This window comes from Bos taurus, chromosome 12 (assembly GCF_002263795.3).
Source record: "Bos taurus isolate L1 Dominette 01449 registration number 42190680 breed Hereford chromosome 12, ARS-UCD2.0, whole genome shotgun sequence".
In the NCBI taxonomy this organism is placed as follows: Eukaryota; Metazoa; Chordata; class Mammalia; order Artiodactyla; family Bovidae; genus Bos; species Bos taurus.
Window position 1 is genome coordinate 50,598,297 of NC_037339.1, and position 56,548 is coordinate 50,654,844.

General features: G+C 36.9%; 1 protein-coding gene across 5 annotated transcripts; it reads left to right on the plus strand.

The window, feature by feature from the left end:
- Positions 1-1,428: 1,428 nt before the first annotated feature.
- On the plus strand, positions 1,429-50,527 carry UCHL3 (ubiquitin C-terminal hydrolase L3). Of its 5 annotated transcripts, NM_001040541.2 has the most exon segments (9): positions 1,432-1,500; positions 1,616-1,627; positions 12,636-12,764; positions 15,253-15,409; positions 15,761-15,846; positions 17,649-17,696; positions 44,567-44,642; positions 49,652-49,710; positions 50,317-50,527. In NM_001040541.2, coding segments are annotated over 9 exon segments (693 nt in total). In that variant the 5' UTR covers positions 1,432-1,458; the 3' UTR covers positions 50,401-50,527.
- The last annotated feature ends 6,021 nt before the right edge of the window (positions 50,528-56,548 follow it).

Below are 56,548 nucleotides of genomic sequence, written 5' to 3' on the forward strand. Positions count from 1 at the left end.
CTGAGCGAGTGAACTGAACTGAACTGAAATTTCCCACATTACTGAAAATAGTGTTTCTGCATATCTGATTATTCCATTCACTTCTCAAATATTTATTCGGCATCTACTGTATATCAGGCATTGGGTTAGGCTTTGGGGAAAACGATGTGAAGAATAAAAAAAAAAAAGACAATACTTCAGGCCTTACGGAACTAAAAGCCTGAAAAGAGAGATGAAAATCCTTCTTAAAATCCTTCAGAGGTTCCCCCTTATTTTCAGGATGAAGCCCTGATGTTTGGACCAGCTGAAAGTGAACGTGTTAGTCACTTAGCCCTGTCCCACTCTTTTGTGACTCCATGGACTGTAGCCTGCCAAGCTCCTCTGTCCATGGAATTCTCCAGGCAAGAATACTGGAGTGGGTTGCCATTTCCTTCCCCAGGGATCTTCTAGACCTAGGGATCCAACCCTGGTCTTCTGCATTGCAGGTGGATTCTTTACCATCAAAGCCATCAGGGAAGTCCCTGCCTATCTCTCCAGCATCACTTCTAACCACTGCCCTTCAGTCTTGCAGGCTCTGTAGTCACCGTGCACACTCTCCCTTCTTCAGAGCACCCTCCTCTCTGAATGGCTAACATCTACTTTTTTAAGGGCTCACTCTAGCTGTCCACTTCCTCCAGGAAGCCTTCTGGACAATCCCTTCCCCCTTTAGCTGTCTTTTTCTGTAGTTTCACCCACCTCATGCTAACATTATCACACACGTATCACATGTACTGTGATTCTTCGTTCTTTTGCCCACTTCTTTCACACTATGGTAATCTCAGCTTATTGTATCCAACACTTAGTTACGGCGTCTGATTCATAATAGGTACTTGACATTTTTTTGTCAAAAGGAACTGTATAGGTACATACAAATATCCCCCACTCTGTAACAGCAGGCAAGGCCAAGACATCAATTCTGTACCGTGGTAATGGAGCTTCTTGGCATGACTCCGTCACTCTCTGGCTGTGGGGCCTCCTGGTGGGCAGTGCCCGGTTCCTTCCTCGATGAATAAGACTCAGCGGCACGCCCCCTAGCGCCTCGGGCTGACTCTGCAGGAATGGGAGGGAGCCGGCAAGCACGCGGTCCTAGACTCGCGCTTCGCGCATGCGTGGCACGCGAGCGGACCCTTGGGCTCGGAAGAGTCCAAGCGTGAGGGGAGCGAGCTGTGGAGCGAGCTAAGATTATTTTCCCTTCTGCAATAGGAAGCTGGCTCCTGTTTTTTAATCTCTCATCGTATCTTAACTTAAAGTTTAAGCCTTGAATTATGGTGCTATGTGGAGCGAGAAATAACCTAGTGTGTCATTAAACTTTTCTTAGTCTTCGGACACCCCTCCCGGGGGGCGCAGGTTGGACAGTGCCAGGTCAGGGCCGCGGGGGCGGAAGCGGCGGCGGCGACGGCGGCGGCTGTCAGAGCTGGAGAGCGGCCGGGCGGAGCGGCCATGGAGGGTCAACGCTGGCTGCCGCTGGAGGCCAATCCCGAGGTGAGCGCGCCTCCAGTCTCGGCCTAAGGCCGCGGGCAGGGGCGGGGGGAACCGGGCTGTTGCAGCTCGTCCCGGGCAGTTTGTCGCTAAATCGTGTTCTCTGTTTCGTTTTCAGGTCACCAACCAGGTGAGTGAGGTGTCTTGACGCTTGGGACCTGGGAGCCCCCACTGGCTGCCTACAGCCCCGCACTCCCTTGGAGTCTGGGATTTAACTTCGTGCGGGTCCCTCTTGCTCAGCTTTAGGCGTGCTTTTTTTTTTTTTTTTTTTTTTATGGCCGCCTCCATCCCACCTGGTTCCTGGAAAGATGCTCCCAGCTGTCTCTGGTCCTATTCCCCGTCATCACGTTTCCTGGGATTTCGGGGTCAGAGGTTTGAGGGACATTCACCGTATATTCCTATTTCTCTTCCCTCTAAGTCTTGCCTCCTGCTAGTGCCGAATCCATAATTGTCCCACCCCTATACCTTCCAGGTGACTAATTTCCCTACAGTACCTGGCTCTAAGCTTTGTAAACTCGCCCACCCAGTCCTTGTAATTTCCTGAGCCACCTGCGCTGTGAAACCATCAGTCATCTCCTGCCCCATCAAGTCAACTTCTCTTTCTTACCACACCCCCTTTCTCTTCCAGTTCCTTAAAAGTGGAATTCAATTTTTTATGCCATAGGAAAGCTCAGTTCCCACGTCATCCTTTGCCACCTTCAACTCTTTAAATTCGTTTGGGTGTTGGATGGGGAGGGAAGAGTGAACCTCTCCCAGGCACTCGATTAAAAGGACAATAAGTACTACCAGGTATAAACTTTTTCTTTGCTTAGGTGTATTTTGTCTTATCCTCTTTTTCATTCTCAACGGCAGGTTTACTTTTAACTGCTTCCTTATTTTATCATATGCTACAGTTTTCCACCTCCTTAACTTTCCTATTCATCACCAAGGAATAATGATTCATTATTTTTGGTACTTTGTTAGTTTTTGGTTTTGAAAGGTTGTAGAAAATTCCTTATATAAAGAAAGCAGATAGAATGCTTTCTCTCGGGGTGGTCAACAAACCCTTTATTTTTTAATTCAGCTTTATTTTGCATTTTTGAAATGATCATTCGTCCCTCAACTTTTGTTTATTTACTGATCTAGAAATGTACAAAGCTTGGAACACAGCATATATCTTTTGTTATTATCAAGGTGGCGTTTCCAATCAGTGTTAATTTTCTTTTGTTTTACCCGCTTTGGCGTTTGTTGTTCATTTCCCCCTACAACATTTTGATGCTTTTGTTAAGAAAAATCTTGAGGCCAAAGAAGTTAGTATTTCCAACTTCTGATTTAGTGCCATAGGAAAGAAGCATATTTCTTTCAGACCTAATCCCTCAATTTTTCTGTAGCTTTAGTGAAAAATAAATTTGCCATATATCTGGACCCTGTTCTGTTCTATTGATCTATGTGTCTGTTTGCATTATTGTAGTTTTATAGTAAGTCTTGAAAATACATAGTATGAATTCTCAAACTTCACTCCTTTTCAAAATTGTTTAGGCTGTTTTAGCTTCTTTGTCTTTCAATATAAATTTTAGAATCAGCTGAAAAGCTGATGGAAAGATTTGTGTAAATTAAGAAATTTATACAAAAAATTCTGCTGTGATTTTGATGGTGAATGTGTAAGTCTGTAGGTACATTTTGGAGAAAATTAACATCTTAACAGTATCGAGTCTTGCATTTCATGAAGATAGTGCATCGCATCATTTGTTTGGGTCTTTGATTTCTTTCAAAAGTAGTCTGTTGTTTTAGCATGTTGGTCTTGCACTTTTTGTTTGTTTATACCTAAGTATTTAATGACTTTTTGACACTACTGTAAATGATACTGTTTTAAAATTTTATTTTCCGGTTGTCTATTGCTGTATAGAGAAATAGAATTTATTTTTGCATATTCACTTTGTAGCCTACTGCTGTGCTAAATTCACTTACTTTAGTGGCTGTTTTTGGTAGATGCTTTGGGATTTTCTAAATAGACAGTCATATTCTCTGTGATTAGACTGTTTTATTTTTCCCTTTTCAGTCTGAATGCCTTTTATTCATTCTTATTGCACTGTTTAGGACCTTCAGTACAAAATTGAGTAGAATGGAGAGAGAGAGGACACCCTTGTCTTGTTCAGGATCTTAGAGCAAAAGCATTTGATCTTTTGTCTTTAGGTATGTTAGTTGTAGGGGTTTAGTAGATATTTTTTTTATCATGTTAAGGAATTTCCCTTCTGTTCTGAGTTTGCTGAGATTTTTTATCATGGATCAATGTTGAATTTTCTCAAATGGCTTTTCTGTGTCTTTTGAGATTATCGTTTAAGGAAGAAATAATACCAGTCCTACAGAAACATAGAAGAGGGGGGCCACTTCCCAACTCATTTTGTGGCCAGCATTCCCAGGCAAGCTATAATAAGAAAAACTGCAGACTAATATCCCTCATGAGCATGGATGTAGAAATCCTCTACCAAATATTTGCAAAGAGAATGCAGCAATATATAAAAAGGATAGTATATCCTAAGAACTGTTTATTCTGGTATTGTAAAGCTGGCTCACTATTAACTATCAACAGACTTAAAAACAATCATTTTTAGACAATATTGTTACCTTAATAAGATGGAAGCTTTTATAATTGGAAACTTAGATCTTGGTAGACTATGAAACCCATTCACTTATTCACATCAATTAAATAATATTTGGGGGACACCTTTTGGAATACCAGGTATCTGAGCAGGAGCTGGTTATATTTGGTGATGAAAACATTTATGGTTTTCTGCTTTTCAGTCCTTTGGGAAGACAGACAATAAACAAGTAATTAAAAAGAAAAGAAAACAGCGATTGTTATAAGTGCAGTGGAGAAAATTAATGGTACTGTGATGAAGACCATCAGGGAAAACATTTTCCCTGAATGGTGACAGGAGGCCATTCTGAGTGACATAAACAGAGAAAGATATTATTAGTATATGATAGTACAATTTCTGGCATGCTTTGGTGTGATTACGTTTGTTTTAAATTTATTATTTAAAGAAGTAATGCACATTTAGTGGGAGAATGGAGAAGTATCTAAAAATTGATTAGCTTTAACCAAAATTTTTGTAGTTGTTTCTTTATTCTCTTTGTGTTAGTGGCAGAACTGAGAATCTAAAAATGAATAGAAATTGAATTAGCTCACAGCCACAGATTAATCCCAACAACCATATCCATCCCCACCTTTTCTTATTTCCTCAGTTTAATGGAACCCTAGCCTTTTACTTACCTTGGTTTCACTCTGTTACCATTTGGTGGTTGCATTGTACTCAGTGTCAGCAGACACTGTTTAATGTTGACTAGTTTGTATAAGAATGATTAACACATGTCAACTATATGAAGATCATTATTAACTGTTGCACATTAGTTGGTAACCACATGTCTTGGTAGGTGTGGTAAGTAGTAATTTCTTTTATTGCTTACTGTGCTGTCAATCTCTTCTCAGGATATTTTGTCTTACTCTAGGTAGAACTTACCTAGAATAAAATCAGTTCAATGACAGAAAGAAAATCATTTAAAAAACGTAAGCTCTATTCTGTTTATATATGCATTTATAGAACTGATAGCTTGAGGCCAGTGTAAAGTTACAAGTAATTAAACGTCAGGAATTATAACATTTTTTACAAAGACAATTCTGTGCTATGGGCAATCATAGCATTTATTTTTATGATCACACTAGATTTTTATCTTGATTATGTTTTGTGATTTGAGTATTACATGGCCACAGTTTATAATTTTGAATATTGTTGTGTTTTAGACCCATTGATTTCTGATAGGACAATTTCCTAGAAATATTCCTAATTGTGGATTTTATTGAAGAGGCCAAAAGTGAAAGAAAGTGAAAGTCATTCAGTTGTGTCTGACTCTTTGCAACCCCATGGATTATACAGTCCATGGAATTCTCCAGGCCAGAATACTGGAGTGAGTAGCCTTTCCCTTCTCCAGGGGATCTTCCAAACCCAGGGATCGAACCCAGGTTTCCTGCATTGCAGGCAGATTGTTTACCAGCTGAACCCCCAAGGAAAGCCCACTAAGAGGTTGAAGGAAAAGAAATTTACTTTATTATTGTATTTAGTTTAGTTGCTTAGTGTTGGAAAGAGAATTAGAAGTCATGTGCCGGATAGTTGCCATGAACGTGCAAACATTTGTTAGTTGGGGTTTCCCTTCTTGGGAAAAACATACTTGTTACCCTGTCCTCCTCTAGCTACTATCTCCTTTCTGTTTCCCTTCTTTGTAAAATTTCCACAAAAAAATTGTCCACAGATGCTCTTGCTGCTTTTATCTGCATATTTTTCCTGTATTCACTCCTATCTTCACCATTTCACAATAACTACTTTTCTCAAGTTTACTGATCACCACTTTGTCAGATCCAGCATTCACTTTTCTCTCACCACTTTCTCGATCTCTCAGCAACACTTGGTAGAGTACCCACTCCATTGGCTTCTGTGATAATTCTGCTTGCCTCCTATTTCTCTGACTGCTTCCTAGATTTGCCATTGCTGGATCATCTCCCTTCCAATTCCTCAGAGCCTTGTCTAGATTGCTAATCTTTTCTGTTGTAGAGCATTAATATCATCAGCTGTCACATGTTTGATCCCGTGTTCCTCCCAAGTTCTGACTTCTGTACAGAATTGGAAACTAATATATTCAGCCACCACTTTGATATCTCCATTTAGATATAGGTATCGGAAGGAATGATGCTAAAGCTGAAACTCCAGTACTTTGGCCACCTCATGCAAAGAGTTGACTTGTTGGAAAAGACTCTGATACTGGGAAGGGATTGGGGGCAGGAGGAAAAGGGGATGACAGAGAATGAGATGGCTGGATGTCATCACTGACTTGATGGACGTGAGTTTAAGTGAACTCTGAGAGATGGTGATGGACAGGGAGGCCTGGCATGCTGCGATTCATGGGGTCGCAGAGTCGGACATGACTGAGCAACTGAACTGAACTGAACTGATCTCAACATGGCTGAAAAAGAAATCTGGATTTACATTCTCTCATCTCTCCTCCAAATCTGCTTCCCCAGTCTTTTCAGGGTAGTGCCATTTATCCAGTGCTCAAGTCAATGTCATCGATTGTTCTTCACCGCTATACTAATTTAGAGAGGCCATTCATGTATTGATTTTAATTTCTTTGGTTTGAATCTCTGCTCTAAGATCATGAGGAGTTATCTAACCTCTTTGTACCTCAGTTTCTTAGATTCTCATGGGTGCTAAATTGCTTCAGTCGTGTCCAGTTCTTTGCAACCCTGTGGACTGTAGCCAGGCTCCTCTGTGCATGGAGTTCTCCAGGCAAGAATACTGGAGTGGGTTGCCATGCCCTCCTCCAGGGGATCTTCCCAAACCGGAGATCGAACCCAGGTCTCCAGCATTGCAGGTGGATTCTTTACGATCTGAGCCACCAGGGAAGCCCAAGAATACTGGGGGTGGGTAGTCTTTATGTCTTCTCCAGGGGAACTTCCTGACCTGGGGATGGAGCCTGGGTCTCTCCTGCACTGGCAGGTGGGTGTTTCACCACTGGCGCCACCTGGGAAGCCCTAGTTTATCACCACCTCTCCTGATCTTGCAAAATTGTAAGGATTAAATGAATTTTTCTTTTTTCATAATCTTTCAGATCCAATGATCTGCAGTTCTGGTAGATTTTTTTCAGAATCTATCCCAAATCTGCCCATTCTGTTCATTTCTACTGCTGCATCCCAAGCCACTGTGATCCTTAGTCTGAACAATGCAATATCTTCCTAACTAGTTTTTCTGCTTCTCCATATGCCACCCTAAAATCTGTTCCCAGTGTTTACCCAAGGAGATTTTATAAAAATGCAAGTCACAACTTGTGTTTCCCTACCTAAAACACTCAAAACACAAAACAGCCTTCCGCTGCTTGTCCTTAGAATACATTCAGGCTGCTTACTCTGACTTGATGGGGAGGTATTATCTACCTGTCTCCCACTTTTGCTGGGCTGCAGCCTTTGAGTGCTGAGCCTGTTACTGCTTCAGTCTTTGTATAGCTCATCCTTTGCTTGAATCATTACGATCTTAGTTATTTCATGGCTGATTCTTTCTTGTTGTTTGTATATTAAAGTTACCTCTTCAATAAGTCTTTCCTGATTATTCAGGTTATGTCCCTTCCTCCTCCCACCATCCACCCTGAGTCTCCACTGATGTCATCTCTTGTTTTATTTTCTTCATAATACTTAATCACCTTGTGAAATTATCTTGTTTTTGTGTCTGCTTGTTTATTGTATGTATCCCACCCCTAGCATGTAAATTCTGTGAGAGAAAGGACATGTCTGAAGAACTGAGAGTGGTGTGTGGCCCATAAAGGGCTCTCAACAAATAGTTATTGGGTGGAAGAATGACTAAATCTTATATAGCTGCTTTTGTGCTCCAGAAAATCTTTCTTAAGATTACCTTTAATGTGGTCATGAATCTTTTGCTTGAATATTTCAGTGACAGTATTTTATCTCTTAAAGTGGTTTAGTCTTTTTTATTATAATGAGAATAATGTATAATACATAACTAGGAGAATTATATTTATATTTCTTTATATTGAAACAAAATCTGCTCTTCTGTAACTTCCTCCAGTTGTCTGTCATCCTCCCATTGAAATCATGCAGAGTAAATCTAATTGCTCCTTTGTGATATTACTGAAAATATTTGGGGAAAAGGATTATTATAAGTCTTCTCAGAACATGCCCAGATTCTCTAGCTGTGGTGTCTTCCAAAAACTTATTATTCCTGGTCACCTTTCCTTGAGCCTGCTTCCTGTTTGTCGTCATCCTTCATAAAATAGGCCTCTCAGAGCTGATTCATATTTCACTCTGCATGGTTTGTGTTGAAATAGTGGATTACTACATTATCCTGAGTAATCCAACTTTTAAAGCAGATCAGCATTGCATCATTATTTTGACAGTTGTGTAGTCACTCCGTATTGAGCCTGCAGTGACGTAAACTTAAACTCCCCTTTTTTCGAGTCCCTACATAAAATGTTTTTACTATTTCCCCAGTCCGTACTTAAATAATTTTATTATTCTTTGTTTATTGAATACCTATTAAAATTCATTTTACTCATTTCCAGACTTTAGGAACCATTGTTTTCTCATTTAACTCTTGGTTATTTTCCTAGTCCTAGTAACATCCAGCAGTTACTACTAGTATATTTTTACTAGTGCTGGGATCACACAATTACTGGATAAGTATAATTTCTGTCATAACCCAAAGGATTAGTAAAGTAGTAGTGAGGCAGAATATATTGCTGTTCTGAACTGCCCATTAGAGATCAGAGCAAGTGGCTTTAGAACAGATTTTAAAGGAAGGTAGATTTAATTTTTCTCTCTTTTTTACATATATGTAATCAGAGTTTTTGCTAACCTGACTGTCACCTAAAGAATAAGGAGGAATTCATTAAAAATGACAAGGAGAGGCTAACAGTTTTTCCGATAGAAGTCCAGTTCACATGCAAAAACAAGGTAAGCGGTGGTTGTCAACCCTTCGAGAACTGGAGGAGAGTTCATTTTGGCTGTAGTTAGAGAACCAAGTACAAAAAGATACTTCAAGGCGTGAGAGACGGGTAAATAAGTACCAGAGCGTCCAGAGCTGTGTGTGGCAGTCCTGGCAACATGACCTTGCAAAGTCACAGAATCTCCCAGGCTCAGTTTTCTCATTGGTGAAAGGATGTAATGAAACCTCTTTTGCCAGTTGCGGTAAAAGTGAAGTGCATTAAAGCTCCTAGCGTAGTTTCTGTTACAGGATACTCTCTAAAAATGTTGACACATAATTTAAAGAACTCTGCATCTAGTGGAAATACTCTCTTTGGCCCAAAGACTAAAAAGAATGAGTTAACCAAGATCTTTTGGGGCACATAATCTATGTTATTAATTATTTTTCTTGATAAGCCAAACATTAGTGGCATTATGAAGATTTAGTGAGCTAATCAGTCAGAATTTTAGTTATTTTATTATCCAGTGTTTAAACATTAGTTTAAACATAATAACATTAGTCCAGAAGACTGTTAGCGGTTATAAATCCCGTTATTATACTTGATACAAACAGGATGTTTTCTATTAATAATTGTGTACAGAGGTCTGTGCAAGTGCCTGTAGCTCGTGGAATACTTTGTGAGTAGTCTGAAGAGAGTTTTTTGGAGTAGTTTTACTACTGGTATTTTGTTTTCTCTCAGTTTTGTAAATTTAAAGAAGATGCATGTGTATCAGTTCTGTAGATTTTATCTTAGAAACTACATCCAACTAGTTTGGAAAACTAGTCATTGGAAAAATGACATTTTTTGAAAATACTGGAAAATAAAAAGTTGCGTTCATCTTATTCATCTTTTTAATCTCATACCACAGACACTCAAGTTATATTTATGGAACCAGCAACAAATTTGTTGAATCTGTCCACACTAGTTGCTGTTAATATTTACTAATTTAGAGAATTTCTTTTTAATCTTTCTCTGTTTTTGATTATCACACTGCAGGTAGGTTCTTTTTTTTCTTTTGATAATAAAAGTAGAATACCTCTGTTATTTAAAAAGTGAGAGGTTAAAGTTGAAAGCCTTTTTCCTCACTTTTTTTCCACTGCCCGGAGGTAGTTACTGTAAACAGCTGCTTTTAGTCTTTTTGTTGGGCTTTCCTGGTGGCTCAGACGTTGAAGAATCTGCCTGCAGTGCGGGAGACCTGGGTTCCATCCCTGGGTTGGGACGATCCCCTGGAGGAGGTCATAGCAGCCCGCTCCAGTATTCTTGGGTTGGCTACAGCCCATGGGGTTGCAAAGAGTCGGACACGACTGAGCGACTAAGGACAGCACAGCATTCTTTCTGTGCTTGTGATGACTTCCTGGGCGAGTCTGACTCATAACAGTATCTGCAACAAAGGTTGCATTGATGTACCTCATGTATATTAATTAAATTGAACTTCTGTTTATCAATCTTATTTGATTAACTGTGAGTAAAAAGTTAAGGAGAAGTATGATTCCAGTTAAATTTTAATCATTTTCCTATATTTAATTTAATCATTAATGTGTCCTCAGTCCAGTACTTAGCATTCTCACTACAACCTGCCGCCTTTGGAGCTTGGTAATATTTATACTCTTCAAGGTCATTTGCCAGTTTTGTCCAGGTTTTTTTCACTAAAATGTTTAACTGTTACTTTCTGTTTACAGCACAGATGTGAAAATTTACTGTCTTACATGTACATTTTGTTTTATAACTTTGTAGCAATATGACTTGGGGTTACATAAAATTAACCAATAAATTTAAATTATCTTATGAGGGTTTACGATACTTTTCCTTGACAGTGTGCTTTTTAGAGCTGTCAGTTCTGTGCAGGCAGTATTTGGTATCTGGAGTGTGTGGCGCTGATAAATAAATGCCTGGTTTCAGATTAGAAGCCAAATGTATCTTTCCTACCTCTTTAACTTGGCACAAATGAAACCAAATATATGTTAAATATTCATTATTAACACAGCTTAACAGACATATGCAGACATAGAAATGACTAGATTAAAATGGAGATAGAGTTTTCAACAAATTCAGCAAATTTGTTGCTGGTTCCATAAATATAACTTGAGTGTCTGTGGTATGAGATTAAAAAGATGAATAAGACATAGTTCATTCTCTGGGCTCTGCAGTCAATTTTAGTCCTTTTTTGGTTTCTAGATAGAATGGAATATTGAGGAGAGCAAAGACTAAGAATTTCAGAGACAGTGGAGAAGGGAGAGGAAGTAGTTTGGAATACTTTGTTGAACTTTATTAAAGTCTGGAATCATGAATAAGAATCAGATGAAGAATTGGTGTTAGCTAGAGGAGTCTGTTGATTTTTCTGGCTCCAGACTGTTGCAGAGCATGTTAATGAATCCATGGATGTTGAGCACATTCTGCCAAGAGAAGTTTTTAAATTCAGTATGTTTCTTATTAAACGTATCAAGGACATTATTTTTGACCAACCATGTTATCATTAATGTGGTTAGTGTTTCTAATTAGTGTTTCTTCTACAAGCCAAGAGATGGAGGGATGTGGACAGTGGTCATCCTTTCATCAGGAAAGTCGTTTCTTGGAGAACCTGACTGTGAGATGACTAACACTGTTCATGTAATAATGCATGGCTTCCATTGGTTTTGCAAAGTCTCATTATCATCTAAGTACCTGTGATTGTTCTTCAAGGAGAAATACCCAAGGCACTTTTTTATTTTTAAATTTCACATAATGTTAAACCAGTAGATACTATAATGTATTCTTGAGGTAAGGTGTAATGATGCATTTTTAATACATTTCTTATTTCCTCTGCTCCTTTATTTCTGTCATGTAAAATTTATTTTGTGATGGTGCACTTTTTAAAATCACCAATTTCATTCCATACAGACATATGAGTTTATTGTGAAATTGACTTCGTTCTCATTATCATGTTCTTTTTCTCTCTGCAGTAGATTAGGGTCTGATATTTTATTTCCCTGTGAATTCTCCAAGAGTCAAGAAACCACTCCTCTTTTGTTACAGTTGTTTTATCAAATGTAAGCGAGACGGTGAAGTTGAGTAGGTGTCATTGTGTACTGGGAGTCAGAGAGCCAGTAGGTGACTTTATATCAAGCACTTTCTGGTATTCACACAATTCACTTGGACTTTTTTGGCTTTATATACTCTTTTGCTCACTGATAAAACTTATGATATCGATCTAACATTTGTCTTTAAACCTCAGGCATAATTTTTTATAATTAGAATAAACTATGCTGATTTACTACTAAAATAAGTCTTTATATACTAGAACTTAGATGCATTTCCTTAAAAATCAAATGTTGAGAATGAGTTTTAAGATATCAGCCAAGCCACGTTGTATATGTTTGGTGAAGTCCTGGCTGTTCAGTCCCAAAGTAATGGATTTTGTGGGTGGGGGCAAGGAGTTTTGCTTAATATGTTATAAATTTTAAATGTTTGTTAAGTGAATGAATAAATTGCTCTCTTCTCACATAATTCATGAAGAACCTGCTTACTTTATTCTTATTGAACATCAGTAATATTTGTACCTTCCATTCCCTTTTGTGTATCAGATACATAGTATATACACATTGGTTATTTCCCTGTTTTTTAAAAAAACTTTCCCTATTTTTTTCCTCTTTTCCCAGTTTCTCAAACAATTAGGTCTGCATCCTAACTGGCAGTTTGTTGATGTATATGGAATGGATCCTGAACTCCTCAGCATGGTTCCAAGACCAGTGTGTGCAGTGTTACTTCTCTTCCCTATTACAGAAAAGGTAATTGTTAAGTAAGAGAGTTTCTGGGAAATGCAGAGTTCTTTTTCAATGTTGAGTTAAATCTGTGTTCTTCTTTAAGAACAAATAACTCTATTCTTGCATAAAATGAGGAAATCTAGGAGTGGGAACATCTTAAAAATCTAATTTCATTAAAGAGATGTATTTAGATTTTGATTTGTAGATTGACAGAGAAGCCCTGGGTCAGTCTTTTAAACTTGGATAGTTTTTTTTGTTTTTTTTTTAATATGGTTAATATGCCTCACCTGTTTTGATGTGACATTTAATCACATTTTGATGTATATACTTTAGAAATGGATAATCTTAAATCTGTCTTAGAAAATATATGAATACAGAATATCTATTCAAATTAGTGAAAATTTGTATATAAAATATGTAAAATTTTTAAACACACACATACATATAAACAAATCTTTGTTTTAAGGAAGTAAGTATAACTAATGACATGGGTTACATTATTTTCAGAAAAAACTTGATTTGGGTGGAAATCTTTAAGCTTAAAATACAGTTTAATCGGCAGATTTAGAATGTTTTGGGAATTCTAAATAGCTATTCTTAGATCTCTGTATCCAAATTCAGATCTCTCTATTTCAGCCTTTCTTCTAGAATGATAATCATGTAGATGTTGGTATTATGGAGCCAGAAATTTTAAGCTCATTTTAAAATGACTTTGAGACTATAGCCTTCTGATTTTTGTTTTTAAACTTCGAGATAATAGGATGAGCTCAGCATTGTAAAAAATGAAGTAAATGCTTGGGAAGATGTGAGAGAAATGAGTAAGTATTTATACTTACTTATATAAGTAGAGAATATAGTGGCATCTGCCACTTTTTGGTCTCTCTTACAATTTGGTAGATCCCTCTTTCAGCTCATAATAAGTGACATAATAAAGTCACAGAGGATATCTATGGATATTTTAGGAGCTATAAAGTGTTTTAATTTAGAAACTGATTATGTAGTTGTGAATGGCTTCAGCATACTAATAGAAAAGGAACTGTCATGGGTACCTCATTTTGCTTTAAATAAAGTCAGTTACAGTGTTTTAAATATGCTTCATTGTAGTGCTTACCAGCCAATGAATCACAGGCGAAGAAGCTATAAATTCATTTCTCTCTCATATTAATATTTTTGTTGTCTCTTGACTCTGTGTTTTCATTGTAGTCTGCCATAATTGCTTTTCCTTTTCTCCTATACCTGCTCTGTGTCATTTCAGGATTTTTTTCTAAACATTAAATCTTAAGAAGTTATCACATCTCATTTTGCTTTGTCACCAAGGAGAATTGATATTAGACAACAACAATAACAGACTAAACTGAAGGATTGTATAAACATTTCAGCACAAGACCTTACTATTTTGAACCTTTCAGATTTTATCAGTTGGGCTATATGCCTGAATTAATGGTTCAGAATTTATTCAGAAAATATTATTTTAAAATTTGATTTAGAAGCACATTGACAAATTATTTTTTAAGGCATAGGTGCATTTGTTGTTAAAAGCAGTTCCTTAATTATGGGTTTTTAATAGACATCATTTATTTCTGTTATTGCAGGGGTCAGCAGACTTTTCTGGGAAGGGTCAGCTAGTAAATATTTTTAACTGTGCAGGCCTAATAATCTCTGCTATAACTATTTAACTTTGCCTTTTAGTATAAAGACAGCCATAGACAATACAAAGCTAAAACTTCATCTGTGAAACCAGGCAGTGGGCCAGATGTGGCCTGTTGCTTGTGGGCTATAGTAAGACTCCCTACGCTATTGGAATCTGAAAATTACAGGAAAACATCAAAACAATAAATTATCTTTCTTCTCTCTTCCTTCTCTTCACTCAGTTTTTAAAAATTCATTTTCTTCAGGTATAATTGGTTTACAACATTTTATTCTGTCCCCACTCATTTTTTAACCTCATTATTTTTAATGCTTTTTACAATTGAAAAAATAACTTGCTGGAGTTGCACAGCTTACAATGGTGGTAGGTTCAGGCAGTCAGATGTAGAGCACACACTTTTGACCTAATTGTACCGTATTGTTTTTACTGTCAGTTGTTATCGATAATGGTTAATGTTATGAATATCATATGCTTATAAATGTAGTGTGAATTTTGTTAATATGATGTAACAATACAGAAATGTGAAAAATAGAAAATAAAAATTCTCCAGTAATATCTTAGCCCAGAGATAACCTCTGTTACATTTTTTATATCCTTTATCACTTTTCAATGCATATATAAATATTTTAAAAACATAATTGAGAATCATATTAATATATACTGACCTAAAACCACTCTATAATAATGGGCAGATTTCTGAGTCAGAATATGTAAATCCATTGTATTCTTTTTAAAATGCTTTATAGTGTTGCATTAAGATATGCCATGTTAACTGTATCTCCACTGATGTGTAGAGTTTTTCCAAATTTACATTTGAGTCCTTAATGTATTATTTTTCACATGTAGACCTTTTTTTTTTAATAGTATGAAGTATTCAGAACAGAAGAAGAGGAAAAGATAAAATCTCAGGGACAAGATGTTACATCGTCAGTATATTTCATGAAGCAAACAATCAGCAATGCCTGTGGGACGATTGGACTAATCCATGCTATTGCCAACAATAAAGACAAGATGCACTTTGGTAAGCAGATTTTCATTACTGCTGTCTTCCTGCTCCGTAAGTTGTAAGTTAACTTACTGAGCAGTAGGTGGTGCTCTAGTTCTTTCTTCAAAGTAGTAAATAAAGCTTTCCTCCCTTCTTTCTTTTATAATGGGAGTGTACATATTTCCTACTAGGGAAAATATTAATCCTTCTGATTCTGCTGTATTGTTGATAAACAGAGGTGTAAGCCCTGTCATTTACCTTACATTCCTTATTTACCAATGAAAGGGTTTTAACCTGAAAAATAGTTAGCTTGCTTCTAGTATTTTCATGTCTCAGTCTCTTTGAGATACCTGGCCTTTTCAGTTTTATCATCTTTAATATTCTCAGAATCTGGATCAACCTTGAAAAAATTCCTGGAGGAGTCTGCATCAATGAGCCCTGAAGAACGAGCCAGATACCTGGAGAACTATGACGTCGGTACCTTTTTCTGCCTTGCTCTCATTTGTGGGCAAAGTTCTGTGGAATTATAGATTCTGTTTGGGAGTTTGTCTTGAAACTACAGTTTTGAGCAATTAAGGATTTGGTCGTATCCATTAAAAAAGGCCTTTTGTACTTTTCAGGTAACATTATCTGAAATAACCATAAATGTTGATAAAATGTCACTTCTCTTCTATGTGCAGAGCTGAATGAGAGAAAAAAGGCAGTTTGATTTACAAATTTATAAAATATCTTATAGTTGACCATTCCTTACCATTCCCTTCCTGTGGTAAATATGTGTTTGGCAATACCCTGTGTGTCTTTCACTGGGAATTTGGAACAAGGCTGAAGACCAATGAATGGAAAAAACAAAGGTTAAATGGCAGATGTCAGAACATTCTCTAGCTGTTTTATCAGTATAGTAATATTTTTTCATGTGTGAAGACACAGGCCACATAGTCTAGTTTAAAATGATTATACCATATCATAGAATTATTTGAGTGGTATTTACATTTATTATATTTGAAATCTATTTTGCTTTTGAAGGCTTTTTACTGACATTATTAAGTGGATTGTACATTCTTTGAAACTGTAAACAGTATTGTGTACAAATTACTTGGCTAAAACAATCTGTTATGCAGAGTTTGAGCCCAGTAAATCTATTGATTTGATTATGTTGTTTTAGCATTCTCATATACATTGATTAAGTTACTTTTCTTTAAAAAACCTGCAGATCTTGTGAAACATCTTTATTTTACATAAAAATAAACAACATAAAAGTCACCAGTAATCCCACCAGTGAGAGGTAGCCACCATTAATACTTTTTATAGGGAATATATAAGTATATACACAAAGTTTGATCACACTGTAATACTGTTTTATAACTTGCTTTTTTCACTTATCACAAACGTATTACATACCAGTAAGTATATATTTGACATCATCATTTAATGGCTGCCTAGCTTTCCATTTTGTAGTATTTTATTTAACTAATAAATTATTGAAGTTTAATATTTTCCCCTCTTTTTTCACCATTTAAAAAATACTGCAAGGTATATCATTGTAGCTAAATCTTTGCAAATATTAGTTATATAGTAGAGTTATAATTAAATATATAAACTAGAAAAGAAATTGATAGATCAAACAGATTGCATGTTTTTTTAAAGCTTTGATATTATTGCCAAATTGCCATTCATAAAGGTTGTACTTTCACCTGTAATTTACTTCTTTGTCCATTTCTCTTCATCTTTGCTAATAGTGGATATTATAAGAGCATTTTTTTTTCAAGTTCAGGAACCTGAAATCTCTAGCTTCTGATAAATGCATGCTTTTTGCTCCACATTTCTAAAGTGCTGACTGAAGCTGCATGATTAAGCGTAAATAGAGCTAGAGCTGCAGATAGCATGTAACCTGGAGAAAAAGATGAGCTAAGCTTTTTCAGTCTCTATCTGTGAGATGCTTACTTTATTCTAGTCTCAGTTGAATAAAGTGTTAAATGTTAGTTCTAACAGTTAAACAATGTAAATAACCCCCACTTACCACTGGCAATTGCAAATAAGCAGATACTCAGTTTCCTGAGGCTTTGGAGATTTGTGGGTTGGAAAGCAAAGCAATTCATTTGGTTACTCAGAAGTCATTCTTAAATATTTAGTGTTAAACTGTTCCAGAAATCTCCTCCAGTCTGTTGTTTCTTAACAAAACTTTAGATGTTAAAATTTAGCATTGTTGTTTTCATCCAAAAAGTATAATCAAAATATAATCATTTTTTCCTATTAATACCTTATATTCTTATTACAGGCCATTCGAGTTACTCATGAAACCAGTGCCCATGAAGGTCAGACTGAGGTATCTCACATTTTTCAAAACTTTTATTGCCACGTGTGAATTTAATCACAGTATTGTTGTATGACACGTAGTTTTGGAAAATTGCTTGGACTTTTTTTTTCCTTTGAGGGCATTTGCTTATATAAAAGTAGTCACGAAGTAGCCCAAGAATATGTGTTGACCAACCATGAACATGAACTTCAGTTAAGTCGCTCAGTCATGTCTGACTCTTTGCGACCCCATGAACTGTAGCACGCCAGGCCTCCCTGTCCATCACCAATTCCCAGAATCCACCCAAACCCATGTCCGTTGTGTCGGTGATGCCATCCAACCATCTCATCCTCTGTTGTCCCCTCTCCTCCTGCCTTCAATCTTTCCCAGCATCAGGGTCTTTTCAAATGAGTCAGCTCTCTGGATCAGGTGGCCAAAGTATTGGAGTTTCAGCTTCAACATCAGTCCCTCCAATGAACACCCAGGACTGATCTCCTTTAGGATGGACAGGTTGGATCTCCTTGCAGTCCAAGGGACTCTCAACAGTCTTCTCCAACACCACAGTTCAAAGCATCAATTCTGCAGCACTCAGCTGTCTTTATAGTCCAACTCTCACATCCGTACATGAGTACTGAAAAAACCATAGCTTGGATAAGATGGACCTTTGTCAGCAAAGTAATGTCTCTGTTTTTTAATATGCTGTCTAGGTTGGTCATAGCTTTTCTTCCAAGGAGCAAGCATCTTTTAATTTCATGGCTTCAATCACCATCTGCAGTGATTTTGGAGCCCAAAGAAATAAAGTCTGTCACTGTTGCCATTGTTTCCCCATCTGTTTGCCATGAAGTGATGGAACTAGATGCCATGATCTTAGGTTTCTGAATGTTGAGTTTTAAGCCAACTTTTTCACTCTTTTCTTTCACTTTCATCAAGAGGCTCTTTAGTTCTTCTTCACTTTCTGCCATAAGGATGGTGTCATCTGCATATCTGAGGTTATTGACATTTCTCCCAGCAATCTTGATCCCAGCCTGTGCTTCATCCAGCCCGGCATTTCTCATAATGTACTCTGCATCATCATGGCTCAGTTTCTGGCATCAGGCTCAGTTTCTAGCAAAAAACTGCAATATTCTCTTTACTTGGGAAGTCTGTTCTGGGCAGTGTAATGAACTTTACCATCTCTACTCTGTTAGCTAGTCATTTATTGAGCTAGGTCGCCTTTCTGCTTCTTCTCTTGCCCCTTTTTTCACAAGGGTCTCTTTTTCCTGAGGGTTTCCCTCATTCTCTCCTTCCAAACTTCATTCTCCCACTCTTGGGGGAGGTTTATCAGAAGGTTTTTCAGTCAAAATGAATAAAATTTACTTAAAATCATGTAGTGTATTTATACAACATTTAAGTGTTAACACCAGAGAATTATAGACTTTCTTCTTTCTTACCCCATGTGTGACTTGGAACCATGCTTTTTCATTTACAAAGATAACATTGCCTCTATACTTGAAAAATACTTTAAAATTACTGATTTAAGAGTACTGAACATACATATTCCCACCATCTTCAAAAAAAATTTTTTGAAGGAGAAAACAATTTGATACTATGATATGACTTCAGTTTTTTATAGCTCTGTTAACTGTGAATGTTTATAATAACATAAATAAACATAAACCTAGGAATTTATGTCCCTATAATTATATAATACCTTCTTGGTTGCTCTCAGGTTCTGCTTTCAAAGGTGTGAACCGTTGCTTTTTATTTTTTAAATTTTATTTATTTTTGGCTGTGCCGGGTCTTCATGGCTGTGCGGGCTTTTCTCTAGTTGCAGCAAGTGGGGGAACTGAGCCACCAGGAAGCCCCTGACCCATTGTCTTTGTGACTGAGTTTGTGCACACACCCAAAGGGCATGTCCAGGTGATTTCAGCAGCAGGTTGGAAATGAATGGAACGCTCTGCTTTTTGTATTGCTTTATATGATCTCATGCTGCAGCCCACGGTGTTGCAAAGACTCAGACATGACTGGATAACTGGAGAACAACAAGGATAGTATGTTGAGCATGTTCTTAATCTTCACTGTGCTTTGCCTTTTTGTTTGTAAATTTGTAGTGTTAAAATTAGCAATGTGATGAAGATCAGCATGAGATTATCATAAAATATGAAAACCATTATTTGTAATAAAGCAATTAAATACTTTAATACATGTTTACTTTAAAAGTTGTCTTTATAGTACCCTTTCTTGCCTTCTTTTTGGCTTTTATCCAAATTACAACTTCTTAACACCTCCTTCTAGATGATGTTCACATCTTTTTCTCCAGACTGAAACTTCTTGCCTTCTATGGGCTTTTTAATATGACTCTTACTATTTGCATTTTAGCTATTTTCATATTCTTTTTCATTTATTTAAGATGTGTATTTTCTCATATTTCAGTGGCTCTAAAATTATGGTGTATCTTACCATTGATGTCATAATTTACTTGGTGATATTACCTTCTTTAGTGGTACATAAATTAATACATCTTCAAGCCAGGGGTGCCTTATATGCTCTGAAATGTGGTGTCATATCTCTTGACTCTGGCCCTTAGACCTAGAATTGCTGTTGGATTCCTTTGAGTATGCTCCAGAGTACCCAACACCATTCCTGGTGCATAGGCACAACACATATTTATTAATTCTCCAGAATTAACTCAAAACTATCCTTGGTGGTGTAAGAACTACCAAAAAAGGCTAAATCTTGGTCTTCTGTAGTCCCTAAGAAAACCGAACATACTGTTAGCCACTATTCCTCAACAGGGCACTGTTAACATTTTGTGAAGAGTTCAGTTCTTTATTGTAGGGGTTCTTTTGTGCATTCCAAGGTGGAATATAGATTATTATATTCTAGTCATTATATGTCAGTGATTCCCAGTCACTGAGAGAACAAAACCCCATACCACACATTTCTGAATTTTAGTATCAGCCAGCTTAAAACGCCTGCACCAGGGACAGCTTTTATGATGTTTTATTTCTGGTTCATCTACCGCCTGTGGATGTAAGAGTCTTTGACATCTCATTATCTCCATTGCTCTCTATATTCCAGTACACTGTTTTTTTTGTCAGTTCCTACAAAGCACCTCTGTCTTTCCCATTTGTATTTGTTTGATTGGACTGCCATAACAAAATACCATAGACTTGGATGACTTAGCAAGCTTATTTTCTTTCTTTTTTTAAAATTAGTTAATTATTGTGTTTTAAATTTTTGGTTGCACTGGATCTTCGTTGCTGCCCGAGGGCTTTCTCTGGTTGCAGCTAGCTGTGGCTTCTCTTGCTGTGAAGCACAGGCTCTAGGCACACGGGCTTCAGTAGTTGCAGCTCTCGGGCTTAGTTGCTCTGTGGCTTAGTGGCTCTGTAATCTTGTCCCCTGCGTTGGCAGGTGTATTCTTATCCACTGTACCACCAGGGAAGTCCCGGAAATTTATTTGCTCACTGTTCAGTAGGCTGGAACTCCATGTCAGGATGCCGTCAAGGTTGGTTTCTGGTGGGGCCTCTCTTCCTGCCTTGTGAATGGTACGTTTTCACTGCGTCCTTAAGTGGCTTTTCTTTTTTGTGCACTTGGAGAGAGAAGTCTCTAATGTCTTTTCCTCTTTTCATAAGGATACCAGCTCTATAGGCTTAGGGTGTCATCCTTATGACCTCATTTAACCTTAATCACTCCTTAAAAGCCCTGTCTCCAGGCAAAACCACGGTGGGGATTAGGGCTTCAGCATATGAATTTCGGGAGAATACCATTCAGTCCCTAACACTATTTTTGTGCTTTGAAAGGGCCCAGTCTTTGTATGGATATACCTTCCTGTTTGCATAGTTGACACTCTCTCATCCTTTAGGTCTCACCTTAAAAGTCATTTTTCAGAGAGGCTTTCTTTCATTACTGTTAGTAGGGCCATCTCAGTGAATTTTATGTCATAAAATCCTTTTGATTTTCTTATTGGGATTTTAAAGTCTACAATATTTTTTTTGTTTGTTTATTCCATATATTTACTAGAATATGAGTCCCATGAGAATATGGATCATCTTTGTCATATTTACCTTGAATCTCCAGGATAATGCTTGGTGTATAGAGGCATTTATGAAAAATTGCACAGTATTAAGTAAGGAGCACAGGAGTAGATAGCTTAGGCAAGATACTTTCTTCAACGTAAAATGAAAATAATAGCATCTACCTTATGGAATTGCTGTGCAGATTCATAAACTAATCATATAAAGTTCTTAGAATAGTATCTGGTATTTAATGGGCCTTCAATAAATACTAGGTAGTAATTTTATTTTACTAGGCTTTCAGAAAAACAAATATGGATGGCAAAGGATGAAGCCGAACAGTAGAGTGAAGCCAGATCAAGGGGTGGCTTGAATTTTATAAACAACGGGGAGTCACCAAAAGTGGTGTGTTTCGTGTTCAGCATATTGAGTTTAAAGTGATTTAACAGGTCACCTATGTAGAAGCTGAATGTGGAATCTAAAGCTCCAGGGAGATACCTCGTGTCTTGTATTGGGTTGGCCAAAAAATTCATTCAGGTTTTTCTATAACAGCTTATGGAAGAACCTGAACAAACTTTTTGACCAACGCAATATCTTGTCTGGAAGTGTTTAGAACCGTGAGAATTCTACCAAGGGAGAATAGTGTGAGCCATAATAAACCCCTAGGGCACCTGAATGTTAAAGGAGTGGGTAGAAGAAGAGCTGGTAATAGCAGTGTAATAACAATCGACATCACTGATCACTGATACTCTCTTTCAGAACATTTTCATGGGAATGGAGTAGCTAGGAACCTTATTGCATGCGGAGATTTATAGAGTAATCGAGACATCAGTGAAGACAAGCCACCTAAACACAGTGGTCCTTTTAGAAACTAGCCCGTAGCATGCAGCCACAGAGTAGTTGCTCACTTGTGTGTTTTGCCACCCCATCATGATTGTCCAACAGACTTTGGCTAAGCCAGAAATTCGGACAGTAGCCCCACCTCATATACGCTTCATTAGCTTATACTGAAAGTTACTGCTTTCATGTTTCACTTGAGATTGGGAAAATAAAAGAACAACAACAGTGGGATATGAGGAGATTAAAGTGTTTTTTAAATTGTGAAGAAATATCAGCGGTGCTATAATGGAAACAACTTGCAAGTCAAATGTAAAGGAAAGAAAATAAAAATCCAAAAGAGTATTTTATTTGTCTTCAAACTCCAGTGTTATTTCATAGGTAAAGCAATTTCTAATGTTTGTGGTTTGTCCATATTAATTTAGGAGCCAGCCCAGGTATGAGTAGACATCTCCTGATAATTTATTGTTTGTTTAACTTTTCACACACACACAAAAAAACAAAACAAATTTATTGTATTACCCTGGAACCTCCATACAAATATATAGTAATATTGAAAAATAATAGAAACTGGCACAGTTGATTTATCTATGTATTTAAATAAACTGACCAATATGGAAAATGTAGCAAAATGCTTTTAATATTTGTGTTTATTTCCTTCACATCTTTTCTTAGGTATTTTATTTTAAACAGTTGGGGTCAAACACTTTTGTGGGATTTGTTTCTTAATATTTTATCATGAGTATTTTCTTATTTCATCAAAACCCTCTTTATAAATAATTCCTCATGGCAGTGTACTCTCATGTGAATGAATCATAATTTACTTTCTAGTTTCCTTAACTTTTGATATTTAGATGATTTTCAATTTTTTAAGCTAAAAATATAACTTCACTGAATATCTTTGTTTGTTGTTGTATTCATTCTAGGTCCTCTGTTTAAGGTTATTTCTTGTAAGTAGAATTACCTTGAATCAAAGGGATGAATGTTTTTAAAGTTCTTGTTACATAATATGAAATTACTGTCTTTCTTTCATTTGATTGACCAAGTGATTTGTTTGAGCACCTACTATGCCACGTATGGTACTAGAAACTATATATACAGAGATAAGTAAGATGCAGTTTGTGTCTTCAAGGATCTCTTATTTCAGTGGAGATAGTCTCAAAATTAGCTGTTGCCCATGTTGAATTCTGTTAAGTTTTGGCTTGTTTAATAGAGGGAAATAATATGGTTGATTGCTAAGATCATCTGAAGATCTATTGTTTTAAAAGTTTCTGAAATGAATTTCAACCATGAAATTAAATTGTAAATGTAATTTATTTTGGTTAGTGTTGTCTTAGAAGGTTCTTTTGACTGTTGGGTAAGCAGTGGGTAAATCCTGATTTCAGGTGTTTGTACACACAATTTAAGATACATTGTGTGTATATGTGTTTGTAGTTGGCTTTTCTGGCCCAGTCAGTGTGGACTGTGCAATGCAGGGAGAGACTGTGTCAAGTTTTATCTTCATTAGATGTTTAAGAATTCTTTGCCTGACTTTTCATTATTTTGATTATGTTAGAGTTACAAAGAGTCAAAATATTTACATTTATTTTCCTTTTTTTAGGGATTTATTTTCTTTCCTTTGCTTTGAAAAAAACTGAAAGTATTAGGAAAAAATTGAGTTCTTATATAATGTACAATTTAAATACCTGGTTGTCTTGGGAGAATCAGATAGGAACAGTAAATGAAATTCTGATGAAAAGTATCCTGCATTTTAAGGTGGATAGTTTTTTCAAGAAATCTGAAATTGCATCTTTCTGATCTCTTTCCCCCATTTATTTCCCATATCCTATTTTCTTTATTCCATTCAAACATGAACAACTTTATGTCATTCTTAAAATTGAGAAATGCTCTGGAACTTGTAATTTCATACTATTTTGCCTTTTTCTCTGTTTCTGTTATCATTTTTTCGGTACATCATTCCTGAATAGAAGCCAGTTTAGATTATGTATGGAGTTGAGTGGGAGAGCTAAATTTGAAGGTGGAAGTACAAATTAAAATTAGTCATCGTCGGGGGAAATATTGAAATGGTTCTTTTTTCTGGTCTTTTGTTTTCACGCAGTGATATTGTGCCTCCATACATGTAATCAGTTCTTCTTTATCTAATATCATTTGAAAATAGACGATGGTTAAGTAAATTAAATTTGTTATGGAAAGGGTCAGAATGTAGTTACTACTCTGTCCTGTTTACACTTTTTTCCCCTTTCTTTTAGGTTATCAAGTATTTTGTTCAAATGAGTTAAAGTAGTCTGTTTTTCCTTTTTATGCTTTCTACATCATCATCATTTTTTCTCCAATATCAAGGCTTTGGAAATGGAGATATATTACTCTTATTACTTTAAAGTAAGTTCTTACATGGAGTAGGAAATGGCAAGCCACGCCAGTATTCTTGCCTAGAAATTTCCATAGACAGAGGAGCTTGGTGAGCTACGGTCCATGGGGTTGCAAAGAATCAGACACGATTAATTGAGCACAAGTTCTTGTATTGAACTTATATTGAACATCGTCACTTTATTCTTCCAGACCTGACTAGAAGTAACTCTTCTATTTGAAAACATCTTCAACAATAAAAATAGAGTTGAAGTTGTATTTGAGGATGGGTTTGTATTTCTGTTTGTTTGATTTTAAACCTCAGCTTTCCAAAACAAACGGTTATTTTGAGATTTATTTGTTTTTGTTTGTAGTCAGTGAGAGTCTTATTTGGAGCTACTCTCAAATTGTAAAAAAAAAAAAAAAAGAATTTCTGGGACTTGTCTGGTCAGCTTAACTAAGCTTGAGTTTAATGTAATATATATATAGGTCATTATATTGATAGGGATTTCTGACATGGAGAATTGTAAATGGAAGTGAGAAAAAAAGTTGTTGAACCAGTAAGAGAAACAAATCTCTAAAGAATGTCCAGAAATCTGTGGGTATTTTGATTTATTAGGTGAGCAAAATGAAGACATTTGCCCTTTTCCATGGAACAAGTAGTCATATTTTGTATATTTTGGTATCTAGCCCATGTTTCACTTTGACTTCTTTGCCAACTGAACATGGATACTTTGTAGGAAATTTGCATTTTCTGCATGAATCTGGTTAATCCTATTTTAAATTTGTACCTCAAATTTAGTGTGATTTAATATATTACACTGAAATTTATTCAAGTCTACAGGAATCCCTTTGGAATTAATTTATAATTTTGATTCTAAACTTTTAAAGTTTTATATATGTGTATATACCCTTATACACATATGGCCACCTTTATAATTTTACTTATTTTCATGGCATTTGGCAGCCCTAGAGAAGTTCCTAATTTTTTTTCCTTTCCATGTGCCATTTTTTAGACTCAGTGGTGTCTTGAAAGTTTGAAAGGACATGTCCTATTCTGGAAGTAACTTAAATTTAATTTCACGATTAAGTTCATATTTTATCAACAAGTCAATTAAAAGAGTGATTTAGTAGGTAGGTATTCAGCCAAAAGATTCTCACCATGAGATACCTAGGGTTGCTGGAAACACTGGGAATCACTTTGGGATGTTACAGTATCAGTCATGACTATTCTTGTATCATTTATGGGTGAATGCAATTAAAATTGCTGACATACATATAATTTTCCAAGTATTCTTGTCAATCTCATTGCTTTTAAAAGTATATCTGTCTCCTTATAACCATGGTTGCCATTTATAAAATACATCTTAAGTGGTGGGCATTATACTCAGCACTGTGTGTATCCTATTCTAATCTTCTCAGTTCTGAAAGTTAGATACTACCCCATTTTACAGACTGGAAGACTAAAAAATTATTAACTTACCAAAGTCACGCAGCTTGTAAGTACTACCCATGCTCTTAAGGCAACAAAATGTATTGGTGAATCAAAATTGCTCAAAGAAACAAAAACAAAGTGAAGTTTTAAAAATTTTTAGTTTGTCCTAAAAGCAAGGTTAGATACAGCAAATAATTTAATACCACTATGTAATGAATTATAAATGACTTTTGGGCATTGTGCCGAATACTTTGTTCTTTGTTGCCCTTATAGCTAAGTTAGCTCTTAGTCAGTAGTAGATTCTTCCCTATGTTAAACCTAAAAACTTACCCATAAAACACAACCAGTCTTTTGGTAATTATGTTATGTATATTTTGGAAAATAGTCATTAAAGTGTCTACCAACCAACGATCCCTTTATATTTAGGAAATTACATGGTTATAATGATATTTTTCTTAATAACGGGTTGCCCTTTTAAATGGGAAAACATTTTGGGTGTAAGCCAAAAATCTACTTACTTTATTTTAACATTTTAGAATAATTTAGATTTAAGCACTTAAGATAAACTATCAGTTGATTTCTTAATAGAGAATTAATATTAGTCCAACCTTCTGCCCCCTTTGTTAAAAGGTCCATATCATTTCTTTTTAGCATTTATTGCATTTCTAAATCTTTAGTTATTATTAAGCACTTTAAAGAGTAATCTCTTAATTTTTCATACTCACAGAGACATGTATACTAATTGAAGGAAAAGTAATTTGACTTTTTAAATCACACACTCAAAATAAAGTCTTTTTATTAAAGGCTTGAAATATTTTTTAAGTCTCCATGGCATTTCTAATTTTGTGGTTATTAAACAGTTTATAGAGTAATTGACTCATTTTTTTCATATACAAAATGACATATGCATTAACTGTGAAAGGAAAGTAATCTGACCTTTTAAGACCCAGATTTTTTTTTTTCTGAACTAATTATAAGTCTGAACTCCTTACTGCAAAATTCAGACTTAAATTGAAGAAAGTAGGGCAAACCACTAGACCATTCAGGTATGACCTAAATCAAATTCCTTGCTATTACACAGTGGGAGTGACAAAGAGATTTAAGGGATTAGAGCTGATAGATAGAGTGCATGAAGAACTATGGACAGAGGTTCGTAACATTGTACAGGAGGCAGTTATCAAGACCATCTCCAAGGAAAAGAAATGCAAAAAGGCATAATGGTTGTCTGAGGAGGGCTTACAAATAGTTGAGAAAAGAAGAGAAGCTAAAGGCAAAGGAGAAAAGGAAAGATATACCCATCTGAATGCAGATTTCCAGAGAATAGCACAGAGAGATAAGAAAGCCTTCCTCAGTGATCAATGCAAGGAAATAGAGGGAAACAATAGAATGGAAAAGACTAGAAGTCTCTTCAAGAAAATTAGAGATACCAGGGAACATTTCATGCACAAATGGGCACAATAAAGGACAGAAATGGTGTAGACCAAAGAAGCAGAAGATGTTAAGAGGTGGCAAGAATACACAGAACAACTATACAAAAACCTTCAGGACCCAGATAACCACAACGGTGTGATCACTCACCTAGAGCGAGACATCCTGGAATGTGAACTCAAGTGGGCCTTAGGAAACATCACTGTGAACAAAGCTAGTGGAGGTGATGGAGTTCCAGTTGAGCTATTTCAAATCCTAAAAGATGATGCTGTGAAAGTGCTGCACTCAATATGCCAGCAAATTTGGAAAACTCAGCAGTGGCTACAGGACTGGAAAAGGATTGGATTTCGTTCCAACCCCAAAGAAAGGCAATGCCAAAGAATGTTCAGACTACTGCACAATTGCACTCATCTCATATGCTAGCAAAGTAATGCTCAAAAATTCTCCAAGCCAGGCTTCAACAATATGTGAACTGTGAACTTCCAGATGTTCAATCTGGATTTAGAAAAGGCAGAGGAACCAGAGATCAAATTGCCAACATCCACTGGATCATAGAAAGAGCAAGAAAGTTCCAGAAAAACCTCTACTTCTGCTTTATTGACTACCCCAAAGACTTTGACTGTGTGGACCACAACAAACTATGGAAAATTCTTCAAAAACCAGACCACCTGATCTGCCTCCTGAGAAATCTGTATGCAGGTCAGGAAACAACAGTTACAACTGGACATGGAACAACAGACTGGTGCCAAATTGGGAAAGGAGTACGTCAAGGCTGTATATTGTCACCCTGCTAATTTAACTTCTATGCAAAGTACATTGTGCGAAATGTTGGGCTGGATGAAGCACAAGCTGGAATCAAGATTGCCGGGAGAAATATCAGTAACCTCAGATACAACAATAACACCACCCTAATAGCAGAAAGCGAAGAGGAACTAAAGAGCCTCTTGATGAAAGTGAAAGAGGAGAGTGAAAAAGTTGGCATAAAACTCAACATTCAGAAACCTAAGATCGTGGCATCCGGTCCCATCACTTCATGGGAAATAGATGGGGAAACAGTGGAAACAGTGTCAGACTTTATTTTCTTGGGTTCCAAAATCACTGCAGTTGGTGATTGCAGCCATGAAATTAAAAGATGCTTGCTCCTTGGAAGAAAAGCTGTGACCAACCCAGACAGCATATTAAAAAGCAGAGACATTACTTTGCTAACAAAGGTCCATCTTGTCAAAGCTATGGTTTTTTCCAGTAGTCATGTATGGATGTTAAGAGTTGGACTATAAAGAAAGCTGAGTGCCGAGGAATTGATGCTTTTGAACTGTGGTGTTGAAGAAGACTGTTGAGAGTCCCTTGGACTGCAAGGAGATCCAACCAGTCCATCCTAAAGGAAATCAGTCCTGAATATTCATTGGAAGGACTGATGCTGAAGCTGAAACTCCAATACTTTGGCCACCTGATGTGAAGAGCTGACTCATTTGAAAAGACCCTGATGGTGGGAAAGATTGAAGGCAGGAGAAGAAGGGGGCAACAGAGGATGAGATGGTTGGATGGCATCACTGGCTCGATGGACATGAGTTTGAGCAGGCTCTGGCAGTTGGTGATGGACAGAGAAGCCTTGCATGCTGCAGTCCATGGGGTCCCAAAGAGTAGGACACGACTGAGCCACTGAACTGAACCATAAGTTTGAAAATAGAAAGATTTGAGCCATTGATTGGGAATACAGATAGAGATAGTAATAGGTTTGCCTCTACGAATAAGGTAGTTGGCAGTTGACAGGTGGGTGGATTTGTATGTGATGAAAACACTGAAATATGAGTCAAGAGTCATGGGTTCTGCCTCTGCCTTTGGTCTCTACTTACATGCTTTGGGCAAGTCAGCTGAGCCCTTGTGCCTCTGAAAAGTGCTAACACGGTCATGATGCTTATGGACTGTATCCAACCTGATTTATGTTTATTGATATTTGCTTTGATCACCTATGTTTTCTTAATCTGAAAAGTCTGAACATATGTAAGGAGTAAAAATATAGCCTATGCCAAATGTGAATAGTTCTAGTAGAATATGTTCTTTCTCTAGAAAAATATGAATAGTCAAGGGCACTTAAAATTCACCTTAAAATGTCAGTTTATGAAACTAGCTCAAAATTTTACTGTAATACATTATATACAATTCAGTTCCTCGAAAGAATGAGATTATTCGATAATTAGTTTGGTCACTTAAATAGTATTTCTGTTGCTTTAAAATGTTTTGAGTTAATACTTTTTATTATTTTTATGATCCATTTCAGGGCATATTTAGACTCTACATACTAATATATTGGTAATTCAGTACTCAGTTGGAAAAGAGACCAGGGAATGCCTTTTATTATATTTGTCGGCTAATATAATCACAGGAGAGCTTGAATTTTCCAAATGCTGCAACCAACATGAAATTCTAGGGAAATACTTGATGAGAAGTCAGTTTAATAATGGGACTAATAAATTAAATGAGGAGAGGTTTCCATATATGTGATTTTTTTTTTCTCTTTATGAACATTGGATTATGTCCCCTTAGCTCTAGATTGTTTTGTTTTCATCCTTAAATACTCAGTTGGGGTTTCAGGGTGGCACCTTTCCCAGAGCCAGGACTAAGTCTGTCTTGGTTAAGATCATATCTCTGTTCCCATCATAATACTGGATCCAGTAGGGTTCAAAAATGCTTAGGGAATGGATAAATGAAATAATAAATTATATTAATACTAAAAAAAAAATAGCTAACTGTAATTTTTTTAAAACTCAGAGGATTTAAGTCATAATCAGAATGGTTAAATTAAAATCTTGAAAGTCTATACCTAATTCATTTGTGCAGAAATGGTTTGTTAAGCATTTAATTCCTAGGGTTTCTGAAAAGGCTATTCTGGGATTTTCCAAACTGTAATGAAGAGATAGGTTTATATTGCATGGGCAGTGGTATGTATGAAGTCACTGTACTGTTGCAAACCCCCACAGTAAGCAGAGGGGGCATGGGTTCAGTGTTAATGTTCTGGCAGATATTGATATTATTAATAATCTAATGAAGTACATAATTTTTAACAATTTCAGATTCCTCTACCAGAGCTGAAAAACTGAGGAAGTGAGTTCTTTATTCAGATGCTCCAAAAGTGAGCTCTTGATTAAAATCTTCTGAAAGACTCAAGAATAAATTGTCAGTGTCTGATCTTTTCCAATTAGTATGGAAAGGAAATTGGATATTTATTCTGAAGATTCTACTCACAGTTTAAATTTTCATATTTGAAAGCAAAGCTGACTTAGCTGTCAATGCAATTGCTTAAGTAACTAATCAGATCAGATCAGATCAGTCGCTCAGTTGTGTCCGACTTTGCGACCCCATGAACCGCAGCACGCAAGGCCTCCCTGTCCATCACCAACTCCCAGAGTTCACCCAGACTCACGTCCATCGAGTCAGTGATGCCATCCAGCCATCTCATCCTCTGTCGTCCCCTTCTCCTCCTGCCCCCAATCCCTCCCAGCATCAGAGTCTTTTCCAATGAGTCAACTCTTCGCATGAGGTGGCCAAAGTACTGGAGTTTCAGCTTTAGCATCATTCCTTCCAAAGAAATCCCAGGGCTGATCTCCTTCAGAACGGACTGGTTGGATCTCCTTGCAGTACAAGGGACTCTCAAGAGTCTTCTCCAACACCACAGTTCAAAAGTATCAATTCTTCGGTGCTCAGCCTTCTTCACAGTCCAACTCTCACATCCATACATGACCACTGGAAAAACCATAGCCTTGACTAGATGAACCTTTGTTGGCAAAGTAATGTCTCTGCTTTTGAATATGCTATCTAGGTTGGTCATAACTTTCCTTCCAAGGAGTAAGGGTCTTTTAATTTCATGGCTGCAGTCACCATCTGTAGTGATTTTGGAGCCCAGAAAAATAAAGTCTGACACTGTTTCCAATGTTTCCCCATCTATTTCCCATGAAGTGATGGGACCAGATGCCATGATCTTTGTTTTCTGAATGTTGAGCTTTAAGCCAACTTTTTCACTCTCCACTTTCACTTTCATCAAGAGGCTTTTGAGTTCCTTTTCACTTTCTGCCATAAGGGCGGTGTCATCTGCATATCTAAGGTTATTGATATTTCTCTCGGAAATCTTGATTCCAGCTTGTGTTTCTTCCAGTCCCGTGTTTCTCATGATGTACTCTGCATATAAGTTAAATAAACAGGGTGACAATATACAGCCTTGACGAACTCCTTTTCCTATTTGGAACCAGTCTGTTGTTCTATGTCCAGTTCTAACTGTTGCTTCCTGACCTGCATACAAATTTCTCAAGAGGCAGATCATACTACAATGTAAAAGTTGGTGAATATGTCTTTGATCTTTGTAATTCTAAGAGAGAGCCTATGAAGTTTAAGATGCCATAATAGCATTCTTCATATCAAAGTCTTTTCATCTCTTAAAATAATATTACTTGAAGTCCTTTCTGAATTATAAACTTTTCATTGGAATTGAAAATATTTATGATGTACACTATTATGTCTGTTTTACGAGTTAAATTATCTTTATAAATTGTACAGTTGGAGAAAATTTGTATATATTGTATTCCTATAGCTTTAAGCAATAGAAATAAGCAGATGTAAAAATTTAAAATTATTGGTTCTCATGCTTAACATCTGAACATAGTCATTTACTGGCAAAAACAATACTTAGTATGCTAGCAATATGATAGTAGATAAAAGATTTTCCTAAGTGCATCACAAAGCAGTTATAAGTAAGAGAGTCATAATATAGTAATGTATTTGATACTGTAGAATACTTGCCAAGTAGAAATACATGCATACACTCATGAGCTTTCGTGCATGAAACTTATTCAGGAGGTTGTGCTTTTGAACATATCCTATCTTTCATTCCTTTTTCTTGTATATGGAAAACATGATGAACAAAAAGGGCTAAAATTACCCATAGATAATCTGATCGTGTTCGGGAAAAAATAGTATCTTCATCTTTATTGTTTTTTAACAGTTTTTCTTTTTTTTTTTAAAAAAAAAAAAAAGCATTGTTTAACACTGGCTCTTAGCTGCGACATGTGGGATCTAATTCCTTGACCAGGGATTGAATCTGAGCCCCCTGCATTAGGAGCACGGAGTCTTACCCAGACTGGACCACCAAGGACGTTCCCCTTAACAGTTTTTTGGGTTTTTGTTTTTTAAAGATAATTTTCTTTCTTTGTTTATTTTTGGCTGTCCTGGGTCTTCGTTGCAGCATGGACTTTTCTCTATTTGCAGCGAGCAGGGGCTACTCTTCAGTTGCAGTGTGCGGGCTTCTCATTCCAGTGGCTTCTCTGGTTGTGGATCCAGGCTCTGGGGCACACAGGCTTCAGTAGTTGCAGCTCCCAGGCTCTAGAGCGCAGGCTCAGTAGTTGTGGTGTACAAGTTTAGTTGCTCCATGGCTTGGGGGATATTCCTGGGTCAGGGATCGAATCCATATCCCTTGCTTTGGCAGGCAGATTATTTACCATTGAGCCACCAGGGAAGCACATATCTTCATCTTTAAATAGAAATGATTGTAAGTTCTACCTTAGTGGGATCATTGTAAGAATCTGTATAGAACATTTGGTATGCAATGGTAAGCACTCAGTGTTAGCTGTTAATATTGTTGACTAATGAACATCTGAACTAGTGTGACTATTTACTACTGCGTGTGCTTTATCACTCAATCGTGTCCAACTCTCTGCAGCCTCATGGACTGTAGCCTGCGAAGCTCCTCTGTCCACGGGATTTTCCAGGCAATAATACTGGACTGGGTTGCCATTTCCTACTCCAGGGATCTTCCTGACCCAGGGATCAAACCTGTGTCTGTTGTGTCTGCTGCATTGGCACATGGATTCTTTATGATTAGTGCCACCTGGGAAGCAGTTTATTTTAATATGTTAAAGGCTCAGGTAGAAAAGGTAGACAATATGTACCAACAGATAGGGAATATCAACAGAGTTGGACACTATAAGGAAGAATCAAGTGGAAATCTAGAAATTAAAAACACAATACCAGAGACAAAGAATGCCTTTAATGGGTTTGCCAATAGACTCAACAAAGCAGAAGAAAATATGTGAAGTAAATGTGAAAATAAATTGTGAAATTTCTGCTTTATTGACTATGCCAAAGCGTTTGACTGTGTGGATCACGACAAACTGTGGAAAATTCTGAAAGAGATGGGAATACCAGACCACCTGACCTGCCTCTTAAGAAATCTATATGCAGGTCAGGAAGCAACAGTTAGAAGTGGACATGGAAAAACAGACTGGTATCAAATAGGGAAAGGAGTACGGCAAGGCTGTATGTTGTCACCCTGCTTATTTAACTTATATGCGGAGTACATCATGAGAAACGCTGGGCTGGAAGAAGCACAAGTTGGAATCAAGATTGCTGGGAGAAATATTAAGAAGCTCAGATATACAGATGACACCACTTTTACGGGAGAAAGCGAAGAAGAATTAAAGAACCTTTTGACTAAAGTGAAAGAAGAGAGTAAAAAAGGTGGCTTAAAGCTCAACATTCAGAAAACTAAGATCGTGGCATCCCGTCCCATCACTTTATGGCAAATAGATGGGGAAACAGTGAGAAGACTTTATTTTTTGGGCTCCAAAATCACTGCAGATGGTGACTGCAGCCATGAAATTAAAAGACTCTTGCTCCTTGGAAGGAAAGTTATAACCAACCTAGACAGCATATTAAAAAGCAGAGATACTACTTTGCTAACAAAGGTCTGTTTAGTCAAGGCTATGGTTTTTCCAATAATCATGTATGGATTTCAGAGTTGCTATAAAGAAAGCTGAGTGCCGAAGAATTGATGCTTTTGAACTGTGGTGTTGGAGAAGACTCTTGAGAGTCCCTTGGACTGCAAGGAGATCCAAACCAGTCCATTCTAAAGATCAGTCCTGGGTGTTCATTGGAAGGACTGATGTTGAAGCTGAAGCTCCAATAGTTTGGCCACCTGATGCAAAGAGCTGACTCATTTGAAAAAACCCTGATGCTGGGAAAGATTGAAGGCAGAAAGAGAAGGGGATGACAGAGGATGAGATGATTGGATGGCATCACCGACTCAATGGACATGAGTTTGGGTAAACTCCAGGATTTGGTGAGGGACAGGGAAGCCTGGTGTGCTGCAGTCCATGGGGTCGCAAAGAGTTGTATACAACTGAATGACTGAACTGAACTGAACCCAAAGTGAATCATGAAAATAAAAAATCATGGGGAAAAAAAAAAACCTCCCAGATTATCCAAAAGCCGTGGGTCAGTTTCAGATGATCTAATATGTGTAAGTAGAATCAGAAGCAAAAGAGAACGGTGGGTGTGAGGAGTGGGCATATAACAGACGAAAAATATGTTAATAGTCAACTATTTTACAAAAATTAATTAAACACATCAAACCACAACTTCAAGATTTTCAAGAGAGCAGTAGATAGGATAAATACCTCTACCCACCAAAACACACATACACATATACACCAAGATACATAATATTCACATACACACACATCCTGAGATGCATAATATTCAAACTGCTTGAAACCACAGATAAGTAGAAAATGTTCATTGTGGCCAGAGAAAAAAGATATATTAGATACAAAGTAGCAAAGTTAAGAATTACAGCAGGCTTGTCTTCAGAAATTATGCAAGCCAATGAAATTATTTTTAAAGTTCTAAAAGAAGTATTTGAAACAAAAATATTTTTCAAAAATAAAGGAGAAAGTCTTTTATACAAACAAAAACTGAGAGAATTCATTACAAGCTTACCTGCACTACATATTGGAGGCACACATGAGAGCATCAGCAATGGAACAAGTGAAGGTAAATATAAAATACATTGTGTTTTTTAAGTTGTTCTAAAAGATGACTAAAAGTGCACATGGTCTGGATCAGAAAATCTTGGCAAATTTTTTTTTAATTTAAATTATACAAAGAACGTTTTCTAACTACAGTGGAGTTAAATTAGCGATTAATAGCAATAAAAAGTATCAGAAATTTCCAAATATTTAGAAATTAAGCAGCACATTTCCAAGTAGCTCATAGATCAAAGAGGAAGTCACCAAGAAAAATAGAAAACATATTAAAAACATTACTTTAATTGAATATTAGTTGATTTATGATGCTGTGTCGGAGAAGGCAATGGCACCCCACTCCAGTACTCTTGCCTGGAAAATCCATGGACAGAGGAGCCTGGTAGGCTGCAGTCCATGGGGTCGCTAAGAGTCGGACACGACTGAGCGACTTCACTTTCACTTTTCTCTTTCATGCATTGGAGAAGGCAATGGCAACCCACTCCAGTATTCTTGCCTGGAGAATCCTAGGGACGGTGGAGCCTGGTAGGCTGCCGTCTATGGGGTCACACAAGAGTCGGACACGACTGAAGAGACTTAGCACGATGCTGTGTTAATTTGTGTACATCAAAGTGGTTCAGTTAAACATATATATTTTTTCAAACTATTTTCCATTATGGTTTATTACAGAATACTGAATAGAGTTCCCTGGGCTCTACAGTAGGATCTTGCTGTTTCTTTTTTATATGTACTATCTGTATTTATATGTAGTATTTTACAGTTTGTGTCTGCCAATTCCAAACTCCTGATTTATCCTGATTTATCCCTCCCCTCTTTGGTAACCATAAATTTATTTTCTAGAAAATATTTTGAGTGAAAACAATTTAAATATATTAATTTACAAGTTATGGCTAAAGCAAATTTATAACATTAAGTTATATAAGTGCTTATAGTAGGAAAGAAAAGGCAGGGGTTAGAGAAAAAAAAAAAGAAGAAAAAAAGCAAGTTAAACAACTTAAGCAACTTAAACCTAAAGCATGCAGAAGGAAGAAATAATTGAAAGTGAAAATCAGTGAAATTCATTATTCTAGAGGTCCTATAGCCAATGCAGTAAGGCAAGAAAAGGAAATAAAGGGCGTATGGATTGGAAAGGAAGAAACAGATGTCTGTATTCACAGAGAGCATGAATTTTTATTTTAAAAATGGGGGAAGGGTTTGTGTGTAAACGTCATAAAAGATCAAGGCTATTGGAGCTGCCTCCTTAAAGGATACTAACAAGACATGAGAAATTCAGTACCTGCTCCCAGATTAGATCCTGAAGACAAATGCTGCAAAGGATATGAATGGATCAACTGACAAAATTAAAATATGGATGAAAGGTTAGACTAAAGTCTAATGTGACACCGAACTTACATCCATCCTAGCATAGCTCATATCTATATGAAATTTTGCAGATGATAACTGCTGTTACATAAAAGTATTTGAGGGTAAAAGACCATGATATATGTCACTTACCCTCAAATGGTGCAGGAAAGAAAAAGGTCTGTGTAGAGAGACAGGAAGAGAGAGTGTAGGTACAGATGGTAAAGGAAATTAGGATAAAATGTCATAGGTAGATCTAGGTGTTTCCTGTATACTCTTTTTATTTCTATGAAACTGAAAGTGTTAGTTGCTCAGTTGTGTCCAACTCTTTGCGACCCCATGGACCGTAGCCTGCCAGGCTAATCTGTCCATGGGATTCTCCAGGCAGGAATACTGGAGTGGGTTCCTGTGCCTTCCTCCAGGGGATCTTCCCGACCCAGGGCTTGAACCTGGGTCTCCCACACTGCAGACAGATTCTTTTCTGTCTGAGTGACCACAGTAAGCACTCAATAAATACTAGTAATGCAGCCCATTGTGTGTGCAGCCTGTCTGGGCCTTCTGTGTTGCCCTCAGACTATGTTTGTGAGAGCAGACACTGTATTATATATACTTTGTTCCCATGAAGAGCCAAGTAAAGCATTCATTTGTGTATTTCTAACTGATTGATTATTATGAGCAGCTAAAGTGTTCACAAACAAGTTTAAAACCCTCATCACAATGATAGCTTTAAGTTGTTGTATTGTTTACAGAGATCAAAAGTGCTAAGTAGGATCATAGAATTTTCAGGGTTGAAAGAATCTTAGAAATCATTCAGGGAAAATCCCTTCATTTTCCTTAAGAGAATAAGTCTTGGTTAGTGAAACCCATTATCACTAGTGAAGTCGCTTGACTCTTTGCGACCCTATGGGCTGTAGCCTACCAGGCTCCTCTGTCCATGGGATTTTCCAGGCAAGAGTACTGGAGTGGGTTGCCTTTTCCTTCTCCAGGGGATCTTCCCTACCCAGGGATCGAACCCAGGTCTCCCACATTGCAGGCAGATGCGTTACCCTCTGAGCCACCAGGGAATTCATACCACTATTCTTTTTTACTTCTCACTATGATTGTTAGTGACTATAACTTTATCATACTGCTTTAAACTTAGTTTCATGTACTGGTATCATTTATTGGAGGTGACAGTTGTCAAATTGTCATTTGGATTACCATGAATAGGTTACTTACTATTCAGCGTGTACATTTCATGGGAAACTCTTGGGTCAGGTTTGCCTTTTGTGGTACAGTAGTGTTTGGTAGGATGTTTCCCAAAAATCTAACTTTAAGAGGATTACACCTAGGAAGCCGGTCTTATAAATTAGTATTAAAATCTTTTTCTTGGCCACTTAGGCTATACACCCTGGTGATTAAGATCATTGGATTCTAGAACCAGATTTCCTGTGTTTGAATCCCAGCCCTGCTACTTCCTGGCAGTGTGACCTGGGTTATGTTCCTTCACCTCTTTGTCCTGATTCCTCTTTTGTAAAATGAAAATAATTACAACAACTGTCTCATGGGTTACTGGAAGATTAAATGAATTAATTCAGGTAAAGTGCTTAAAAGGATGCCTGGCACAAAATAAACAATGCATATTTTAACTAATACTAAAGTGAAGTTGCTCAGTCGTGTCCGACTCTGTGCGACCCCATGGACTGTAGCCTACCAGGCTCCTCCGTCCATGGGATTTTTCAGGCAAGAGTACTGGAGTGGGTTGCCATTTCCTTCTCCAGGGGATCTTCCTAACCCAGGGATCGAACCCGGGTCTCCCACATTGTAGGCAGATGCTTTACCATCTGAGCCACCAGGGAAGTCCTCCTAACTAAAAGATGGCTAATAAGCCATGATAGTTTCCATTTAACTTGTCAGCATAAGAGGATAATTTATGCATGGCATCCTGTTTCTGACAGATTTTGAAGTGGCATTTTTTTATCACTTATTCCTTCTAAGAAAATCTTTTTACCAATGCCTATCACCATGCAGTTTTCTTTTACATGTAAATCTCTGTATGTGTTACATGTTTTGTGTGTGTGTTCTTTTTTTAAAAGAATTTGCTGTAATAATTCCTATTAGTGGCTTTTAAGTAATTCCATGAATCTGTGCTATACAAATGAGGATATGTAAATATTTTAGATGTGCATTGAATAGAAGCTGTGGAATATAACCTGATACCGTGGTTATGTATTTCCACTTTATATGCCTTTACCTAATGTTCATTTGCGATCCTTTTCTAGATTATGACTGGTTAAAAGGTACTAGACCATATAAATCGAAGTCTGACCATACGTTGCTTTTAAGAATAACTGACCTCCCAGTGACGTGGTCTAAGTAAAATGTTCTCTTTTTCAATTGTGTAGTCCTCCTCGCCATCCTCATCACAGCCTCATTCTAGCCACTGCAGAACGAAGGCCTCATCATTGTGTCACCATGCATCCCTGCCCTGGGTCAAACGTAACCATGTAGGCCCTGCAAAGGCTACCAGTCCATCTCTCCGTCTTCGTCGCTGGCGACCCTTCTTACGTCTGCCATCTTTGGGTCTCCATTCTGTTGTAAGTGTAGTCAATCTTCCATCTCTTCTTCCAGTGACAGGGGTAGTCCATTTTTTCCCTTAAATTTCTTCAGTCTTCAGAGTGCTTTTCTCTTGGTTCATCAGCCATGAGCTTTTTCTCCCCTGATAAGATTGCAAGCATACCTCTATGCTTTGCAGTTCAGCTTGACTTTCACCAGCGCCTTGGTGAACATCCATCTTTCCACTCCATATCCTGCCAACATAAAGGTGCTTGTCTTTTGATGAGTGCTGATCGACTTTCATGATAATGTTTAAGTTCCGGTCAGTTGTTCAAGTGAATATGTATTCTCTTACCCTTCATCTTTCCAGTTTCATTTAGTTGACTCAGGTCAACAAATGCTGTGTGCCTTCTGAGTTCTTTGCCATCTCTTACTTTATTTTTTTTTCATGTTTCTGAACATGACTTTAGTCTCTTTGTCATGCTCTGGGGTTACTTTTACTTACTCTGTCCTTAATCTAATCCTTCATGGTGTAGGGTGTTCATCTAAACTATTTTATTCCCTGAGGTGGCTCAGGTACTTGGTTTAATCTTGATCCAATCTTTCCTGCCTATTCAGTTTCTGAAGATCTTTTCTCAAGCAGGAGGTGAAGATTTTCTTGTGAATTGATATAGAATTCCCACAAATTTCACAATTTCTCCTCCTTAAGTTGGTAATGTTAGCAAACTGCTAAAAAGTACATTTGTTCTTGTAATTGTGCTAATTATCTTAAATGTTGAGGTTGATGATGGAATTCTAATAATTCTCATAATTGAAATAAAATGCAGGATTAGGCAACTATAGCTCTTGTCTTTCTGATGTTTTAGAAAATGGTAATGAGCAGAGCCTACCTAGAAATGCTACATCTGAAAGATTTGGTGTATGCCATACATTTATAAGAAACTTAACACTTGAGGAAATCATTGTGACTTTTGAAGCCAGAGGAAGTCTGATTACACATACTTTAATGCTTAAAAAAATTAAAAATTGGTGTCAAACATTCTTTCCTTCTGCTTATTTACTGTTTTAGAGCTATTCCTCTAAAGTAGAGTCTTGGCACTTTTCCTTAAACATCTTCCATCAGATACCAGTGTGGTCACCAAAATAGCCTTTCATCAACAGACTGGTATCTCTCTGTTTCATTATCCTCATCGGGTCACAAACATGCATTTGTCATTTTTATTTATTTATCCACCTGATGTTTATTGCTTTCCTACCGTGCCGTACACGGGCACAGTAGGAAGACATGCAAGTGAATCAGATGATCAGAGTAAAACCCTAATTTATAAATTCTTACTTGGGCATAATTGATTCTAAATAGGAATAAATTCCTTTGTACTTAAAAATATTCTAAATATAAGTGAACATGTCATAAAAATTGACATTTTCAGTTTTATATTTTTACGTAATATTAATGTTTGCTCCATATTAATCATTGCTTTGTAACTTCATAAGTGTTTTCATCGCCTAGTGACTAAGAATGTGTATTGTAGAATGGCATGGCCTGGACTTGAAACCAGATTCTGTCACTTACTAGCTTTGTGACCTAGAGCATGTTACTTAATGCTTCTGTGAGTCAATTGAGAGTACAGTGGATGTAACTATATTACCTACCTCATAGCGCCTATATGACAATGAGTACAGTGGATGTAGCTATATTACCTACTTCATAGGGCCTATATGACAATGAGTACAGTGGATGTAACTATATTACCTACCTCATAGGGCCTATATGACAGTGAGTACAGTGGATGTAACTATATTATTTACCTCATAGGGTCCATATGACTATTAATTGGTCAGTTCTTATAAAGTGCTTAGGATAATATCTGGTATATATTTAGTGCCACAATTATAAATTAAATTTAAACTATTTCTTACAATTTGAAATGTCTATTTAGTTTTTTAAATTTCTATTTAGTATTTAATTTTCTATCTAATTGATTTGTCACATCACTTTTTGATTCTTCATGGTAGTAAGAAGTGTGTTTTAAATTAAGAAACTTTGTAAAAATGATATATAAAAACGTAGGCAAAGATTATCAAATCTGGAATTTATTTTTTACTGATTGTTCTTGCTTCTAGTGGAGTACTGCTTAAGCAATTGGATAAGTATAGATTTCAGACCCTGGTTAATTGAAGCTGACCAAAGGAAAAGGCTTGTAATAGGTACTGAGGTTTTGTGGAAAGGGTAGAAGTTTTGAGCATTTTTTTATCTTTTATAATGGTTTGAAGGCTTTTCATACCTTCTTTAGCAGTTTGGATTTTTAGTATGCACTTTTGGATAAAAGGTTCAATGACTCACAATTTTGAGTCACTTAGATTTAGTGACTTCTTAGATTTGTGATAATGTTAGTGTTAATATTATAATAATATATAATATTTATATGGCATGTAACAGTTAAAGTACTTTCATGAATTTCATTTAAACCTGAAAACGGGTAAGAATCCCAGTGCTCAGGGGGGTTGAGTACATAGTCGGGTCTCTGATTCCAGTTGTATTACGTTTATCTCTAGCACAGTTGTATTTACTGACAAAATGTGAAAAACAGAAGCTATTATATAAGAGATATTATTCTTAAGAGATGGGGTAAAAATAAGTGATAATTTTAAAAAACATAATAGCTTAAAGGTTTAAAATACTTGATGTCATATTGGAGAATTGTGTATTAAAAGGAGTAAATCAAGCCCCTTTCCTGGGGCTTGATTGTGTAAGGAATTCTTTCTAGTGTTTTTGTACAGAATTGAACTTATAGTTTGTAGAATTGCCTAGATTTAGCCTTGAAAAATTGGGTTCTCTCTGGTCATTGCTGAAATGGGCGTTACTAGGTTTGAGGGATCGCTAAAATTTTTGATTCTCTGACCAGTAAAATAAGGGAACTCATTATTACTATCTAACTGTTTGGAGAAATACCATGTTCAAGAGGGATTAGTCTTTTTTAAGATGGTGGAAAATACTGGGAAACATTTTTTGCCTCAGTAGATGGGATAATTCTAACAAAACTGTCCAGTTGGAATGGACTACCTGAAAACCTAGTGGCAGTTCCCTGTTGTTGGCGGGGCTGCCACAGATGGGGCTGTGGTCAAGAGCAGTCTAGTATCAGAACAACAGTAATCCTACGTAACTGTGATTCCTACCAACTGTGGAATTCTTTAGATCTAAGTCAAATTTAAGAAGAGCTAGTTTGCCACAGCAGTGTATGTTGTGCTGCACCCATTCGCAATTTGAGGGAAGTAATCTCCGGGTGTTCTTTGGAAGGAATGATGCTAAAGCTGAAACTCCAGTACTGTGGCCACCTCATGCGAAGAGTTGACTCACTGGAAAAGGCCCTGATGCTGGGAGGGATTGGGGGCAGGAGGAGAAGGGGACGGCAGAGGATGAGATGGCTGGATGGCATCACCGACTTGATGGACATGAGTTTGAGTGAACTCCGGGAGTTGGTGATGGACAGGGAGGCCTGGCATGCTGCGATTCATGGGGTCACAAAGAGTCGGACATGACTGAGCTACTGAACTGAACTGGATCTCTGAAGAATAACGTGAGCTTAGATGAGTCATATCTGTAAACATTTTTAGAAGTGAAGTGAAGTCGCTCAGTCATATCTGACTCTTTGCGACTCCATGGATTGCAGCCTACCAGGCTCCTCCATCCATGGGATTTTCCAGGCAAGAGTACTGGAATGGGTTGCTATTTCCTTCTCCAGGGGATCTTCGCAACCCAGGGATCGAACCCAGGTCTCCCGCACTGTAGGCAGACGCTTTACCGTATGAGCCACCAGGGAAGTCTCAAATATTTTTAGGAGCATCCAGCAAATCCAAGGTGGCTTACCAGGTGACTCAGTGGTAAAGAATCCACCTGTCACTTCAAGAGTCACAGGAGATGTGGGTTAAGTCCCTGGGTTTGGAAAATTCCCTGGAGGAGAAATTGGCAACCACACTCCACTATTCTTGCCTGGGAAATCTCATGGACAGAGGAGGAGCCCAGCCAGTTACAGTCCATGGAGTCACAAAGTTAGACACGACTAAGAACCCACCCAGTAAATCCAGGTTAGCAATGTTTATTCTGTACCTTCCAATTTCTGCACCTGAAAACCTTGTATTACTTAAAACTTAAAATTATATAATTATTTGAGGGTGAAAAATTAAAATTTGAGTTAACAAAGTTAGCGAAAGTTAATTTTGCCGTGTTGTTCAGTCATTGTGTCCAACTCTGCAACCCTGTGGACTGCAGCACGCCAGACTTCCCTGTCCTTCACTGTCTCCTGGAGTTTGCTCAAACTCATGTCCATTGAGTTGGTGATACCATCCAACCATCTCATCATTTCTCGTCCCCTTCTCCTCCTATCCTCAATCTTTCCAGGTATCAGGGTGTTTCCAATGAGTCGACTCTTCACATCAGGTGGCCAAAGTATTGGAGCCTCAGCTTCAGCTTCAGTCCTATACTTTGTGTTACTTACTGGATATTACATGATATGAGATATAATTTGATTTCTGCCTCTTTAAAACTTTTACCTCTAAAATTTGTACTTGCATTTAGCAGTGATTATATTACATTTCAAACCAGTTAGATTTTTGAATCTAGGAAGAATACACTTTTTGAAATCTAGGATGAATAAAAAATATTCTAAGTCTATATTGCATTATTCAAAAAATGAGATTATTAAGGTTAAATCATTAAGGGAAAAAACTCTCGATGTCTTCAAATTTAACTTGAAAAGAGTTTCTTTAACTCATTTTATGCTATTTAACTTCTAAAAAATTTATTCAAATTTCAAAAATTAGACAAATTAGCTCATGAATTCATTTCGTTTAGCAAATATACATTGTACGTCTACCATGTAGCAGGCATTGTGCAAGGGCTGAGGCTTCCAAAGTGAACAGAACCTTAGGTTTTTAGGTCAGTTGAGATTAAGAGAGATGTACTTTGAGTCAGTGTTTTTCTTGTTGATGGGCGAACACATTTGTTATAAATGCAGGCATGTTCACTCTCTGTCCACCATACTAAAGACTAAGCCTTGAATCATATTGTTATAAATGTTTTTTCATGTAATTTAATATTATTTATATGTGTTTACATGTAAGTTGATTGATTTGTTTTGACTGCTAACATACATACTATGTATTTTCCCCTCCTAGGCACCAAATATAGATGAAAAAGTAGATCTTCATTTTATTGCATTAGTTCATGTAGATGGGCATCTCTATGAATTAGGTAAGAACTATTTTAATTTATCCTGGGGAGAAAAATAGTAAATGGGAAAATTTGTATTTATGAAAACATGACTGTTGATATTTATTGTGTTCACTTAAGTTGATTACCTTTCAGCACTGAGTTGGCATAATAACAGTTTTCTGCTTAAGATTTCTTACTAGAAAAAGTAAAACTGTTTTGTTGTTCAAGTGACTTATTAAGATAGTTCAAGAATGCTTGCAACCACCTTTGCAAAACAGGCAAGTAAAAATTATTATAGGAAACTCCTATAATCACTTCAGAATTCTTTACTAAATTTTTGAATTGGTATCAGCAACATCTTGGATGACCATTTAAAACTAGTTTCTTGATCCTGAAACTAGTTTTAAAACATAGTTTATTATTCATAATGATTAGTGTTTGTATTCAGCAATTGGTATCACTAGTTTTTAAGCTTTTGTAACGTCCTTTTGTATCACATCTGATTTTTCAAAAGACTTTACAGGAATCTATGTTTTCTGGCAACAGTTCCTTCAGGCGTGTGTCCACGTCCCTATGATTAATTACTTGGTATTGGCCTATAACTGCATTTATCTTTTAAAAGTTTAACTATCAATGGACTACTTCAGGGACTATTTGGAGATTCTTCTAATTTTAATAGTGTCACACAAGCAGAATAAGCTTGCTATGATTCTTTCATAATACTTACAGTACTTATGAGCCCTCTATGAAAACTTCTTAGATTAGAAAAAAGACCAAATAAAACAAAAGAGTGAAGTCCTTTTCAGTTTCTAGATACCATGATTTTTAGTTCTCTTCTCATTTGCTGTTAAATATTAACTTTACACTTTCACGCTTTCCTTTTCCTTAACTTATTTAAAGACAGAAAAGTTCAGAAAGGACTCTGAGTGTGACTGTAGACGTGATCCATAAAATTTAGATGGATTCTATATTTGGAATACAGCAACAGAATCATATAATTTATTTAAAAGAAGGGGCTCTGTTAAAGGGGACAAGGAAAGGAAAGAAGTGTACAACCCTGTGGATCATCTACAGTAGTAGAGTGATTTGAGTAGGAAATCAAGCTAAAATGAAGTCATTGTCACGGGAGTATGTAACAGACCTGCGGGGCAATTTAGAAGATATGCTTTCTTAATTCAGTCTTTGGAACTTACGTAGAGATAAGATGTAATAGGAATTGGGGATTTCAAATGTCTGATTGCTGGAAGCTAGTTTCCACTCTTAAAGAATAACTAGTAGGGCTTCCCTGGTGTCTCAGTGGTAAAGAATGCACCTGCCAATGCAGAAGACACAGGTTCCGCTCCTCCTCTGGGAAGATACACATGACGCAGATCAGCTAAGCCCGTGCACCCCAGCTGTTGAGCCTGTGCTCTTAAGCTCGGGAGCCACAACTGTTGGCGCCCATGTGCTGCAACTACTGAAGTCCTAGTATCCTAGAGCCTCTGCTCTTCAACAACAGAAACCTTTGTACTGCAACTAGAGAGGAGCCCTCGCTTGCCACTAGAGGAACACAGCAATGAAGACCCAGCACAGCCAAAAGAAATAATAAAGATAAATATATATATTTATATATATATATTTTTTTTTTTAAAGAATAACTGGTAGAAGTGGAGGTCTAAAGAGAGTGCTGAGACTGATCAGACACATTCTCATAGATTTAGGAAAGGCCAGAGGAGTGATAAATATGACCCATAACCAGAGATTATAAAAATGTAATGGTGACTTTCAGAATGGGAGGCTGAATAATAGAACAAACAACAGTGAAGATACTTAAAAGAAAAAAAATCTGATTATCTCAGTGGGAAGGAATACATTGTCTGAAAACCCAGTTTGACTGATGAGCTGGCTCTCTGAGCTCAGAGGCTAAAGGGCAGTGGAAGGAAAGACATATATCAAAGGTTGGCTACATATGCAGGAATGGTTCTCTTTTGTAGCACGCCAAGATCAACATGAAAGGATCTTAAAATTGGCTTGAAGTAAGAACATCAGAAAAGAAAGGCAGAACTACTAAGGTCTTGTTTGGTTCAAGTATTCTTTAGCAGGAAGAATGATCAATGTGGCTGATAGAGAATTAGAGCCCTTTGGGAATTACATTCTTTAAATGAGTTTAAAAGAATTTCCGAGTTCTAAAGAATAGCGGGAATCTTTGAGATGTCATAGAGGATAGGGATAAATATTAATACAAGAAAAATTAAGATGGACAGTTACTGACTCATTGCAAGGGGAATTGGTGGTAGCCCTGATGCAAATTCCTAATTTAAAAGGAATGTTGAACAAGAGAAGTATTGAGTTAGTTCATAGAGAATAGTGGTTAAGAGAACAGCATATGGTTTTTAAGGAAAAAGTGATTTCTGAATACCTTTAATTTTTAAAATCAGGCTGTATGATTATAGACATGGGACAGGTAAATCTCTGCAGGACCATTATACAACAGAGGGTAGTGATAGCATTTAATATGTCCATTCTGTACCTAATTGTAGGGTTAACTAATGGAAGGGAGTGAGTTATTCATGTTTCTTTTATCATCCCGTCCTTGTCCTTAGGGCTTCAAGTAGTTCCTGGCATATGTCCTTTTAATTTGTCCCTGTCATTCTTTGAGCTCTTTCTAACTTTCTAGTAGAACAGCATTTCCTGGCTCATCTTTTATTTTCCATGCCTAAGCCTTCTCCAAGGAGCCCTGGTTCTTTCTATTAGAAGATGATGATTAGAACCAAGATCTGGGTGCTCATTGTTATTAAGATGCTGTCACTTTTAGGCTTTCTCAGAGGACAGAGCTAGGAAATACTTGTATGTATTATATAAATAGACACCTGTGTGTGAATAAGAATATACATGGACACACAATCAATTAGTTATATGTTTCGCTATATTAAAGAGCATTTATTTACATCTACATTTCTAATTCTAAACTAATATTATACATTTTGTGCTAGTGTTACCATATTTATGACTTCCTTTCCTGAACAGGGGAAATCTAGCTCTCATTGTCCTTTATGTATTTTCTGACTTACGCCTTCCCTGATATATAAACAAGCTCTTGGCTGCTCAGCCTAAAGCTCCGTTCCAGACACACTGCTTTCCGCCCCCACCTGGCCCCCTGATCCTGGCCTGGCGCAGACAAATAGCCGGAGCTCTCCCAAGTGTGTAGCTGCCTTCTTCCTGGCATTGTGCAGATTCCAACTGCCTCGGCCTCCTTGAACTCTGCTCCCCTCAAACTCTGCCCTCTTTTGCTTTGGTCTCCTAATTAAAGTGGCTGTAGGCTGCTTGGGTCTCCCTCTCATGCACTGGAAGAGAGCTAGTATTACTGTTGGGCTTACCTAACAGTTCTGAGTTACATATTTCCCAGTCTATAAAACAACCATTTCAGGTATTTTGTCCAGGTCTTTAGTTGTTTTCAGTGGAAAGCCTAGTCCAGTACATTATTTCATCCTGGCTGGAGAGGGGGGGTATCTGTTATTCCTGGGCCTCCCACAATGAAGATAAGAATCTGTTTCCTTTGTCACTCTTTACCTACTTCTGTCTCCCAATCACAAAGTACATACTTACTTTTCCCTGTTGTTACAGTTGTTTAGATTCTTTTTTTAAAATATATATATACTTTATTGAAGTATAGCTGACTTAGAGTGTTTCAGGTGCACAGCAAGGTGACTCAGTTATACATATACACATGTATTATTTTTCAGAGTATTTTTCATTGTAGGTTATTACCAGATATTGACCATAGATCCCTGTGTTATACAATATATAGTTGTTTAGATTTTTATGACTACAGAAATGTTATTCTCAGATGTGCCATAGTTAATGTACTTTTCTTTTTCACTTTTTTATTTCTCTGTATTTAATAACTGCCCTGTTTTGCTTTTTTGGTTTGCTTGGTTCGTTTTCACTCATATTTTTCTTTAAAAGTAGTGTCTTTTAGTCCAGGCCTATCAGTATGTATGCATATTGATTCAAAAATTATTATTATGTTTCGAAGCCATGAAATTATAGAGGAGATTGTGTTTTATGGCTTGAAGTGCCATTTATAAAACATCTGAAATTATAGACTTGGATATAGACTATCAGTTAACTTTGGGTTTGCATGAGTTTATGTAATTCTGAACTTTTTCATTTTTTCATAGTGTTAAAAAAGTACTACTTTATTCAAGGTGATAATACTCTTGGTGTTGAATAAAATAATCCTAGGTTATTTAGATTGTTGTTCTGTGTTCCTGCCTTGGTACATGGTTACTAGTAGTAATATGTAAACGTTGCAGTGGTTCCCTTTCATTGGCATAAATGTCAGTTTTACTTAGGACCCCTTATCAGAAGGCTTTAAAGTGAAGAAAGAAATTTTGTATATTTCCTTTTTTAAAAAATGTTTATTTGGCTATGCCAGATCTTTAGTTGCAGCATATGAACTCCTAGTTGCAACTTGTGGGATCTAGTTCCCTGACCAGGGATCGAACCCAGGCCTCCTGAACTGGGAATGTGAAGAGTTAGCCACTGGACCACCAGGGAAGTCCTGAAATTTCTTATATTTCTGATGGTTGTAATTTTTAAAAAGCTGACATTAGTCTTGCATATTCTTTTTAGGAAATTAAAGCCAATAGTGTTTATTTCTAACAGCATGTGTTTATGAAGTTAGACATTCAAACGTGTAAGCAAGGTTCTAAATAACCGTTAGTGTTAAAAATATTCATATGTAGCACATTTAAAGGGTTTGTTCTAGGATATTACTTTATCTTTTAACTTTTGCCTCACTATGGGAAGAGGAAAATGGAAGTTGAAAGTATTAGTACATTATCCTGTCATTCTTAATTAATGGAGACTAAAGAGATAGGACAACTGAATAAAATATGTGATTCTTGATTAGATCCCACATAGAACAAATCAGCATGGATAAAGGATATTTCTGGGTCAGCTGGAAAAATTTCTAAATGAAATAAATGTCATTAATTGTTTATATTATTAAGAAGCATAGTATCCTCTACAAACAACTAGCCATTCACCTGTTTATTTTTCCACAGATGGACGGAAACCATTTCCAATTAACCACGGGGAAACTAGTGATGAAACTTTATTAGAGGTAACAGTAAAACCTGTTGGCCCACCTTCAGTTCATTAATATTCTTGTCATCTTTAAAACATCTCTAAAGAGAACTGGTGTAACTTTTCTCTGTATATCTTCTTGTCCTGGCTTTCTGGAAAAAAATCCAAAAAGAAAAATTTGAACTAGTGTTAAAAATCTACAGCCAATGAAAGAGGTTTGGAAAACTCTTGGTGTAAACAAGTATCAAATGTGAAAAAAAACAAGAGTAGTATTGAAAGCATTACACATCGTATCCCATGTTTCATTAAATCCAAGGTACCATCATTTGTTTCTCGATTTTAAAGATTTTAAAATTTATGAACAAATTGTATGGCTTAGAATCAATGAAACATGTAGTTCTCAGGTTAAAAGCTTCTTAAAAGCCTTTTAAGAAAGAACACTTCCATATCTCATACTTTTGTACTAAGCAAATTAGGCCACCCCGCTATTCACTTTTCTGGTGTCCTCTGAGTTATTTTGCATTTGAGAAAAGTAGTCTGTGGTATAAAATTACTATGAATTAGGAAGCTATGAAGCATTTTATGTATCATCTGTAAGTAAAACTGTTTTTAAACTGAAAGATTATGTCTTTTTCCCCTCTAGGATGCCATAGAAGTTTGCAAGAAGTTTATGGAACGTGACCCTGATGAACTGAGATTCAATGCCATTGCTCTTTCTGCAGCATAGCCCATCCAGAATGGAAACACCAAATACTGTATTATTTGCAACAAAATTAAATTTCCTCTGCCAGACACTAACTCACAAATTTTGATATTTTCATTAACTTGACTGATTAAACTTTATGTGAACTAAACTTTGACTTAATCTGTGTTTTATATTATTTTTTGCCCCAAATTAAAGCTGCAATTCTTTTTTTCCCTTTCTTTCTTGTGAAGGGTTTGCCTTTTTGGATGACTAGCAATATCTTTCTTATTCTCTTTGAATTTCATAGGAGAGTCTGTATTGGTATGCAGGCACAATTTCCATATGCAAGTATGAACATACATATTTATTTAACAGACATTATCATCTATTTGTAATGAGCTGGATACTGTTCTGGGGGCTGGAGTTAACAGTGAACATTATAGCAAGTTCCATAGTCATGAAGCTTATGTTCCTGTGAGAACAAATGATAAGCACATTAATGGAGCTTCCTAGGTGGCTCAAATGGTAAAGAACCCACCTGCTAACACAGGAGATGCAGGCAAGAGATGCGGATTCAATCCCTGTGTTGGAAGGATCCACTGGAGGAGGAAATGGCAGCCCACTCCGGTATTCTTGCCTGGAAAATCCTGTGGACAGAGGAGCCTGGCAGGCTACAGTTCATCAGGTTGTCAAGAGTCAGACAGTACTTGGTGACTGAACCTACACACACATACACACAAGCACATTAATAAGATACATACCAATAATAACAGCTATACAGAAAAAGTTGGATTTGTGTTAGTGACTGAGTGGATCTTTTAGGTTATTGTGGTTAGAGAAGGCTTCTGTGGGAGGTAACTTTGAGATCTGAGCAGCTAAACATAGCTAGTCATAGAAAGGTGGTGGGGAAGAGAAGAGGGACTATTTCTTGCAGAGTTCCTAAAGTAGGCAAGTCTTGCTGGGTTTTAGGACCAGGATAAAAAAAAAAAAGGTTCATATAACCAGAGCATTGAAAGTAAGGGGGAAAATCCAAGCGATGAGGTCAGAGTTGGAGAGCTTAGTGATACAGGAATACAGGAAAAGGCATTTGGACTTAGCACAGGTGTGAAGGTAAGCCATTGGAGAGTTTTACACAGGAAAGTGACCTGATTTGGTTTATAATTTTAGGTCATTGATTACTTTGTGGATAATAAATTGGGGGGAGGGGATAAGAAAAGGAAGAGAGACGTGCGAGAAGCCCACTGCTTTAGTTCAGTGACAGATGATGATGGCTAGGGTCTTAAAATTAGTAGTAATTTAGATTGAGATATCTGGGTAAATTTGGGTGTTTTTTTAATAAGGAACTTAAAAGGATGGGGGAAGGTGGAAAGGTATTTGTAGAGTTAGATCAACACAGGGTTGGTGTAATGGTCCATCTTTTTAGAAGAATATTGGTTACACTGGTGTATATACATTTAGCAAAACTCATTGAATTGTTACTTCACTGTATATATATTTTACCCTAAAAAACAAAAACAGGGCAGAAATGAACTGGAATGAGAATAGCAGTTAGGAAACAGATCAAATTGATCCAGAATGAAGTTCTGAACTCAAACAGTTGAATGTAGATGTTTATACATGCTTCACTGAGTTGGGGTGGATTCCTGAGGCTATAACATGAGATAAGTGGTGTTTTAAAACTATGAAACAGAGGGGTTTCCCTGATGGTCCACTGGTTAAGACTTTGCCCTCCCAAGGCAGGGTTCGGTCCCTGGTCTGGGAAACTAAGATCTTGGATGCTGCACAGCGCAGCCAAAAAAAGGGCTAAAAAAGGATATACGTATGCGTATAATTGGTTCACTTTGCTGTACAGCAAAGCCAATACAACATTGTAAACCAACTATACACCAATTAAAATTAATTTTAAAGGAAATGTTAAGTAACTTGATGCAGGTGTTAGCTAACACTATGGTAGTAGTGATTTTGCAATACATACGTTAAATAAATGGTACAACTTAGAAAAGTAATAGGGGCTTCTCTGGTGGTCCAGTGGTTAAGAATCCACCTTGCAATGGAGGAGACACGGGTTCAATCCCTGTTCAGGGAACTATGATCCCACATGGCACAAGGCAGCTAAACCCAGGTGCCCAACTCCCGAGCCTGCGTGCCATGATTAGAAGCCGGTGGGCTGCGGTAAAAGATCCTGCCTGCTGCAACTCAGACCAGACACAACCAAAAAAAAGACCCTTTTTTTTTTGAAGTAATAGGTTTGTTGAGTACATGAAATCTTTGTTGTTCAAAGTGTGGTTACATCAATGTTATCTGGGGAACTTGTGAGACTGAATCAGAACCAGTGTTTTAAGATCCCTGAGTGAGTCATAATAAGTTTGGGAAGCACGAGATTAGAAAAAAAATAGACTAAAAGTCATTTTGGACCTGTCTATTAAATGTACTACCCATGTATGTTGAAGAGGGCCTGAATGAAATGTTGGCAGTAAGGATGAAGAAAAAATCGGAAACAGTTCTATAAATGGATAGTATATAGAGATGATGCTTTGTCATGCCAATAACAACCACCAAGTGTTCTGTTTTTTTTGTTATACTGTTTGCATTTTGTACTCACATTTGTCTTGTATATCATCTTAAATATTTTAAATATTCCTAAGCAGTGTTCTGCCTGTTGCCTTGCTGGGTTTCTCCTATATAATTTCTTAGTTCTTAATGACATATTAGCAAGAATTTATGTAGTTTCTCAAAGTTTTCTAGGTTGAACACTAACTTTAAAAAATCTTAATGTTTTTTATTGTTATATTTGATTTACAGTATGTTTTAAGTGTATGGAGCTTCTCAAGTGGCTCAGTGGTAAAGATCCTGCCAATGCAGGAGATGCAAGAAACATGAGTTTGATCCTTGAGTTGGGAAGATGCCCTGGAGTTGGAAATGGCACCCTACTCTAGTTCTCTTGCCTGGGAAATCCCATGGACAGAGGAGCCTGGTGGGCTACAGTCCATGGTGTTGCAAAGAGTCGTACACAACTGAGCAACTGAGCATGCATGCATGTTTTAGGTGTACAACATGATTTGAAATCAGAGATTACACTCCATTTAAAGTTATCCTAAAATAGTTGTCATATTTCATGTGCTGTACAGTATATCCTTAGAGCTTATTTATTTTATACATGATAGTTTGTATCTTTTAATACCTTATTCCTATCCCGCCCCTCCTCCCTTCCCTCTCCTACTCCCCACTGATAACCACTAGTTTGTCTTGTGAATCTATTTCTGTTTTGTTATATTCATTCCTTTATTTTTTTAAATTCCACATATAAGTTATAACATAGAGTATTTGTTTTTCTCTGTCCAACATTTCACTAAACATAGTACCTTCTAGGTCCATCCATGCTGTTGCGGATGGGAAAATCTCATTCTTTTTGGCTGAATAGTATTCTGTTGTATAGATACCACATCTTCTTTATCCATTCATCTGTTGATATGCACTTTGGTTGTTTCCATATCTTGGCAACTGTAAGTAAAGCTGCTATGGATATTGGGGTGCATTTATCTTTTGAATTAGTGCTTTTGTTTTCTTCTTTTGTTTTCTACATTCGGGAGTGGAGTTGCTGGATTGCATGGCAGTTCTATTTTTAGTTGTTTGGGGAACCTCCATACTGTTTTCCATATGCGCATTCCAGACTGCACCAATTTACATTCCCACCAACAGTGTGTGAGGGTGTCCTTTTCTCCACATCCTCACCAACACTTGTCATTTGGGTTCTTTTGATGGCAGCCACTCTTACAGACATGAGGTGATATCTCATGGTGGTTTTGATTTGTGTTTCCCTGTGCTTCCAGGTGGCCCAGTGGTGAAGAATCAGCCTGCCAGTGCAGGAGATGCAAAAGACACGAGCTCAATCCCTGGGTCAGGAAGACCCCCTGGAGAAGGAAATAGCTACCCACTCCAGTACTTTTGCTTGGAAATTCCCATGGACAGAGGAGCCTGGGCTAAAGTCCCTTGGGTCGCAAAGAGTAAGGTATGACTGAGCACAGCAGTACAAGCAAGTTGAGCACCTCTTCATGCATCTGTTGACTGTATGTCTAGTTATGAGTCATTTCTGCATATTGCTGTTAAGGACCATAATATGTTTTGGGGAAGTAAGATTAAAATGAAACTTTAAATGTTTTTCTCGGTGGACTTTTTAAGAGCTGACTAAACATCACCTTTCACTAGGCGTAGTGATTTGCTTTAAATTACTGAATCAGAGGAAATTTATGAACTCTACAAGGTTTAACTCCTAATATTTTGTGTTCATCTGTGACTAAAACAAAAGTTATCTGTATTCTTGGTGAATCAAACTTTGCATGTGTGAATGCTCATTTGCTTCAGTCATGTCTGACTCTTTGTGACCCTATGGACTGTAGCCCGCCAGGCTCCTCTGTGCATAGGATTCTCCAGACAAGAATACTGCAGTGGGTTGCCATGCCCCGCTCCAGGGGATCTTCCCGACGACAAGGATCGAAACTGCTTATCCTGCATCTCCTGCATTGCAGGTGGATTCTTTACCGCTGAGCCACAGGGGAAGCCCTTATATCTTAAATGAAAACCTTATATGTAATTAAATTATATCTTTAATTCAGTGTAAAAATTATTTAAACAAATCTGATTTGCATTTAATTTCCATCTTAGATTTGTGTACAGACAGTGCTTGTTAGGTAAGCATTATAGCTGGGCTGTGTCCAACAAACCTGCTTATTTCATTTAATGAAAATAATATAGTTTAAAAGAGATTTTTAGCCATTAATGTTTAACTACTACTGTAGTTTTCAAAAGAAGCATCTATAGGCTTAAGAGACATATATTGATGCTTGTAGAAAATTGCAAATAGACATAGTTTAATTACTTTTTAAAATACTTTTAATTACTTTAAAAAATACTTTTATATTTATAGAAATTATTTCTTCTAGGGAAAGTGTATATATATATATGTGTGTGTGTGTGTGTATTTGCATGAGTGTATATAAATTATCTGGGAATTAACAAGTATATATGTGTATATATGTACATACACATTCATATCTTGAATAGGAAACTAACTTTGGTCTAAAATTCTCTGCACATTATGAAAATCCCTGACTGGAGTTAAAGTAAAACCACTCTGACAAGTGTATAATCATTGTAAAGGTTGTTAGAGCTAATTTAGATGGACTTGTACACATGTAAATGTTAGTAATGTTTTAATCTTATGAAATTCTCTAGTAAAATCTTAGATTCCTTATGCTCTCAACAAGATTACTACCAAAAACCAAATGTGGAATATACTGAGTTTTCAGACAGCAGAAAATAAGTTTTGTCATTTCCATTGTTTCTTTTGACTTCAAATTTTGACCGCTTACACGCATTGCATGTGTACGTTCTAGGTTGCTCAGTCACGACTGACTCTTTGTGACCCTATGGACCATAGACTGCCAGGCTCCTCTGTTCATGGGATTCTCCAGGCAAGAGTACTGGAGTGGGTTGCTACGCCCTCCTCCAAGAGGTCTTCCATGCCCAGATATTATACAGGAGGCTTTGTTGACAACAAATGCTATAAGTTTTGAGCATTAATTTCCTGTCTAATTGATACCATGGTTGGGAATCCTTGATTTAGAGGCACTGAATGTGCATAATCAATAATAAAAGCTATTTTGCAAAATGAATGATTTAATATTATGATTTTAATATGCATAGAAATATATAGTAAAGCCATTCTAATCTATAAAACAGATATGAGTGTAATTGAATTAAAATAAAAATCCACATCTTCAAGAATAAGTCCCAAATGATATGAATGATACATTTTAGTTCATTCAAAATTATGCCTTTATGACATATAAACATAGTTGGTATTTAAATAACAATTACAGTCAATAGTCTATTCTTTAAGAGCTAAAGGATAGGAGCTCTGTCCTGCACATGTTCAGTGAGGACAAGATGAAAACAAATTGCCTGAAGTTTTATTTGTGTCTTAAACATAAAAGAGATCAAACTGCCAGCATTCATTGGACCATAGAAGAATTCTGAAAAAATTCTGCTTCCTTGACTATGCTAAAGCCTTTGACTGTGTGTATCACAACAAACTGTGGAAAATTCTTAAAGAGATGGAAATACCAGCCCACCTTAACTGCCTCCTAAGAAATCTGTATGCAGGTCAAGAAGCAACAGTTAGAACTGGACA

Bases quoted from the DNA above. Each gene is read 5' to 3' on its own strand.
- UCHL3 (XM_059892040.1), top strand. From the start codon at position 1,459: ATGGAGGGTCAACGCTGGCTGCCGCTGGAGGCCAATCCCGAG. The intron at 15,410-15,760 runs GTAAGCAGATTT...TAATATTCTCAG, and splicing joins TAAAGACAAGATGCACTTTG to AATCTGGATCAACCTTGAAA. The intron at 17,697-39,240 runs GTATCTCACATT...TCAATTGTGTAG, and splicing joins CCCATGAAGGTCAGACTGAG to TCCTCCTCGCCATCCTCATC.